The 71,743-nt window shown below is 49.0% G+C and overlaps 1 long non-coding RNA gene across 1 annotated transcript; it reads right to left on the reverse strand.

Annotated features, from left to right (window-relative positions):
• Positions 1 to 26,800: 26,800 nt before the first annotated feature.
• LOC131279914 (uncharacterized) lies at positions 26,801 to 55,606 on the reverse strand. Its single transcript, XR_011649567.1, has 3 exons — positions 55,136 to 55,606; positions 36,799 to 36,899; positions 26,801 to 27,125 (listed from the first exon to the last, which is right to left on the reverse strand). It is a non-coding gene; the product is annotated as an uncharacterized lncRNA (long non-coding RNA).
• Positions 55,607 to 71,743: the final 16,137 nt, after the last annotated feature.

Genomic DNA, 71,743 nt, shown 5'->3' on the forward strand with positions numbered 1-71,743 from the left:
TCCTAGAGTGCACAGCTACTATCTACAGAGTGCTGACCGAGTGCCAAGCTCCACCTCAGCTTTCTTCCTGCCAGAATCCTCAGATCTTGTTGCAATGACCATGGATTTTGCTAGTCACAGACCCCTTTACTGTCCAGAAAAGAAGGATGCCGCTTCTCCGTCACAATGAGTTCCAGGCTCAGCTGCACTCAGAGCTTTGGCAACAACTTCCCAGGGCTTAAGACTCAGGCCTGAGGAGGACAGAGGTTGGTCATTCAGAGACCCTTCCTGCTGTCACTGCAGAGAAGCAACCAAGAGAGTGAGTTCCTAGTTCCAGGGGCTTCTGCCCTGACCTGTACCAGACTTGATCTTGGAAGGGGAGCCCAGAAGGTGGAAAACTCCCACCCACTTATGATGAGAGTCTACCGACATGGCCCAGCTCCCCACCAGTCAACAGATGATCTAGCCTGTGTCTGAAAAACCCAGTGGAATGCTCCCAGGTCTCAGGGGACCACCACTAAGTGAAGTCACCTAGATGGTGTCCTCGTATAGTCAGAAAGTCCTGAGCAGCTAGCATGATTGCACAGCAGCCCCAGGGGAGGGGAATCCCAGGGGAGAAGAAAGTCTAGCTCACCCTTCTCTGGTCTAGGGACAGAGAAAGTTCTGGAGCTATGGCCAGGGTCCTTTGCATCCCACATTGAGTCGCCCAGGAGGAGTGTTCCTTCAATGTTAATGACAACATTTTAGTGATGGAGCATCTTCAGGCAAAGGGCAGAGCTGTCCCTATCAATATGCCCACCTCCTCACCCACCCCCCAAATCACATGCACTAGTTTAAGCTCCCTGCCTTTGTACCCACTACTCCTTCTTCCTAGAAAGCTTCACATACCCCCAACCACCCACTATTCTAGCTTCAACTTGCATGTCACCTCCTCCGTGAAGCCTTCCCAGACCCTCCAGCTTTGGGTTTTCATAGAAATTTTCACAAACCTCAGCCGAATCTGAAATGAGAAGAGACCTCAGAGAGAAGTCTGACCTCTCACTGGGGAAAGAGTGGACATTGCTGGAAACCTACATATGCCAGCACTGGCGTGGGGTGTCTAAATACATCATTTAATCCTCAAAATAACCCACTCTTATGATGAAGATGCCAAGACGCATCGAGGTTAAGAAACAATCATTCAGCAGATGTTATGGACAGGCCCAGTGACAGGAGCACAACAGCCAGCTTCCTGTCCTAGGGAGGGGGTGTTCTAGCTGGAGGAGAGACAATAAGCACAGTCATCCAGCAAGGAGAGAGCAGGTCAGAGGTGAGGGTGCCGAGAGCAGGTGCCACGCACTTGGTAAGGGGACTGGGAAGGCCTGTCGTGGGATGGAGAAACCAAGAGTTGCTGTAGACAATGAACAGGCAGGGTAGATGTCATGGGAAAGGTGACATGACTGAGGGAAGGGTGTGAACCCCGGGGATATCTGGAAGAGTGTTGCAGGCAATGGAGCTTGAGGTGCAAAGGCCCTGAGGCAGGAGGGAGCTTGGCATGTGCAGGGAACAAGGAGGCCAGTGTGGGGCCAGTGACCAGGGAAAGATCCCTAGAGAGGGTACTGATTACGGAAGTCCCAATCGGGGGTGAGGGTCCTGCTCATGGAGGGCCTTTGGGGCCCTTGTAAAGACTTTGACTTTTATTTGGAATGAAACAGGGGGAGCCATTACAAGGTTTTAAGCACAGGACAGTTATGAGACGACTCATATTTTAAAGGCTCTCTCTGACTGCTGGGTCTAAATACACCATAGGGGCAAGGGTGGAAGGAGTATGATCAGTTAAAAAGCCTATTGCCAGGATCCAGGTGGGAGATGCTGGGGCTTGACCCAGAGCTTGCCCCATGGATGTCTGGGGAAGTGTTCCAGGCAGTAGAAGTGGTCTGGTCCTAGATCTTTTTGGAAGGAAAAGCCAGAGAGGCTTCCTGATGGATTGGATGTGGCAGGTGAGAGAAAGAGAAGGGTCAAGAGGGTCTGCGGACTTTTATGGCTGGAGCATCTGGAAGGATGAATTGACTTGAGATGGCTCTAAGACGCTGAAGTAGAGATGCGAGGGGATGGCAATAAGACACTTAGGACAGACTTCCAAGATGAAGAGGCACATTTGGACATAAAGAGTCCAAGGTGGGTTTTAAAGTCATGAGACTAGATGAGATCACGTGAGGAAGGCAAGAGGAGATGTGAAGAGGAGCAGGCAAAGGATGAAGCAGCAAACATGACCCAGAAGGGGTAGCCAGAGTGGTAAAAGAAAGATCAGAAAACTGGGGTGTCCTGAAGCCAGGTGGAAGAAAAGTGTCTCTAGAAGGAAGTGGATGTGAACTCTACCTGAGGCTGTTGAGTAAGACCTGGAAGATGGACCAAGAATTGACCTCTGGATTTAGCCCTACGTCCAGGGTTTCCCACTCACAGTGACAGGGCTGGGCTTCCAGGTCTGCCTCTTTCATACCTCGTCAGAAGGGAACCATCTAGAGAATCCTCCTTTTTCACTTATTGGCTGTTCTCATGTATAGTCAGACACCCAAGGAAAGCAGCTACATAAAAAGCAGGCTCTGGAAACAAGCTGTGTTCAAGTCCTGGCCTTACCCCTCACTGCGACGGGACCTCAAGCAGTCCACTTCGCCTCTCTGGGCCTCAGTTTCCTCATCAGGGAAACAGATCATTGAACCTACGTCTCAGGAGTGGTGAGACCGTGCTATGAAAAGCCCAGCACAGCGTCCACGCTTTTTTCAAGGTGGCTTATTACTGTCATGGGAGTAACAGGACAAGACCTGCCGATGGAGGCACAGGTGCCCCTGTTATAGGTAAGCCGGAGGGGTTCCCTTTGCATCTCTCTCTCCCCCTCTTTGTGGAAAGGAGGAGAACCCTTACTTCCTTCTTGGCCTGTTCTCAGCAAGGCATGTACTGCTCCCAGCCACGGCGCTGTCTGAGACCCAAGAGGAGGCAGGCAGGGACCCAGGGACATGACTGGGTGGGGTCTGGAGCGTGGACAGGCCCTTGGGGGTGGGGGAGACTTTCTGCTCACAGCTATGCCAGGACTGTGGCTTTGTGAAGGGTGGCAGTGGCGGCCCTCTGTGCATTACCTGGAGGGGAAGAAAGAAGAGGGGTGCCTGGGCAGTGCCCCCTCCAGCTCCCAAGAAGAATCCCAGACTTACCCTTGGGATTATCTGAGAGCTGTGGGTTGGTGGTCCGTGGCCAAGGCCACGCACCTGGCTTTCTGGGGAATGACGGCACTTGTATTCCTAGCCTTGGTGCTGTGCCCCTGCCTGCCACCTGCCAATCCCCTCTCTGCTTCCCTCATTTGGGCTTTTCCATCCTCTAGTTCCAGAAGCATGTACTCTGCTAAATCTGTCACTCTCACCTTCTACAGGCCCTGGGTTGCCCACACAGGCTGCAGTTAGGGAGGAGGTAAAGAAGTTAGTCACCCTGCTCCTTGCCCTCTTGCCACCCAGCTGGCCTCCCCCCACTTGGGGTGGGGAGCAGGTCTGCTGGCCAGAGCAGCAGCTGGGAGAACTGAGTGACCTCCTGCCCTGTCTGCTCACCCTGCATCTGCCTGCACCCAGAGGCTGCCGTGTGTCCCAGGAGCCCTGTGACCATTGCTTCACCCACATGGAGTTCCAAGGGTCCTGCTCCAGAACCACCCAGCATGAGCTAAGTGCCCTTTGCCCCATCAACCCCCTGCCCTGTCTCATACCACCTCACACTCCTGCATCATCCCAGCTCCCAGGCCACAGCCTGGCTCAGCTGGGCCCAGTCTTTGAGACCCAGAGCCTCCCTGCAGCCTCCCTGGCCACTCTCTCCTTATTCCCTGAGGCCCATGTCTGCTCTTCTCAAGGCCGACACTAGTCCCCATGGTGTTATGATAATTGGGGCACAGGAGAGGCAAGGCAGGGACAGGGAGGCCATAGGCCCACCTGAGCCCAGGATGAGGTCAGCCAGGCTCTTCCCTTGAGCCTGTGGAGGGTGCTGCTGACTGAGCAAGGGAGCAGGCTTGCAGAGGCAGAGAGAGTTTGGAATTAGATGCCTCTAGGTGGTCTAAGGTGTGATGTCAAGAATGCAGTTAGCTATGTAAGACTAGGGTCCAGGAGATAGGACAGTGTCAAAGGTAGAGACTTAGAGGCAGGAGCTGGAGCCAGACTACCTGGGCTTGAACCCCAGTTGCTGCGACGATTCAGCAAGTGAGCATGTGACGCTCTTAGGGCAGTCCCCATGTACATGGAAGCTGGTATTACTACCACTCTTATTGCTCAGGCCTGCGAGCAGCTGAGCTCACCCAGGAGTGGCAGGGAAGGCCAGGAAAGAGCAAGCAGACAGGCCTCTGGGGAGCAAGGGGGAGGCGCCCAGGTGAAGCCTTTGCAGAAAAGCAGGAGAGCAGCGGGAGAGGTTGGAAGGGCAGGGGGCTGGGATGCAGAGGTCAAGGCCTAATGGGGTGCTTGGGAGATTCTTGGGGCCTAGGGAGTGGTCTCAGAAAGTTCTGTGAGTGCTGATGGCTTTTGTTTGTTTTATGTGTGTGCTCATTAACCATCTTCTTCCAGAAAGACTTTGAGGCATCATTGGAGAAAGAGGCCATTCCAGGGGTACAGGGGTAAGAGGTGGGAGAGGATTAGTCACCTTTCATGTCTGAGGCATCAAGGAGAGCAGCAGTTTTCACCTGGAATGGGCAATCAGGTGGGGGCCCAGGTGGGAAAGCCTCAGTGACCTTGGAAGCAACAGGGAAGGAATCCCGGCCAATGTGAGTGGCACTGGGATGGAAGGTGTGAGCCAGCAGCCTGCAGCCTGAGGCTGGCCAGAGCATGAGCGTGTATTCATTCATTCCACAGGTATTTATTGGGTGCCCATTCAGTGCTGGTCTCAGTTGTAGGTGCACAGGATTAGACAATAAATAAAGTGTGAGCAGTTTCAGGGATCAGGGTCAGAAGGTACCAGCACTGGGACAACCAAACCTGAAAGAGGGTGAGTGACTGCTTGGTGTTCAGTTTGTCCCCATATCGCCACTCCTTCCCCTTCCTTTGAGGCTGTCAGTGCCGTGGATGTTTTGTGTACATGCATGTAAGCACATGTGCAGGTGCTCATGAGACTACGGGGACCATCCATGGCCATAGGTGAGAGTGTACATATGTGAGAGTGTGTAGGGGTGTCACATCCATGTGGATAAAAGTGTATGTGTTCATGCTTATGTGTTTGTACATATATGTGAGTGTGAAGTATACAGGCAAGTGGCTGCAAATACATGTGGCTGTCCGTGGGCACTCCTGAGCATGCAGGTACACTGGAGTGGTCAGGTATGTGTGCTCTGTTGCACGGGTCAGGCTATTTCTTGCATAAGAGGGCATCCAAAAGAAGTGATGAACAAAGCCAGCAGGCTGAGGGTACCATCCCAGGAGAGGAAATCTGGATCTTTTGGGGAAATGGCAGAAAGTGCCCCAGGAACTCAACTGGCTGGGCTATGTCCCTGTATCACACCCAGGAGTGGGTCTGCCACTTTCCCTTGCCTGAGCAGCAAGTCAGCAGCAGGTTGGCAGGAGGTTCCCACCTTGGCTTACGCAGCGGGGTCCCAGGAAACCTTTCTCTGCCTAGACCTGGTGATGCCCTCTCAGGCTCCACACTGAGGTCTCAGGAGTTGGGAGGAACCACACCCAGGTGCCAACCCAGGCCACGGAGGCAAGCCTAGTGCCCTGGCTTCCTGTGAAAAAGACCAGAGTCACAGCTTCCCACCTTCTGCCCTTGGAAATGAATCATTTAAGATTCCCTTTTTATTCTGGAACCTCTCAGCCTCACGAGCTGTGAGCATGTCTCCCAAGGTAGAATTTAAGGCAGCTGCAAAATGCCTCGATATTTTCAGAGGCCTTATTGTGCCTAAACTCGTTAGAGAGGCCATGGAGTTAATTAGTATATAGATTTTCCCATAGAAAGCTAATTTTCAGAATGATTTGCAGCCACTGGGTCTGTAACAGACTGCAATCTATTTTCTTCTCAATTTTTTTCCAAAACAAAAGCCTAAATTGCAGTGACCAGATGACTTCTGTGCCTTGGTCCAGCCCACCGCCTCAGGGTTCCGGAGCACCCGAGGGCTGGCTGCCTGCCCCCAGTCCTGCCCACCTCACCACCACTCAGCCAATCTCCTTCATTTCCACGGATGCGGGCCAGACTGGCTGAGTCTGGCTTCGAGCAAAGGTGCGCGGCGCCAGCAGGCTCTGGGCTCTGCTTCCTTGCGCTGCCCAGCACAGCGGCTCAATCCGAGTTCAGAGGGACCTGGACAAACTCAGGGCTCTGTCCCTTACTAATTTTATGACCTTCTGGAATGTATTCAACTTCTCTGGACTTCATGTCCCTAATCAGTAAGATCAGGATGATAATCAGGGCACAGGTGTGTTAGAAGGATGATTAACATAGATAAAAGGAGGCAAGTTCCCTGCTCAATTCCAGGGCTCGAGTCTCTGTGCTGTCTGGGCTTTACACCATTCCCTTAATTTCTTATCCTCTCTTTATTTCTTAAGAGGAGGAAAATGCTCTTCAAGAGAGGTTAAGTAATTTGCCCAGAGTCACAGAGCTAGTCAGTGACCTAGAATCCACGTTTACCTGACTCTAGAGCCACAGATAAGTGTAATAACTGATGGAAAGTGGTAACTGCTGTTCTTATTATTCCTATGAATAGAGTTACCTCTGTTATTCCCCCCACCAGGATTTTGAACTCTCCCGTGGGTTTCCAAGCAATGGATTCTGCCGTCACCTGCTCCTACTGCCGAAGCATAAGAGAATCACAGAGCCTCAAGGACAGGGAGTCCCTTAGAGATTGTGGAATCTATCCCTCGCCCATTGGAGAGGTGGAGATATTGAGGCCCAGAGAAGTTAACAGATCCACCCAAGTCACCCCAGGAGAGCAGGGCAGGCCCCAGGACCCCCAACCACAGCCCACGCTCTTCCTTCCCACGGAGCAGGCTGCATTGCCAAATCAAGATCCAGAGTTCCTCAGAGGGACTCTCAAAACGTGAAACCAAGGCAAGGGCTGACACCTGTCAGCATGGTGACGATTTGGATGGTTTCTGAAGCCCTATGCTGAGTGAAGGCAATATTAGTCATTGGAGATCTACATGAGCCTAAGAATCCTTGTCAGAAAATGTGATGACTTAGTGGACTGAAAATGTATTTCCCGGCCTTATCACACATCTGGAGTTCCAGCCAAGCAGCCCCTGGGCTGGGGAGGCAGTCAGCCTCGAGAATTTGCACAGATATTGGTGTTTATCAGAAAAAGTCCTAATGGAGGCTGAGCTGGGAGTGACAGGGAGTAATAGCTTGAGAACATGCCAATGGTGATAAGGAAACAGTGTCTGCGCATTACCCCAGAGCCCTCTCTCAGCACCTCAAACCCACAACCCTGTTCCCTCCTGACTTTAGGAAGGGGTTGCATGTGCTCTTTTGACCAGTGCTCTCCAACTAGGGAGAAACCAACTGCTTTCTCAGGGTTCCCGGTCCACTGGAATTTCATTTAACAAGGATTTACCAGGTACCTGGGAGCCAGGCCTTGCACTGGATGAGCTCCCATTGGCTGCCAAGCTCCATGAGCGCCTACCTTGCACCATGTCCTAGGTTGGGGACCACCTGGATATACCAAGGCCTGTGCTAGGTATCACCTACCGTGTGACAGTCCCTGGAGCGGCTGGGCCACCTCCCAGCGTGTGCACTGATGCTGAGTGCTGGGGCACAGTGCTGGATCAGGTGTCACCCTTGCCCCTTAGGCATTTGCAGTCTTACCAGGAACAAATTGCAGCTAAAATACCCTCTGAGCTGTCTTCTATCCGATGTCTGAGACCCAGGGGAAGGAGAGATTCGTTCTAAACAGAGTGGCCTTTGAGGTGCCCCTGAAAGGATGAGTTGGAGTTTTCCAGAAAGACAAGCAGGGAAGAGCAACCCAGTACGAGGGCACAGCTTGAGCAAAGGTAGAGAAGAGTGATGGCATATCTAGGGAACAGCAAGCTGGCCAGCGTTAGGGAGAGAGGAGGGTGGGTAGGGAGGCATCAAGAGATGCGGTTTCCAGGGAAGGCTGGGGCCATCTTGCAAGAAGTCATCCAAGAAAGTCTGTGCTCTGAGGAGCCTCGTTGGTCTGCAGAGAACACTTAGAGGGGACCAGGGGGCAGGTTCTGGGGCTCTCACCCACATTTCAAACAGATGAGCCCTACCTTTATTTACTTATTATATTAGGCATCTATGTAAGATGACACTTGAAAATAGGATTCTGCAGCAAAGAAGGAAGGGAGGGAAAAAGAGAAAGAGAAAGAGAGGAGGGAAAAAAGGAACATAATTCAAGTTCAGTCCCAAAGGTTGAAGAAACTGAGTCACCAAGAGGTTAACTTATCCACACAGGGTCACAAGGGGAATCTCTCCTCGAACCCTCCCAACAACCCCAAGAGGTGAGCAGTTGTCATCCTCATTTCACAGATGAAGAAACCGAGGCTCAGAGAAATACAGTCACTTGCCTGAGGTCCCACAGCTCAGTAGACACATGGGTTTCTTCCCACGATCTGCCTCTTCCTGCACAGGTCCTACCTGGGTTGGTGGGATTCCTTTCCCCCTCCTTGCTTGGGCTCCACTTCCTGGATGGTGCAAATGGGCTCCAGAATCCTCTGGGCCAGGTTACTCAGAAAGTCAGTCCCTCCCCCAGGGTCTCCCGACATGCCTGGGGAGGGGTGCAGCCCTCACACATGGTAGCAAGGCTGGCTTTCTGGGGCCTCTGCCCTGGAAGCCCCAGATTCCCAGATAGTCCCTCCTTTCCCAGGGACTGGCCCTCTTGCTCCCTTACCGCTACGTAGCACCAGCTCCCCAAAGGGTTAAAAATGGGAGCCAAATAATTTATTTCAAGATATTCAAAAACAAATTCAAATTTTTTTTAATTATGTCAAATTAAGGCCATTAAAAGTTAAGCTGTGTACGGAGAGCATTTTCCTAGGAAAGGTGCTGTAACATCATTATTTCTCCCCAAAACGCACTTACTGTACATTTCTCAAAGCCATCAGCCTTGATTGAAGGCTAATGAAAAAGCTGTCCTGCGTCAGTTTATTCCTTGTATCCATTAAGAATAATTACGGCTGAACAATTTTTGATGCCTGTAACCTTCGAAAGCGTTGCTAATGGCATTATAAATTGCTCCTTGTCCAATGACTACAGCGAGATGCTTAATTCAAAGGCGCTCTGTCAACAGGACTGATTTGTGTGGCTAATGAGTGCGTTTAAAACAACAGCCTCGGCTCATGCATCCGAATGTCAATAAGAGGACGGGGTTCAATAAGGAGGCTTGTCCATAATAATTAGCAGGGACAAGCGCTCTGGATCAGGCCCATTGTGGCTTTCATGACCCTGCTCTCAAGACATAGCCAGCCTCCCTGGGGCTCGGGCACAACTCTTTGCTCCTGGGTTGGGATTGGAACCAGGACCCAGAAGCTGAGGGCAGGGGACCAGAGCAGCAGGAGGAAGTGTAGACGAGGCAGAGGTTCAAGGCAGTGACACAAAGAAGACCAGCTACCATTTATCATTTACTGAGCACCTACTGTGTGCCAGGTGCAGGGGGACACAGTGGTAATAAGACAAGCTCTGGCCCTTAGTCCACCAACAAGCGGAGCAGGCAGACAGTGAGTTACAGCACAGCAGTCGAGGCTGGTAGATGTGGTCCTGGGGAAACAGAGGGTGCAATCAGGGCCCCTAACTCACCAGGGGCCCAAGAATGTGGCATTTAAAGTGAGACTGAATGATCCTTAGGAGTGAGCCAGTCAAGGTGGAACCAACCCCTGGGAGGGAAAAGACATGAGGGGGAAACTAAAGGAAGCACCACCTACTGGAGTGGTGGGGGTGAGTCTGCAGGGCTGGCAGAGGCCAGAGTGGGACAGCCAGGGCTGCTGTGCTGAGGACAGGGCGTGGGGGTGCCCCGCAGGAACGGCGCACTTTAAGGAGCTGGTCTCTCCCCACCCGCCGACTGTGAACGCTCGTATCCCCAGGTTTAACGGCTGGTGCCAAGGCCATCTTCCCCCAGCAAGCCTGCCCTGATTTCACCCCGCTTTCTAATCAGGACACAACTCCTAGCTAGCGTCTAGGATGCACTCATCTCCTTAAGGATAAAGACCGGGTGCCTTGATTCTCTTCTCCCCAAAGGGGCCCCCATAAAGATGGCCCTCGATCAAGGCAACATTTCCAGGTGTTCCTGCTGCTGATGCTATTCCCATAGTTAGCTTTTGGTTTGACAATGATTCATTGAAAATTAGGATGGCAATGGGCTGGGGGTAGGGGGGAAGGTGCAGGGGCTGGAGGAGGTGTTCAGGGAAGAGCCGCGGGCCCACCCTCCAGGGCCTCCTGCCTTTCTCCAGGACAGGAAACCACGCATGTGTGAAACAGCACTTCTTGCCAGGTGCTAGGGCCCAGGGTCTGTGAGAAGGAGGATGAGAAGTGAGGGCCTGATGGCCCGGCTCAGGCATTTAGCTCTTAATGTGCAGCCGAAGTGTAGTTTTAAGCTGGGCCATGGCGTAGGCAGGCATGCAATATAGAGAGGTGCCTCTGATTTCAGTGTGGAGAGTGGATTGAAAAGAAAAGTCAGAGGAGAAGAAAGTGCTTAGGATCTCAGGACCCAGCTGCCTGGGCTCAAATCCACACTGCCCTTACCAGATGTGAAATTTTGAGCAAAGTTTACCTTGCATCTCTAGCCTCGGTATTCCCCCACCTCCACCCCATGTAAGATGGGAATAATAAGAGTAGCAGTCTTATGGGGTGGGTAAAGGGTAGCAGAGGCCCCCACACTCAATGAGCACTGTTATTGCCATAGTTACTAAACATCACGCCGACTGAAAAAAACAAATCCCCATTTTATCAAATGAGGAAACAAAGATGCAGAGAGGTAAAGTGACACAAGACCACTTACTAAGGTGTAGCTCGGATCCAAAACTAGCACCCTCTCCTCCGCCCCAGCTGCCTCCCCAGCAGAGGAGGAACAGTCAGAGTGCTGCGGCCAGGTGTGTGTGTGTTTGTGTGTGTGTGTGTGTGTGCGCACGCATAGTGTGAGGGCTGGATGTGATGCAGCCACATGCCACTGTGTCAGATGTGGGGGGTTATCCCGGAACAATCCTGGGCCTGCTAAGAGGGCTCCAGGTGTTTGCCTGCCGGAGCAAAGGGAGCAGTTGTGGAGGGGGCCGCTCCCTGCCCACCTGCGCCCCCCGCCTCCGGGGGCTCTCCAGGTGTGGGCAGGTTTCAGAGGACAGGCTGTCATGATCTGTTTCCCCCCTTTTGATGACAAGTCTCAGATTTCTATCACAGCAGAGAGGTGTTGGAAAATCCCAGGAGGAAATGATAAACGGGGTGATTGTTCAAATCAATCTCCAAAGAGATATTTTGTTCCGAAAGCCCTTCACTTCGACTCGTGCCAAGAGATAAGAAGGAAGCTGATGGGCAGATCCGTGCTCTGGGATTTTCTCTGGGACAGCGGGTGCTCGGGCTGTCTAGCTGCTGCCTCAAAGGAGGACAATCCTTGGACCTTATCCTAGTTGACCTCTCCACAACATCTGACACTTTGGACCTTATAACGTTCTCTTCCTCTGGCTTCCACGACAACTCTTGAGTTTCCTCCTACATTTCCAGCCTCTCCTTCTTAGTTTCCTACCAGGTATTTTTTCCTTCACTTTTCTCTCAATTGTCTGCCTTCCTCTCACTTCCATCCTGGCTTCTTTTCTCATCCAAGCCTTCTCCCTGAGGAAGCGCTTCCATCATCATGGCTTCATTTATCATCTAAAGGCTACTGGCCCCCAAATCTCTTGCTCCAACCAGAGCTCTCTTCCTATCTAGAGATCCATACAGCCAACTCTCCCCTGCATAGGGGAGCCCCATGTGCAAGGAGTGCACCCCATAAGGAGAGCCACCCAGCACGAAAGAAATGCAGCCTGCCCAGGAATGGCACTGCACACATGGAGAGCTGACACAACAAGATGACGCAAGAAAAAGAAACACAGATTCCCGTGCCGCTGACAACAATAGGAGCAGACAAAGAAGACACAGCAAATAGACACAGAGAACAGACAACCGGGGTAGGGGGGAGGGGAGAGAAATAAATTAATTAATTAATTTTTAAAAAAAAAGATAAAACAGATGCTCAGTCAAAGACAGGGAAGTAAATACACGGAGAAGAACACACAGAGTTGAGTTTTGGATGCTGGAGTCCCAGGGAGGAAGCCAAACCATTCGCCTAATAGTTTGCTGCTGAAGAGACCAGAGCCCTGAACAGCTGAGAAAGCCCGAAAAGAAATGAGCCCTGGAGAGACACAAGCCTTATCCCAGCCTACACCTGAAATAGGAAGAAGCTGGAACCATGGAGCCTCAGGAGGAAGAGGAAGGCTGAACCCTTGGAGAGACCAACAGCCATCTTGCTCCAACATGTGGCAACAGACTTTGGTGAGGGAAGTAACTTATTCTTTATGGCCTTGTAAGCTTCTACCCCAAATGAATACCCTTTATAAAAGCCAACAGATTTCTGGTATTTTGTGTCCAAACCCCTTTGGCTGACTAATACACCCTCTTTTACAGAAGAGTGACTGAGATCCCAAGGTCTCCTAAACTCCTTCCAGCTCCAACAAGCCTTGGTTCAGTGACTCTTCCTGGACCTTACCCCTGGGGCAAGGCCATCACTCTGGCTGCTCCTGGCTCGAGAGTCCTCTGCTGGGAGCCCAAGTCCTATCCAAGGAGCAGTAACAGAATTGGTGGACAGAAAAGGCATGTATTCCTTTTAGAAGGATTCATCCTGACCCTCCAGATTTAGTTTGCACCTACAGGTCTGACCAGCCTACCCTCCAGTTTGGACAAGGCTTAAGCCAGGCTTAGTTCCATGAACTTCCCAAGGACTGTAAGGCCAACCTTGAGATGCCATTTATAGGACAATTGACATAACATGCATGATGAGGCTTTTGAAATTGCAAAGTGCCACAGAAATTTAAGTTGTTATTATTGATGCTATTGTTATTCTTATGTATTTTTTTAAAAGAGGGTTCCTGGCATTCCCTCTGTTCATAGAATCTATTCATTTTGAGAGTCAACCTGAATGTGAGAGCTTTCGAATAAATCCTTGGATAGAATCTGTGATTACTTTTTAAAATATCTTTTTATTCTAGAAAATTCTCAGACTTGTCAGAGATTAAGGCAGAAAGATAAATGATCAGAATGACTTCGAAGTGTTTTTTAAATTAACAAATAGACATATATTTTAATTCACAGTACATCTGTAGGTACAGGGTGTGTGTGTGTGTTTCTGTGTTGTGTCTGTATGTGTGCACACCTTGGCTGTTATGTCTAAATTCTGAGTTTCCCAAGGGCAGGGACCGTGTCTTCTTCCCCATCCCCTGCACAGAGCCTGGCACATGACTGATGCTCAATAATTACTTGTTGAGTGAAAGAAAGTGAAGACAGTCTAGTCAATAAGAAAGAGCTGATGTAGCAGCCTTCCCCTGGGCAGCATCTTGATGGGCCGTGACCTTCTGTCAGTTACAAGCAGAGGGGGTGGGTCAGGGCAGAAAAAGAGACTGAATTGCTAATGTTAAGATTCGGCTGAGAACCAGCAACTCTTTACCAGTGTTGTCTTCCCCCATCCTTCCTGAGCACGATACCACCCACCTTACCAGAGGTGACATCTTTCTCAATCCCAACACACCCCACTGCCCGTGCATGCACACACATGCCATGCACACACTCATGCACATACACAGCCAGTCTTCTGAGGACCTGGACCACCTCTGTCTGTCCTGGTGCTGTCATCTCCAGGGCTCTGTGTACTGTCCCCTCCCTCTTTGAAGACTACCCTCCTTCCTGGAGGACCTCAGCATTGAGACTGGTGACCGATGTGATTCCCTTGAGTCTCAGGGCCCTCCTTGCCAGTAGACTGGAAATCAGGCACAATTCTTTGCAGCTCCTTCCATCAGCAGGAAGTCTATTTCTCTACCCATTGAATATGGGGCAGCCTTATGAAGCACTTTGGCCAATAGAATGCAGCAGAAATGAGGTTGTACAAGTTCTCAGACTGGGTCTTAGCTGGATGAAGGAGAGGCACAAGGTCTGACACCCCGACAGCCCTAGTCAACCCCCAGAAGTCATCTGAGACCAGCCAGTGCCAATCACCATGCCAGCTGATCTCCCACATGAGTAAACCCAGTTAGGAGCAGCCCAGCCTGGCCAAGACCAGAAGAACCTCCCAGCTGACTCCAGATTGTGAGAAATGGCAAGTTGTTGGTTTTAAGCCACAGGCCTTTGGATGTTGGTTCTCCAGTAAGGGCTGACTGCCTCAACTCCAGGGACTCCCCCAATTCCCCTTCAGCTGCCACACCATGACACTTGTGCCTTTACCCAGAGCCACAACACTTCTGAAATAGGCATATCTGTGCCCCCAATCTCTGGCCCCATCCTGCTGATCCTCTTCTAATTCTCTTGCCCTTTATTTCCCCTACACCTGTTCTTCAGCTTCGTCAAAGCCACCATCTTTTCTTCCTCTGATTTTCTCCAGTCTGTCCTTCCTGTCTTTCTTTCCTTTCTAATCCCACCTAGATCCCATGGTCTATCATGTCACTTTTTTTTTTTTTGCCAATGCCTTCAATTGCTTTGGCTCTTGCCCTTCCATCGCATCCTCAGAAAAACCCCCCACTCCTGGGCCAATCCAACTGCTCACTGTCTATGCTTTGATGTCCCTGCTGCCAAACACTGCTGAAGGAAATCATCTGGCCACAGAAGATGTTCCACAAATTCATGGTCTCCAGCACCAGTGGGGGCCCCACTGCTGCCTAGCAGGTCTTGGGTGTTTTTCTCAGGCTTATCTGACCCTCTGAGACAGATCCAAATCGCCATCCTCTCCTCTCTTCTTCATGCCCTACACACAATACAGGCCAGCAACCTTGCCTCCCACTTCCCAGACAATGGGGCCACCAATATCCTGCTGCCACCTGTCAACGAGCCTGCCTCTCCACACCCCTGCCATCCTCCCACTTTCCACAGTCTGAGAGTCCTCCTTTCTACTAAGGCCACTCCAGGAAAGCCAGCATGTCAAGGTGGTTAGAAGCACAGTTTCCATCATCAGACATTCTGAGTAGGTCGAGAAGTCCCCTGCAAACTGATGAGAGCTGAGCACACATGACCCAGTCCTGCAATGGGAGGAGGGATGGCCTTGAGAGCTAACAACCAAAGGGCCCATTCTTCTTCCAATAAAGGACCTTTCTCTCTTTGTCTCTGTTTCTCTCATCTCTCTTCCTACATCTTCTTACTCTATGTGTGTCTCTCTCCCTTTCTTTCTCCTTCTCTCTCTATAAACACCCCCCCCCCCACACACACACACACACACTATAATATGGAGCCCAGGGAAATGAAGAGACAAGAGTCTGGAGAGGAAGACAGAGACAGAAAGATAAGAGGGGGAAAAATGTAAAAAGAAAGAGACAAAGGAATGGATAAAAAAAAGAGACCAAGAGAACAGAGGAGAAAAACAGAAACAAAAACAGGCAAACAATGAGAGGAAGAGAAAGACAAAAAATCCATCCATGTAAGGAAAGTGTTAGCAAGAAACCTAAGAGGAAATGCGAAGGGCAGAGGGAATGTGATGGCAGGCACCTCTATCGCTAGGGCTCTCGCTCTCCCCTGCCCCATGGGATCCCCTCCCCATCTACCCCACCCACTCTGCCATATAGGGAGGTGTTGAGCCTGAAAGAGGGAGGCAGAGGAGGAAGAAAAGAGAAGGGGAGGAAAAGAAGGGGTGGGAGGAAAAGGTGAGGGAGGGCAACTTCCTTGTAGGCCCAAGTGGCCCAGTGGCCATAGCCTCAGCCCAGCTCTTTAATGGGCTCCCATCTGCAGTTCCAGCCTTTGTGTGTCCAGAGAAGGTTTGTAACTAGAAGGATTTTTGCATTTAGCAAGCCGGCGTGCAAGGCAGAGCTGGATATTTCTCATTTTGTTGACCCCAGAGGCCCGAAGTCTACATTAGTGACCCTGAGAACATAGAGATTCATCCTCCCCCTTCCTGGTAAGAGGTGGGGAGAGAAACCAAGAAGAGAGATGCTCACCTCCCAGAACAACAAAAAAATTCAATGAGAATGGGGCAGCCCCACCTGGGCAGAGAGGGAGGCCGCCTCCTCCAGCTGGGCTAGATGATGCCGACAGCCCCCTGCCCCAGCACTTCTGCACCTCTTTGGCTCTCCTCCCACCCAAGAGAGGATACGACTCCAAATCCAGGTTCTTGCAGACTCTGCTCCTTGGAGAGGAGCCACAGATGCTAGAACCTCCTAAAGGCACGCAGAAAAACTGCCACCTCTGAGTCAGGCCGGTTCTGTAGGCTCCTGGCACCTTCTACTCACTGGGTGACCCCTTTGAGTTGAACTGACTTCGTCTCCAAGAGAAGGATGACACCCCAGGATTGAAACCCTAGTAGGTGCCAGGCACCAGAATTGAATGGATCGGCTGAAATCATCTAGGTGAAAAAGCCCCCCATAAAATGAAGAGTGTAGTGCACCCGTGATCCATCCTGGCAACCCAAGAGATAAGTGTCCCATCTCCAACAAAGTGCCCGTCTCATGCCCTAAAATGTACGCTCAGAGTGTCAGACCTCGTGCCCTGGCCACAGGCTCGCATCTCTCCTTGTTACCTTGTATGCATCTTGTCTTCCCACGAGATAGGGGAGCCCGAGGGCTGGACGCAGTATGGGGAGATGGAGCTCAGGTCTCACTTAGGTGGCCGCAGGGCCTGGGGAGGAAACATGCATTTGAGCTGCCTGTCAAAGAACTGGGGGCAGGTGGGGAGGGGGGGGCATCTGCCCTGCCAGGGCTGGGGTCAAGGCAGGCCTGCGGGGAGCTCACAGAGGGCTCCTGGGGAGAAACCGAGTGGCATGAGCCTGCACCACTTCACAAAGGACAAGTCTTGAGACCATCCGCTGGGAGGAGCATTTAACTGGGGTCCTCTGTCCAGACCCCAAGCCAAACAGCAGCCAGCTAAGGAGAACAGGCCTGGGATTGGCTGCCAGAGGAGGGGCCCCACACTCCTAAACCACAAAAGGAACAAACCAGACACGTCTGAGGCAGCGCAGGCGGAAGACCCGAGACAAGTGTGAGGAGGAGCCTGATTCTGTCCATAAACATCTCAATAGCGTGATTAACTGAGCATCGCAAACTGTAACCCTTTCCTTTAATGCACTTCCCCTGAATTACCGCGCAGAGCCAGCGGCCAGGAGCCCGTACAAATTGCTGGAATGGGCAGTTAAGCGGGGAGGTCGGAGGTTAAATGAACACGGTTGTTTATGAAGACACAGCCCGAATCCATTTGCATTTTAATATTCTCTCAGTGAGACGGAAAGCCACTTTGAGGACAGCTTGTTTGGAAATCCCATTAACGGGTTATTTATGGGGCTCGTGGCTGTGTGACCCTTGCCCTTGTTTTGTTAAACATGAACCAGACATGAATCAGACGGGCAGCGGGCTAGCTGCTATTGTTTCCCGTAGCACAAAATGTCATCCGATTCAATTATTCTGAGGCTGACACTTTCTGAATTATCACCCTCATAATGCTCAATTTTCCCTTTTTTCCCCTTTGGTCAACCTGATTATTTCTGTCTTTGTGGAAAGGAGGCTCTCGGAGCAGCCATTTCCCCGCCACGGTTGGCAAGGGGGCTGGAGGTGCCTTGGCTCGTTCAGGGCTAGACGAGACCCTGCGGGCTGGCAGCCCGGCTGGGCGGCTCACTCAGGTGGCGTTGGGGCAGGTCCGCTCCCTGGACAGCTGGCAGCCTGTGCACCCCAGCTCTGGGGCCCGGCATCCCCTCGAGAACTGAATACTTGGGCTCTGCCACCCAGATCTCTGAAAAAGTCTTTTGCGCAACATTAAAATTGATTTCTCTGAATAAAATAAAATAAATTAGAAACTTATTGAAAGGAAGAGAATAAAAGCCTAAAAGTATTCTGACACTTGGAGTTTCTTCATGAAAAGTTCAGTGGATTAAAAAGTATTCTGGGTGAAGCGAACTTGGCCCAGTGGTTAGGGCATCCGTCTACCACATGGGAGGTCCACGGTTCAAACCCCGGGCCTCCTTGACCCGTGTGGAGCTGGCCCATGCGCAGTGCTGATGTGCGCAAGGAGTGCCGTGCCACGCAGGGGTGTCCCCCGCGTAGGGGAGCCCCACGCGCAAGGAGTGCGCCCCGTAAGGAGAGCTGCCCAGCACGAAAGAAAGTGCAGCCTGCCCAGGAATGGCACCGCCCACACAGAGAGCTGACACAACAAGATGATGCAACAAAAAGAAACACAGATTCCCGTGCCACTGATAACAACAGAAGCGGACAAAGAAGAAGACACTGCAAATAGACACAGAGAACAGACAACCAGGTGGGAGGAGGGGAGAGAAATAAATAAATAAATAAATCTTTTTGGAAAAAAGTATTCTGGGACTAAAGGCACGGTGTTGTTTTAATTGGAATGATCAAAAAATAAGGGCAGGGAGTTCCTGGTGAAGTAAGGTCTCATGCTCAAATGTTTGTCATGTGGCAATGAATTCATCTGTTTTCTGGTGGAATCACCCTTTAAGGTCATTTTTGAAAATGAAAAAGGATCCTGGTGTCCAGGACCCTGAGATTGGGCCTCTGGCCAGGGGCCCTCTCTCCCCAGCCCTTTCTGGCCCCTCACCCCGGGCAACAGGCACTCACAGGGACAGCAGGCTATTCCACGGGCCTGGTACCCACAGGTCTCCCCAATTCAGGGGCTACAGGAGTCGGTCCCTCTGGCTAGAGCTCTGCTTCTCAGTCCCACAGGCCAGCTCCTTCCAGCTGGCTGGGTGCAAGAGCGGGGCCTGGGTGCTGCGAGGGGAGAGGGAACAGGGTGTGGCCCCTCCCTCTCGGGGCTCTTGCTCCCCAGGCTCACTGTGGTAAGCAGCAGGGCTAGTGACCACAGAGCAGGGCGCCAGCACACCCGGGAGCCTGAGTGGCTGGTGGGCCGTCCGCCCAGCTCCTGGAACTGTCCTCTCTCCCTCCAGAAGAGGAGTGATCACGAGCCAGGCTGCTGCTCACAGGGCCAGAAGGCTTCGGTGTACTTGCTAACGGTGTCCTTGCCTGGCCCCTGCCCACCTCCCCACCCATCCACCCCTACTCTCTCCTCACTCACCATGCTCAGTCACCTTGGCCTTCTTGCCACTCCTTGAACATGCAAAGCTTTTATCTCCTCTTGGTGAAAATATTCTTACTGTACCGTCTGCCCGAAATCCCCTTCCTCCAGATCATCTCCTGACTCACTCCTTCTCTTCAGTGAAGTCTCTGCTCAGACGTTGCCTCCTTGGAAAGCCCATCCCTGGCCACCCTCCCAACCCCCAGTCACCATCTCTTTGCCCTGAGCAGTTTCCTTCTCAACAAGAATCACCATCTGAATAAAAATTAATAAAAAAATTATTTATTTGTGTGCCTAGGTCTTTTGTTATTACCTATGCCACCCACTGGGATATAAGTGGCCCTGTGAGAAGGGGACTTGGCATGTCCACAGCTCTGCCCCCAAGTGCCTGGCACAGAGGAGTGCTCAGTCAACAGCAGTTTCCCAGACAATAAAAAGGGGGGACCCAGGAGGAGGACTGTCAAACAGGAGTGCACAACATGCCATGGGTGTGGAGATGACACGAGAAGCTTCTCCTTCCATGTGCTCTCCTCGACCTGCCTCACCCTCCAGGGCGAGGACCCCGAGTGGTCAGAAGTGACTGGCAGTGGGCACCTCTGACGACCGTGCAGCCAGAGCATCTCTGAGCCCATATCAGCACCTGCCAGCCCTGTCACCCCTGACCCCACCAGCTAAGCCATTGTTTCAGAGCAGGGAAGAACTTCAGAGAGCATCCCAAAACACATGGGGACATTGTGACCCAGAGACAGGGACAAGAGGAGCTCAAGTTTGCCAGGGCAAGAGCTGGGACTAGCGCTCAGAGCTTCTCTCCCAGACATGGCTCCTGGGATACACAAGAAGCCAGCATGATACCCGGAGGTGGGGATAATAATACTGTTGAGTGGACAGCAGATGCTGTAAGGGCACAGCATATCTCTTTACTCTAATCACTCAGGGCACGCCAGCCTGACTTCCAAAGACCAGTGCCTGTCTCTCCTTGACTCAGGGCTTTTCTTGGTCACCTTCCAGGCAGAGGACAAAAGCACCAAGAAATTAAGACCAACTGGAACAGCCCTCAACAAATGACTTTAAGGATTTGGCATATAAACATCCCAGTTCCCTCGTCCCATGTATAGGATAACTCTGGGTTGTGTGTCAGACTTGAACTCCAGTTGCCCACAGAGGTCAATGGCTGGATGCTGCAGCTCTTACTGGCTGCCTTCCCTTCAGTATCTCACTTTCCCGACCCCCTGCCTATAACTCCCTGTAGTCAAAGGCTTGTCCCAGGGTTCTCTCTGGGGAATCCCACACTAATCACCAGAGCTGAGAGCTTGCTCTGCCAGTCCCCTTATACGCATTGCCCCACAAATGCCCTTCCACTCACACACGAGGAGACTGAAAACTGAGTTAAGTTCTTGCACAGGGTCAAGGCTGATGGGCGGGGCTGGGATCCTCACCCAACGTCTATGTGCACAGCCATTTCTCCAGACAGTAAGTCCTGGGTCACTGCACTCGAGAGAGTGGGCATCTAACCTCAGCAGTTAGACCACTCAAGGCTGCACCCAGAAGGGATCAACCCAGGTGGGCACAAGAGGGCGCCTGAGCCTGGGCAGCCCCACCCTCCCTGCCCGAGTGTGGGGAGCACTGGGCGAGCACCTGCATTTCCTTGGGAACTGTCTTCCCACCACTTTCTGTAAAAACCTTTTGACCAAGTTTAAAATAGATTTCTCCTTATGAATTGGCCGTCTGAGGAATTCTCCTTCTGTGGTTAATTCAATCTTAATAGAACCTGGGTTGTTTTTTTTTTCCTCCCAGAAGAAAAGGGAACAATACGTCTTTAGAACAGGTTTATAAGTGTCATGATTTTTCTACTAATTTACACTGCATTCTCTGCTTTAAAATGTGAAATTACCTCATTGTGTCTCTGAATATCTTCCATGCTTGGGCCTGAAATTAAGCTCGCCGTAGAGAAGCCTAAATGACCACAATTTGCTGTGTGAAATGCCCTGATTGCGAGAGCAATCCCGAACAATCCGAGCCCCATAGCAGCCACGCTCACGCTCCGGCTGATTGGCCTTCCCGCGTAGCTTTGCCAAATACACCTGGCACTACCTGCCATGAGGGGGAGGGGCAGTGGGACATGGGCGCACTGGGCAGATCGCCAGTCCCCACAAGCAGATGGCTGCCCCCACCCCTGCCACATCCCAGGGACCAGAGAGCATGTGCCCCTACTTGGCCTCAAAAATCTGTGTCAGGCAAACAGGCAGCCCCACAGAAAACACGGCCAGCGGAGCCCCGGGCCCCTAGGGTCCAACGTCTTACGGCCGGCACCAGTTCTCAAACCCTCAATTGCCCCATGATTGTTCCTCAACCTTTCCAGATGGCTCTGTGGTTCCCAGCTCTCTTCCCTTGTCCCAGCTCTTGGCCTCTCATGAGACAGTTTGGTGTCACCAGTTGTCAAGCCCCTTAGGAACCAACCCCTGTGGGCTCTGGAATCAATTCCTTGATTCAAATCCAAGCCCTTACTGGCTGTGCAATCTTAGGCAAGTCACTTAACTACTCTGTCTCAGTTGTCCTCCTCTATAAAATGAAGACAGTAAAAATATTATCTACAGTACCAGAGTTGCCAGCAAGATTAATGGAATACAGCTAACAGAGTCCCATGTATTCAGGTGTACAAGGACTTCATTTTTCTAAAAGCACACTAATGTCGAGTTCAAGTCTTCCCCAAAGACTTCCACTTCCCATTTAGGAAGTGGAAATTTAATTCCAGTCACCTGAGGGTCACCTCTCTATTTGCCCCAGGGTTGAACCTAAATTCCAGAGCAGCAGGTAGGTGGGTAACTGGCTCTAAAGGCCTCCCAGTTGCCAAGGGACTGTCCCACTTCCTGTCTGGTCCTCAGTCAGGGGTGCACTCAGGCTGTTGCTGGGTGCCCCTCCTTCCTGACAGCCTGATCCCCTCTCTGCTTTTCCTGGGCCAAGCTTGGGAGAATGGAAATCACTGTGCTGTGTCTGAGCCTGGAGGGGTGCTGGAAATCTCCACCTGGCTGTCTGTGGCCCTTTATCCAAGGTTATGGATTAAAGCTTTGTCTTTCCAGGACTCTGCCCAAAAAGCAGGGGCGGGTGTGTGGAGGCTCTTTCTCCAGAACCCACCAACCGCTCAGCTCTTATTACTCCCTCTTCTCTCCTAACCCCTAGTCCTTCCCCAGCCAGCCCCCAAGCCCATTCCAATCAGACCCCAGCCCTGAGCTTCTTTCTCGGTGGCTAAGAAAGCCTCTCTCTCCACAAAGCTGCCCTCACCCACAGTGTCCCTGCCAAATAATACTCTCTGGCTGCTTTTTAGGGACTTTCTGCCTCCAGTGAGTTAGCAAAAGAAAAAATATTGGCTGATATCTTTCTGAAATTATCCCAAAATGTTAAGATTGTTAATTTATTAAGTTTGTGGTGGGTTGAATATGTCCACCTGCAACCACAGAAAGTGGCCTTACTTGGAAATAAGGTCTTCGCTGGTGTAATTAAGGACTGTGAGATGAAATCATTCTGGGTTTAGGGTTGGCCCTAAACCCAGTGACGGGTGTCCCTCTAGGAAGAGGAGAGGACACAGAGAAACACAGAGTCACAGAGAAGAAGGTCCTGGGAAGACAGAGTGGCAGAGCTTGGAGTTATGCTGCCGCAAGCCAAGGAATGCCTGGGGCCACCAGAAACCAGGAAGAGGCAAGGAGAATTTTCCCCAGAACTTCAGAGGGCCTGGCCTTACTGACACCTTGATTTAGGACCCCTGGCCTCGCGCCCTGGGAGAGTACATTTCTATTGTTTGAAGCCACCAGTCTATGATACTTTGTGACTGCAGCCCTAGGATGTGGATACAGTGTTCAGGGATGGGAAGGAGGGACTGTCTAGACAGGCTCCATGAATAAAACCAGCCAGGGACCCAGAGACCCTCAGGGTAGCAGGACCTTAGTAGTTATCTGGTGAAAGCCCTTGTCCCAGATGGGTCAGTTGTTTTGCTTGCCAGGACCAACTTCCCCTTTAGCTCAACCAGCCTTCATGGCCCACCAGCAGGAAGCAGCCCTACACAGCCTGTGTTGCCACCACCAAGGGGACTATGACTCATGGGACACCATTCCCCTCACCAGGGGCTCTTACGGCTGGGCCCAAGCACGTGCAGTGGGCCGATCAGATCCTGGAGCTATGGGTGCCAGCCCCTGTAGCCGGCAGGTCACGGGGTGGGGTCAGAGCTAACCTGACCATGTGGGGGGATGCAAGCTGAGTGAGCAGGAGAATCCAGCTTTGAGGCTGAAAATGGAGTTGGCTTACAGAGAACGGAGGGGGAAAGAGATCTTACAGCCTCGTGGATGGAGAGAGTGGCCAGTTCTCAGCCCTAAGACCTGGTTGTGCTTTCTTCCTGATGTTGGATTTCCAGAGATCTTATTGCCCCATTTTATTTCCACTCGTTTGCTCCGTTTCTATTCTGGAGCCTCCTCCTGAAGCTCAGAGAAGGAAAAGACTTGCCTGAGGCTGCACAGAGGTCAGTTCTTCCAGGTCCAAGACTAGAACCCAGGTCCAGATGCACGAGTCCCTTTCCTTGCACCACAAACTGCTTGGCTAGAAGGTGGGAGCAAGGACTCTGCAGTAAGTGTTTTTTAACTAAGATTGTACTTTAGGAAAATAATGTGGCAATTTTTAATTTGTAAGTCAATAATTGCACAACTGCAAATTTACCCTAGCAGAATAGAGAGAAGTTTGGGGCACAGAGATATTCATCCAAGTGGTATTTACAAAAAGAAAAATATAAAAGCGATCCAAGTGGCCAATAGTAAGTAAATTATGGCTTATGGATAAATTAAGATGTTACACAGTCATTAGAACAATCGTGGTCAAAAAAGACTTTGTGGCAATATGGAGTAATGCCAATGACATAAGGTTAAGCCTAAATCTTCCATCATCTTAACACCTGTCAGCAGGATTACAAAGTTGTCTGTGCATCATGATTACGGCTAATAAAAGAGACTGGAAAGCAATACCAAAATGCTAATGGTGATTGTCTCAGTGCAGTAGATTATGAATAAGTTTCCATGAGATGAAGAAGAGTTTCACTGGGGCTGAAAACAAGTTGAGTGCAAGGGTTACAAAGCTGATGCAGGTCTGACATATCTACCTTCTCCCATGTGCCCAGAAGCAGACACCCTTGCTTCCTGCTTTCGGTTTCCTGGGTCCTAGATGGCCCTACACCCAGCACCTGAACTCTGCTGGGGCTCCGATATTCAAGCAGGAGTTCTGTCCCAGCTCCAACTCCACACAAGTATTCCCAAAGGCCCAGCTGTTTCTTCCATGATCCTGGACTTTTTTTGACCATTTTAGCCAGGAAACAAAGGAAGCCAGTGAATTCAGCCCCAAGGTTTACCTGTTTTATTCCCACACTCCAAGTTCTCCTGGAGCAGGAAAGAGGGATTCTTCCCACCCACCCCCAGCTCCCAGCCTTGTACAGGCTGGTCCCTAAGGCTCACTTCTAGGATCACAGACCCAAGGAGCGTCAGAGTGGGTGAGGCTTCATCTAGGCACCCCTACCCCCTGCACCCTCATTTCATAGTTGGAGATCCTGATGACCGGGGAGAAAGTGTTTACCAAGCCTAATCAGCAACACAGTTACCGAGTTGGGATTCGAACTCGGGATTCTCATAGGTGACCCCCTTAACTCCCTTGCCAGCATAAATCTAGGGAAGGTTTGAGAGGCCAAGGGGCAGAGACTTGCCCATGACCCAATAGGGCTGACAGCGACAGTATCTTGAACTTTGTCCCATTCAGACAAAGACACTGGGCCCCCACATCCTAGCTCTGAACCAAGCATCCCTGATGGTCAACCAGGCTGCACTGAAGAGCTTTTTAACAAACATCGTTCATCTTATTCCCACGCCAGCGACGGAACGGGCACGCACCCTGCAAACGCAGACCCCAAATGCAGCATCAAAACAACTTTAACGTTCGCCATGGAGTGCCAGAGCTTGGGCCTCCCGTCTCCACCGCAGCCCATCACGACGTGGAAGCTGGGATCCTGAAAGGCAATTTTGTTAATGCTACTGGGAGGAGCATGCAGGTCTGGAAACTCATCCATCATCTTAACACATTTCGGGATGGACGGGGAAGATAAAGCTTTCATCTTCTCTGCCAGGCGGAGCCTCTTCAATTAGGAGCTGAGGGAAGAAGGTGGAGGGAAGGGTGAGCGCAGGAACAGGCACCCCAAGGGTGGAGGAAGAAGCTGGAAAAGCCTCATATGCAGAAGAGCCAGAAGGGGGGCAGGCCGGAGGGTGTCCCAGCCCCTCCATCCCGCAAAAGAAGGAAGCACGGTGTGGAAAATGAGGGGCGGGCTCTGCCCCAGCCTTGATGGGGAGGCGCACGGCCCAGAGCGGCCCCTGGAGGGTGAGCAGGGTGACAGGAAGTGGTAACATCTGGGGAGAGTGTCTGCCCTCAAAGCCCGCAGAGCACCACAGGAAACCAGGGGGAGGGGGCAGATAGGAGCTGTCCACCTGACGAAAACCACTGGCCCCAGTCGGGGCCCCAGTCCTGGCAGAGACGTTCCTCCTCGCAGGGAAGGGTCCCAGGCTGCACCCTCCCTCCCTCTGAAGCCTACCCAGAGGCAGGGTTAGGAGGTGGGGACAGCCAGAGGCTTCGCTGCGGGAGTCCCCTCCTGACCGGCTGTGGAGAGAGGTTGCACTGAGCAGCTGGGAGAGACAGAGCAGCGATGGGTACGGCAGCAGGACTCCACTGCTTTCTAAGTCTCGCCTTGCCCTCTGCCACTCCTTCCTCACCTTGCAGACCTGCAGGCCTCACACAGCTGGGGCCAGTCTGTCTAGCCCTCAGGAAGCCTGTCCAACTCTCCAGACCTTAGAGAGCATCACCAGTTACAAACCACCCCCGCCTCTGGGAGCGCCACAGAAAAGGGTGAGCAAAAGCCTTCTCTCTTCCCTTCTTCCCAAATGGCAGCTCTTGTGCCCTTCGGGGGCAGCCCCCAATCCAGGACCTGAACAAGGGGGAACACAGCTGTGCCACAAGGAGAAGCCTCCAGAATCTGAGGCTCCCAGGGGTAGGCTGCACCTGAACAAACCCGGAGAACCTCCCCAGAGGAGGAGCTAAGTCAAAAGCAAAGCTTCACCCACACTTGACTAGGGGTTGGATGTTTGTTCTTCCATTTGTGTCTTCATCCTGCCACATTTTCACCTGTCATGGCTGGACTTTCCCAGAGTCAATTGATTATTTGATCATTGATTAGTCTGCCAATAAGTCAATGAGGGATTTACTGAGCTGTATCCACTAGGTGCTTAATGGGCTTTGCCCTCTGCCAGTCTGTCAGGAAACATTTATGAAACTCGCCAATAATAATAATAACAGTAATGGCAGCTGCTATTTATTGAGCACTTAGTATTTGTTCTAAATCCTAATTCATTGCTTTTCTGGTCTGCCTCATCTTCCATCTCTCCCAGCCTGCCCGTTGCTTTAAGCTCAAGTAATACCAAACTTCTCGCAATTCCCTGCTTTCCGTGGTGCTTCACATCTCACGCTCGTGCTATTCCCATTCCAGAGTGCTTTGCCCATCCTTCTTCAACAAACCACCCTCTACTCCAGGGGTTTCCAAGAGGGGTCAATGAGCTTGAAGTGAAGTTCAAAATCACATTATGCAGGTGTAATATATTTATTAAATAACACACTAAATAGTGGGTGGGGACTTAGTAGGAGGTCCATGATCTTCACCTGACTGGCAAAGGGTCCATGGAATAAAAATGGTTAAGAACCCCTGTTCTACTCATTCCACAGATGTCAGTTTAGGGGCCGCCTGCCCAGGAAGCTCACTTGAGCCCCAGCTTGAGCGCAGGAGCCCTCCTGCATGTTCCCAATCGCATCCAGCGGAAAAGGCGAATGGAATCTTGACATCCCCTTGGCTTCATCCATGGCACTCTTCATTAATGGGTCACGATGCTATTTCCAAGAACGTTCCAGGCCTCGGCAGGAAACGCCTGCCATGAGTACACAAAGCAGGGGATTAAATCTCATCATGACCGCCAGAGCTTAGCGCAACACCTAGTTCACAGTAGCACGGAAAACCCTGTTGCTTTGCCATGTCCCTGCCTGGTTCACATTCTATCACCTTCTTAGGACGGGGCTGGGAGAAAGTGGGGCCCAGGTGGTAAAGAGCAGAACAGGAAGGGAGGGCCATCTCCAGTCAAGAGTGTGAACTACTGAAAACTCACCTCCTGCCTCTGCCTGCCTCCAGGGAAGGTGTCAATCTGCACAGGTCTGGGTTCATACCAAGAGATGGGGTCTCCTGGAAGGAGGGAAGGGGAAGCCAGGATGGGGCAGGCGGTTGAGTTTTTCTGTTTCCTAAACCTTTCTAATAACTACCATTTACAGATCCCCCAGCCTCTTCCCAGCACTGCACAAAGTGTTTTGCACACATGCATCACTAGATATTTTTACCCCTATTTACCAGCGGGAAAACTGAGGCTCTGATGGAATCTCTTATCCAAGGTCAGCGCATCCCCTTGGAGCTGGGATTGAATTGTGGGTCATCTAGACTCCAAAGCCCCTCTTCTTCCCCATGGCACACCCTTCCTGTCCACATCACAATCGCTAGTCTTTGAAATAAGCGCTGGATGAGGGAGGGGGGGGAGGCGGAAGAATAATAGTGGCGAAGGCTGAGGGCTGGGCGGAATTTTAAAAACAGGCCCTAAAGTTTTCATAATTGCCTGGGTAGATAAGAAATAAAATTGCTTTAAATACTTACTGACAGACAGAAAACTAAATAGCAGCTGCTTGCCAGACATCTCCTTTCTCTTTTGCTCAACCTGATTTCACCTGCCCCCACTCTTGACTGGGTGACCCACTCAGAGTCACCTAGAAAGAGGGAGGGAGGTCAAGGGGCCCCCTCATCTCAGGATCCACCCCGGTGGAGGTGACCAGGAGTAGCGTTTTTTTTTTCCTGAGACAGAGGCTGTTTCCCTGCGTCCTATGTAAATGAGCTGTTTGTAAATGTGCATTCCTAATGGGAGCTAGCAGGACCGGCTGGGGATAGGCTTCGAGGGAGAAAGACAACAGATTCCCTTTCAGGCCTGGGGGGAGAGCGCTGGGGGCTCCCGAGGCTGGGAGAGAAGGGTCTGCGCAGGGTCAGGGAGGAGCGTTAAGGTACAGGCTGGATCCTGGCTAAGACCTGGAGCCTCAGGCACGGAGGTGGCAGGGAGCAGGGAGCCCGTGGTGACAGCTGGGAAGCTGGGGGAGGGGTGCGCCGTGCCAGGGTGAGGAGGAGGGGCCTGGGGCTCCGGGGCAGCTGGCGCGTCCCCTGGGTGCCTGGGAAAGGCCTTGGGGCAGCCTTGGAGCAGCAACACTGGACGTTGGCAGGGCAGCCTCTCCTGCAACAAGGGGCTGAGTGCTGACCGAGTGGTGAGAGTGCCCGGATGGCCCTGGGTGGGCCCCACACAGCCCGGGAAAGGCTTGGCATGGCACTGGGACCTATAGTGATGCTCAATAAATGACTTTAAATGCAAGTCAAAATAAAACCACTCCAGTTAGCTTAAGCAGAAAGGAAGGATTTATTACAAAGTCCTGAGGTGTCTCACAGTACCGAAGAGGGATGCAGCCAGCACAGGCCACTCTTCTCTCTGCAGGCCTCTTTTATCTCCTTTCTCTGCAGACCAGCTCCCTGTGCTGCTCTGACACATGGTGGAAGGTGTTTCTCCACCACCCCTGAATTCAAAGGCCCAAATTCCTGTCCTTCACAGAAACTCACCAACTCTCAAGTCCAGTTCCAAATTCCCCAGAGAGAATATCTGATTGGCCCAGCTTGAGTCAGATGTTATCCCTGGCCAGAGGAACACGGGTCAGATCTCATTCATTCGTTTACTTAATCATTCATTCATTCGACAAGATTTTATTGAGTACCTACTCTATGCCAAGCTCTGTTGTAGGTGCCAGGGTATCAGAAACAGTCCCTGCCCTCATGGAGCTTGCATTCTAGTTTGGGAGGGTTAGACAAAAAACAGCCAAGTAAATTTATAAGATGCCAGGACAATACAGCAGGGTAAAGGGGTAGGACGGAGAATAAACCAGTCTTTAAGGAGGGCAGAGTAGGCTTCATGGATAAAGTGACATTTGACAAGAGTCCTGAAGGAAGTTAAGGAGATGGGAGTCAGATATCCGAGGGAAGAGCACAGCAGCAGAGGCGAAAGCAGGTCCCAAGGCCGGGGTGGAAAGGCGAGGGTGGTGCTGAGGGAGCACAGCGAGCCGCAGGGAGAGTGGTAGGGTGAGGAGAGAGAAGTGACAGTGCCTCCTGGGTAGGAGCTTGTGAATCCCGGGAGAGGAGAAGCCGCGGGGTTTCTGAGCAGAGGGGTGACACGTCTGACTGTTTGCACTGAGCGGATACTCGTTCCCTGCCGCACGCCCTCTGCCAGCCTTCTGGCTACCATGGGTTAGCACTCGCCATGGGAGCTAGCTTGTAAGTTTTTGCCTCAGGCTCTGCTTGCTGGTATGGAGTTAAGACAGTTGGTCCTAGGCTTGGCCCTGGAACCAGACCCTCAAAATGGCATCTAGGAGTTGCATTGCCCACCCACCTGAAGACAGTAGGGACCCCACTGCTGGGGGTGAAGGGAGCAGCAGAACCTCTGGAATGCCTGTGGTTAATGAGAGGCTATGGGCATAGCAGGTGGCTGCGGTGCTTGATGTCTGGAGGAAATTATGAGGATAAGGATTGTGGGTAGGTTGGATGCTTTCTGCAGCATTGAAACCTTGCAAAAATAAAATGATGCACCCAGGGCAGCTAGTTGCCAATTGAAGGCATGCTTTGAAAGACAGACGGCCCCATGGCTTTCATTCTCCTGCTACCACAAGGCAGACAGTGCTCAAAATCAGACCCAGGATAAAGCATAATTCCACAGGTATGCCTGGTTAAAGTCTGTGACGGGAAGAATGGGACCCTGACAGCTGCATAGACAAGACTGAGAATCCTGAACCCCTAATACCCCTTAGTCCTTAATGCTAGAAGTAGCTGCTCCCTTTGCCATGTATAACTGGCCTCCCATTGCCTGGAGATGACACAATGGTCCAAAGCAGAGGGTGAGCTGAGCAGGCAAAATTACACTCAGGAAGTACAATGCTTGGGGAGCAGGTGTAGCTCAGTAGTTGAGTGCCTACTTCCCATGTAGGAGGTCCCAGGTTCAATCCCTTATACCTCCTATAGAAAAAAGAAAGTAGGTTGCTTGACATTGAGATTTTGGAGGGATGCAGTTATTGTTAACAATAAAGATTAACATATGATCTGAGGAGTGAACGGTAGAAATAAGGTAGAATGGAGGAGGTCAAAGAAGAGACAGGCAAGGCCTTTGGATGCATCAGGTTCAGGTGTATTGAAATCACCAAGAATTATGACAGGATAGTTTTGGAGAGGCAGTGAGAAGATTGAGAAATCTTCAGCGACTGGTAGAGAGGAGTGATTTGGGGTCAATACGTGACTACAATCAGGAGGAGTAGCATCAGAGTGGTTTGAGGGCATTGACCTCAAAGTAGCAGCTTTGGAAGAAGACAGGATGACCTAAAAGTGGCAGAAAGGAGCAAGGAGGCTACCAACCCACCTGCCAGGAAGGAGCAAGGGCAGCCGCCTCTCGAGGGGGCTGCAGGGGAAGCAGTGTCCTAGGAGGAGGGCAAGGTTCCCCTCAGAGTGGGAAGGCCAATGGGAACGTTCAGAAAAGAGGGTGAGAACATAGGAATATTGCTGGTGACTAACCATGGAGCAAACAATGGAATGTTTTCAGGATTTGGGAGAGGAGAGAGGCAGAGTCAGCCTGGGGATCAAAGTGGCATGTAGGTAGGTAGTGGGGGTAGGGGATGAGGGACAAGCTGCGAGTTGGGGGATGTTTGTGGTACTACCTAGAAGAGGATAAATGGCCTAATGAGATTAGTCTGGATAGTCCCCAAGGCCCATGGCAGCTGTGAGGATGAGTGTTGGGAAACAGAAAGGAAAGTCGTCTTCAGAAGTACGGAGCTCTAGGGTCCCCTCTTTACACTTGCAAAACACATGCAAAGCTGGCTGCTGGGGCGCAACCCCAAGGATCAGAGGGAGGAAGGGGCAGATCCCAGAGAAAGCAGAGGCCCTCATGAACTGGGTAGACACCCAAAAAGGTGTGGCCTGTCCTTGCTCCACCTCAACTAGGCCATCTGGGGCAAGACCCTGAGCCTCTCTGAGCCCGTTTCCTCAGCTATAAATTGGAGAGATAATACCTACCTCATGGAATTCTTAGGAGGAGTCTCTGAGATGAGGTATGAGGAGCTCTGTGCACAGAACCCAGCTCTTACCAAGCTCTTGGGAAGAGGGCTTTTTTTTTTTTTTTCGGGAAACAAAGAAATTGCCAAAATGGTTGTCGCTCCCTCTAACTAAAGTGATGGATATGAAGGAAAACACCTAGGGACCCACTGCAAAGTTTGTTTAAAGGGCTGTGCACAGGAACCATCCACTCTGATCGAGACCCTTGACCACAAATCTCAGAGGTTCTCTCCAATTTTGACCCCTTTTTCCTCAGCAATGTCTGATGGAGTTCTTTGGACTCCAAACATTTATTTTACAAATGGATAAGCTGAGAATGGATGAATCCCTCATTATGGAATGAACTACATATAGTTTTCCAGAATGCTAATTTCAGCCTAACCAGATAATGGCACACTCCAAATCCTATGTATTACATTGGTGCAAAAGTAACTGTAGTTTTGCACTATTGAAATTTGCCATTTGATATTGGCGCACATTCTTAAATAAATGTGGTTATGTTATACATCATTTTAATGTGCACTTCTTGCTTTAAGTTTTTCTGCTAATGACTTGTTACTTACTGTTTATTTTATACTTATTTTAGACTATGGAAATGATGTTAGACAAAAACCAAATTCTAGTGATTTTCTTATTTGAGTTCAAAATGGGTGGTAAAGCAGCGGAGACAACTCGCAACATCAACAACAGGTGTGGCTCATGTGATAGGGCTTCTGCCTTCCATATGGGAGGACCAGTGTTTGATCCCTGGGGCCTCTTGGTGAAAAGAAAAAAGAAAAAGAGAAAGCATACCTGCATGGCAAGCCAGTGCCCACACAGTGAGCCAAGTGCCCGCATGAGTGCCCGCATGGCGAGCCAAGTGTCCATGTGGTGAGCCAAGAGCCCATGCAGGTGCCTGCGCCATGAGCCAAGTGTCCATGCAAGTGCCCATGCAGAGAGCTGAGTGCCTGCATGAGTGCCCACGCAGCAAGCCAGGGCTGGTGCAGCCAGCTGAGTGCCCACGTGGCGAGCCAGTGCCCACGCAGGTGAGTCACGCAGCAAAATGATGACACAACAAAAGAAAGACAAAGGGGAGAGTCAAGGTGAAGCACAGCAGAAACCAGGAACTGAGGTGACACAAGTGACAGGGAATCTCTCTCACATCAGAGGTCCCCAGGATCAAATCCTGGTGAATCCTAGAGGAGAAAAATGAGAAGAGAAGGCAAAAAGAGATACAGGTACAGAAGATCACAAGCAAATGGACACAGACAACAAAAACAGTGGGGGGGGGGGGGAGGGAGGAAAAAAAATGATGAAAAAACAACACATTTGGGCCAGGAACTGCTAACAAACGTACAGTGCAGTGGTAGTTAAGGAGGAGAAGATGAGAGCCTTGAAGATGAGGAGAGTAGTGGCTGGCCATAGGAAGTTGACAACGACTAATTGAGAGCAATCATCAAAGCTGATCCTCTTAAACCACACAAGAAATTGCCAAAGAACTCAACATTGACCATTCCATGACCACTTGGCATTTGAAGCAAATTGGAAAGGTGAAAAAGCTCCAAAAGTGGGTGCTTCATGAGCTGACCAAAAATCCAAAAAATCATCATTTTGAAGTGTCATCTTCTCTCTTTTATTTTTAAAGATTTATTTTTATTTATTCTCCTCCCAATCCCCCCCCCCCCCCATTGTCTGCTCTCTGTGTCTATTCGCTGCGTGTTCTTTCGTGTCTGCTTGTATTCTCATTAGGTGGCTCAGGAACCGATCCTGGAACCTTCTAGAGAGGGAGAGAGGCAATTGTGCCACCTCAGCTCCCTGTTCTGCTACATCTTCTTATTTTCTCTCCTCTGTGTCTCTTGTTGTGTCATTTTGCTGTGCCAGCTCTCTGCGTTGGCTGGCATTCCCACATGGGCCGGCACTCCTCGTGGGCCAGCTCACCACATAGGCCAGCCTGCCCTCACCAGGAGGCCCTGGGCATCAAACCCAGGATCTCCTATATGGTAGATGGGAGCCCAATTGGTTGAGCCACATCCGCTTCCCTCATCTTCTCTTATTCTATGCAACAATGAGCCATTTTTAGATCAGATTGTGACATGTGATGAAAAGTGGATTTTATATGACAACTGGCAATGACCAGTTCAGTGATTGGACTGAGAAGAAGCTCCAAAGCACTTCCCAAAGCCAAACTTGAACCAAAAAAAGGTCATGATCACTATTCTGTGGTCTGCTGCCAGTCCAAGCCACTACAGCTTTCTGAATCCTGTATAAACCATTACATCTGAGAATTATGCTCAGCAAATCAATGAGATGCACTGACAACTGCAGCAGCTGCAGCCAGCATTGGTCAATAGATAGGGTCCAATTCTTTTCCATGACAATGCCCAACTGCATGTCACAAAAGCAATGCTTCAAAAGTTGAACAAATTGGGCTACGAAGTTTTGCCTCATCTACCATATTTACCTGACCTCTTGCTAACTGACTACCACTTCTTCAAGTGTCTCAACAACTTTTTGCAGGGAAAGCGCTTCCACAACCAGCAGGATGCAGAAAATGCTTTCCAAGAGTTCTTCGAATCCTGAAGCATGGATTTTTACACTACAGAAATAATAAACTTGGGAAACGGACTTTGGCCCAGTGGTTAGGGCGTCCGTCTACCATATGGGAGGTCCGCGGTTCAAACCCCGGGCCTCCTTGACCCGTGTGGAGCTGGCCATGTGCAGTGCTGATGCGCGCAAGGAGTGCAGTGCCACGCAAGGGTGTCCCCCGCGTGGGGGAGCCCCCACGCGCAAGGAGTGCGCCCGTGAGGAGAGCCGCCCAGCGTGAAAAGAAAGTGCAGCCTGCCCAGGAATGGCACCGCCCACCCTTCCTGTGCCGCTGACGACAACAGAAGCGGACAAAGAAACAAGATGCAGCAAATAGACACCAAGAACAGACAACCAGGGGAGGGGGGGAATTAAATAAATAAATAAATCTTTAAAAAAAAAAAAAAAAAAAAGAAATAATAAACTTATTTCTTATTGGCAAATATGTGTTGATTGTAGTGGTTCCTATTTTGATTAATGAAGATGTGTTTGAACTTAGTTATAATGATTTAAAATTCACAGTCCGAAACCACAATTCCTTTTGCACCATCCTAATAGAATGGATCTGAAGTCTTTGACTGGCCTCATCACTGAGATCTTAGTGAACCTCTCAGATACAAGCAACTGAGGTCACCGTTTCTGGTGAGACTGTCTGGACTTGCTTAAGTTTCTACATCATATGAGGATACTCCTTTGTATCCAAAGCAGATTCATTACTGGCCAGTAACTTCCTTACATCAAGGTATGCGCATTCATTCAGTAGTTTTTGAGTTCCTACAATGTGCCTGTCACTTGTTTCAGACACAGAAAACACTTGAGGCACTTCAGGGAGGAGAGGATCAAACAGGAAGTTTGATGCTTAAGAACCTTTGGGAAGGCTGGAAGGATGGACATAAGTCAGAGAAATCTTTTGCTATATCGTAAGTTATTTGCTAGCTTTTAAAGAGTCAGGATGTTGCAGGAAATGAGGAAATTGCCAAAATGATTGTAGCTACCTCTGGGACTAAGGTGGATGATTTGGAGGAAAGCACCCAAAGGCCACTGTAAACCTTCTCACATTTACCAAAACGCTTGCATCCTCCCATTGCTGCTGGAGGGACAATAACATGGGTTCTGTATCTCTACTGTCTTCTAAATCATATGCAAGTGCCATTGGCAGAATCAACCCTGGAATCCTGGTAGTGGGATTCTGGACAATGTAGTTCCCAAGCTTCTAACCCTTGTGCTACAAGGTTGTGCATAGAAGAGGGGCAATGGTCCTGAATTGCCAACTGGCCATCCAGAATAGCTCTATTCTAGGTCTGGAAATAGAGAAGAAAACAAAACCAAGATCCTGCCTTCTAGAAGTTTATATTCTAGTGGGAAGAAGATGACATTAAGGAGTGTTACAAAGGCAGATAAAGCTGGGTAAAGGGAAAGAGAAGGCTGGAGGTATTATTTTAATTAGAGTGGACAGAAAGTTGATATTTAAGCAGAGACCTGAGTAAAGTGAAGAAACCAAGTGTCTATCCTGAGGTCATAATGTCCCAGGCAGAGGGAGCGAGTGCAAGAGTGCTGAGGCAGGGTGGTGTTTGACCTGCTCAGGAACCAAAAGACCAGTTTGAGAAGAGCAGAGCAAGGGAGGGGCAGAGGGTGAGGAGGGCTGGAGCATAGGCTATGGTAAGCACTTTTCTCAAAGCACAACGAGATGACATTTGAGGGTTGTGAGGAAAGGAGTGATGCGACCGACTTAATGTTTGAAGAAAATCACTGTGGCTGCAGTGTGAGAGTGGGGAGGAGGAAATGAGGAAAAAATGGAGACAGGGAGCCCATGAGACAGCAGCTGCAATGGTCCAGGTGAGAAATGGCAGTGGCTTACACCAGGGTGGTGGGAGAAGGGATGGTGAGTGGCAGGTGGTGCCATTTACTGAGTCGGGGCACTCTGGGGAATAGACAATGGGGGGATAGGTGGAAACCAGAAGTTAAACTTCTAACAATTCAGTTTGAAATCCCACTTACTTATCCAAGTAGACATGTGAGGTAGAAAAATGGATGTGTATGTATGGAATTCAGGGGTGAACTCGAAACCAAATACAGACATTTGGGAATCATCAGCCAACAGATGATATTTAAAGCCAGACACAGGTTGAAGTCTCCCATAGAGTAAGTGTTGATAGAAGAGAGATGAGGTTGAGGACTGAACCCCAAAATTGCGATCAGCAGTAGAATGTTTTCAGTCTCTAACTATAATTGCTCCAAATTCATACTTAAATCCAGAGCCCCATCAGCTATTCCTTATGTCAATTCATAGACCTGTGAACATTGAACAAGCCCTAGGATTCCTTCTCCTCTGAGAGTAGATCTTCGCCAGTGAGCTACTCTCCTGCTCTCAGATCCATCCTTACCCTTCTCTTCTCTGCTCAGTATCTCAAGAAACTATTTGTTAGGCTCCCTTGCTCTCTAGCTTTCTAGTATGTTCAGTCAGTGAAAGCCACTTGTAGAACATTGAAGGGTGGGAGTTGGGGAGAAGCCAGGCTATTTCTCAAAGAGGATATTTCTCCCCCTCATTCATTCTGGCAGTGGTTGTACTCCCCCAGAATTCCAGCTTCTGCCAGGCAGTCCCCAGCTGGAAGCTCTCCCCTGAGGCTCCCACCCGAGTTTCTGAGGCCCCCATTTCTGGCCTTTGGCTACACCCCTCCTCCCACTGTCCCTACAGCCCTGAAACTAGTTGCAGCTTCCAGCTGTTGCTAATTTCTAGGAGCTGCCTCACTGTCCCCTGTTTGGCTTCTCAGCTCTCCCATCACCAATTCCCTGTATTCAATTCCCTCTGTGTAAAAGACCTGGACTGATTTCTTTCTTCCTGGTCGGGACCTTTGGAAAAAACGTTGGCAGCAGACCTCTCTAACACACAAACGTATTCTCCTTTCTCTGCCTTTGCTCTCTGGAACAGAAAAAAAAAAAAAGATGATTATTAAATCAGCAAGACCTTATCCACACCCAGCCTGTGTTATAGGGATTAGACATGTCCAAGTTCTAATCCCTGGTCTTGTGGATGAGAACCCATAGGATAGGCTATTTGGCAATGTTATTAGTTAAGGTGATGCCAAACAGTTTCATTTATACCATGGATCCCTTTCATAGTCTAGTGAAACCTCTGGACCCTTACCAGAACTATGTTTTAAAATGCAGAAAATAAAATCCAAAAAATCCATGGAGAATAAAAATTCAAAGCCAATTGCTTTGAAATATAGACATCAAATATGAAAAATGAATTTCTCATTCTGAATTCTGAAGGCTGACCAGAGACCCAGCATCCATGCCCAGAGAGAGAGAGAGAAAGAGAAAAAAGGAATGAGGGAGGGAGCATGCAGAAGGGAAAAGCCAGTACAAAGGGACGACAGCCTGACTGTGACGTCGTGGTCAATAGGAGGAGCTATGTGAGGAATGTCAAGGGCAGAGGCCGGCCAACTCCAAAAGCAGCTCTCAGGGGCTCAGAGAGGTACATATATAGACACCTGGGAAGGGCCCATGGAGAAACAGAGACTGCTGATAAGGTCAAATGTTAGAATTACAAATATGCTTTCCCCTTCTTGAACGCTTCTCCAATAATCTTTAATGCCCATGCCACCCCTTGCACAATAAAGTCCTTAGAGTTACTCCGGAGGGAATAGCTGAAGGCTCATTTTGCCAAGGTGGGTTCTACCATTGGGTGGGGTGGACCCATATCCTGGGGAAGACTAATGCCGTTGAATAGAGAGAACTGTATCTCTCGTGAGAAAGGACGGCTCCCAGGGTACTAGATTGGCAGGCGTTGTGGGCCCTAAGGGGAGGGGAAAATGGATGTGGAATGGATGGAACAAAGGTAAATAAGGGGGCAAAAGAGGAGTTATGTGAGAGTACACAAGGATGAATATAAAACAGCTAATATTACACCAAAAACATATAGGGGACGACAGACTAATAATGAAAACCATAAGACAAAACATAGGATAACTAAAAAATTTAGAAAACTGTACAGCCTAAAATATGGACCACATAGTAAACACAAATGTCACCTTGTTTGAAAACTATAGTGTTGGAATCTGTACATCAGTTTCAGGAAATATGATATGAATAAGTTAAAAGATTATTGCTGTGCAAGGGAAAAGGTTTTATGGTGGATCTGGGGAAATACTGTATATTGTATATATGAATTTTGGTGATCTAAGACTCTTCTGAAGCTGACATTATGTTGGGATTCACTTTACGGGAAGTTTTGGATCACAGAGTGGTTCAACAATGGCAGCAGAGGAATACTGATATGGGATGTTATTGACAGGATATATATGGTTGACAGGGAGTTATACAGGGCATATGCCCAGGGTATATGGTAATGTCTATATATACTCATAGTGGAAACAAAAACAACAGCTGGGGGGGTACTGGGCTCCTGGCCGGGGGGTCACTGTTGTGGGCCCTGGGAGAGCAGCGGCAATCCTCCAGGTGCAACGGCAAGAACCAGGAAGGAAGGAGGGCCCAACAGTGGGCTCGTGATACTAATGGTTACACTTTTGAGCCTATACACCTGCAATAAGAACAAGGCCTAGAGTAGCATTGTGCCTGGGGGTTTCCTCCTGACAGCCTGCATGTTACTCAAATGTGGCCACTCTCACAGCCAAACTCAGCGTGTAGATGCGATGCATTCCCCCCAGCGTGGGACATGACACCCGGGGATGAGCCTCCCTGGCACCGAGGGATCACTACCACATACCAGCTGAAGAAGCAACTAGAAAATGACCTTGAATTAAAGATTCAATGCGGAACAGCAGAATATACCTGTCTACATATAATGACATGACTTCGGGAAGCTGTTTGACCTAATGTAAGGGGGAAATGGAAAGGAGAAATGAGATTATAAGGCTGTGAGTCTCTAAAAAAGAGTCTGGAGGTTGTCAGAAGGAATACCCCTATGTACAACTGAACAGAGTCTAAGAGACAGATAAGGTAGATACAACCCCAGGTATTGGTTCTTTTGAGGGATAAAGAGACCCACGGGTTCTATGGTCATGGCAGAAGGGGTTCACTGCCATGACAGATAGCCCTTCTTTGGAGCTGGTGTTTCTGCGTGATGGAATTGGACTTAGAGGGGATCTCTTTTCACAAGACTTGCATGCTACTTTATTGGAATTGTAGTCGGTGCTGGGTTTAAGATATATGTAGGGGATTTGAATCTCTGGACTGATAATATGACACTCAGGCCCAGAGCCTCAACAGACTTCAGCTCCTACACTTTGATTTATTGGACTTACTCCACTCAGCTAACATGGAGTTGAAGAAGGTCAACCACCACAACATGGAGCCTAGAGTGTCTACAACTGGAAGCGGGAGGAGTGCATCCAGTACCCATATGGAATCTAAGCCCTCACTTGACATAGATGTGCAATGGACACAACCAATCCAATGTCCACAGAGAAAATGTGGAATGGGTGTGGGAACGGTAGCCATGGTGGCTGCTGGGTGTGGGGAACGGGAGGAAGAGATGAGATGTGGAGGCGTTTTCGGGACATGGAGTTGTCCTGGATAGTGCTTCACGGACAATTACGGGACACTGTAGATCCCCCCAGGGCCCACTGGATGGAACGTGAGAGAGTCTGGGCTATGATGTGGACCATTGACTATGGGGTGTAGTGATGCTCAGAGATGAACTTACCAGGTGCAATGGATGTGTCATGATGATGGGAGAGAGTGTTGCTGTGGGGGGAGTGGGGGGCTGGGGCGGTGGGGTCGAATGGGACCTCATATTTTTCATAATGTAATTTTAAAAAATAAATAAATAAATAATTAAAAAATTAAAAAAAATAAAATAAAGTCCTTAGAGTTGACATTCAAAGCCCTTTTAGATCTAGTCCTTGCCTACCTCTCCAGCTCCACCTCTCAATTTTCCCCAGCACATGCTCCCCACTTCTGTAAATGGAAATTGCTAAGACATTCCAACACCCGCCCACTCCCAGTCCTAGGACCAGTGCCTATGGGCCATTCTCTCTTCCTGAGAACCCTCTTCCCTTCCCAGGCCACATCCTTCATGGCCCATTCAGGTGGCCTCTTTTCCTGAGACTTCTCCAGCAGGCCCTGAAATGCCAGCACATGGCTGGGCCTGTGAGTCTAGGCATTCCCCCATCCAAGGGCCTTCCTGGCCATCCATTCACTTACTCATATTTAACAAATATTTATGTGTGCAGACTCTGTGCCAGCCGCTGTTCTAGAGAGCACAGCAGTGACTAAAACAGATAAGGTCTTGCTGTTATTGGAACTTACATTCCCATGAGGGGGGAAAGATAAACAAATAAATAAGCCAAATAAATCAGTAAATTATGTGTAAGTCAGACAGTTATTAAGTGCCATGGAGACAAGGAAAACAAGGACAGGGAAGAGAGAGTCCCAGGGGTGCTTTCTTCAGTAGGGTGGTTAGAGAAAGCCTCACTGAGTAGGTAACATTATCTGAGCAAAGTCATAAAGTCCTAAAGGAGGTGAGGGAGGCAGCCAGCCATTCAGCTACCTGAGGGAGGAACAGTTCAGACATGTACTTGTTTCTATTGCTACTGTGAAAAAATGAGCACAAATGCAATGGCTTAAAACAACAGAATTTATTCTTAGAGCCTGAAGGCCAGAGACCTGAAATTAGTCCTGCAGGGCCATAATCGGGGCAACAGCAGGCTGGCTCCTTCCAGAAGCTCCAAGGACAGAATTCATTCTGTTACTCTCTGGCTTCCAGTGGCGACTGGCCTCCCTTGGCCCTCCTTGACTCGTGGCTGTGTCGCTCCGACCTCTGCTTCCGTTATCATGTTGCCTCCTTCTCTTCTGTAATCAATTCTCTATCTGTGGGAAGCAGACTTGGCCCAGTGGATAGGGCGTCCATCTACCACATGGGAGGTCCGCGGTTCAAACCCCGGGCCTCCTTGACCCGTGTGGAGCTGGCCCATGCACAGTGCTGATGCGTTCAAGGAGAGCCGAGCCACGCATGGGTGTCCCCTGTATAGGGGAGCTCCACGCGCAAGGAGTGCACCCCATAAGGAGAACCGCCCAGCGTGAAAGAAAGTGCCGCCTGCCCAGGAATGACGCCGCACACATGGAGAGCTGACACAACAAGATCATGCAACAAAAAGAGACACAGATTCCCATGCTGCTGACAACAACTGAAGCGGACAAAGAACACACAGCAAATGGACACAGAGAACAGAGAACAGACAACTGGGGGGGGGGGCAGAGAAATAAAATAAATCTTTAAAAAAAAAAATCTCTATCTGCCTCCTTCTTATAAGGACACTTGTGATTATGTTGAGCCTACCTAGATAATCCAAAATAATCTCCTCATCTCAAAACCCTTAATTTAATCACATCTGCGAAGTCCCTTTTGCCACATATCAGTCACTGGTTCTAGGGATTAGGAAGTGGCTACTGGGGGAGGGGATGGGGGCCTTCTTCAGCCCACCCCAAAGAGCAAGTGCAGAGGCCCCGAGGCAGGAGCGTGCCTGTGGTATCTGAAGAAGAGCCAGGGCTTGAGTGTTGGTAGAGTAGAGAGTGCCAGGGGACTTGCAGCAGGAGATGAGGTCAGAGGTGTGGCAGAGGTCAGAGTGGGCAGAGCCTTTGCACTGGTCAGGGTCAGCACTAGCTGCTGCGTTACTCAGTCCCCCCAAGTCTCAGAGGCTTAACAGAGGAACGGTGAATCTCTTTCTCACATCCTGGCCTGACACAGGCCCGACTCCACCTTTCTGGTGCCTCTGGAATCTCCCTAGGCCTCAGAGAGGTCCTTGGGATCCTCGGCATCCAGCTGGCAATGGAAGGCAGGTAGCAGCAGGGATCTAGAGAGATTTTAGGCCCCAGGCCTGGCGGGGCAGAGCTCACCTCTGCCCTGTTTCCATTGGACAGAGCTAGTCACATGGTCCCACTTGGCTAGATGAAAGGACGAAGGGCAAGGGTGATGAGAAACATGGTCTTCCCTTGTGCCCAAGAGGAAAACAAAGCAATCTAACACACAGCCTTTCCCATGCCACGGCCCTGTAGGACTTTTCAAGAATTTTGACTTTTACTCAGGGCGAGAGGGGAACCCTTGGAAAATGTTGAGCGGAAAAGTGACATGATTTGATTTAAAGTTTTAAAGAACACATCCTTATGGAAATGTTCCATATCTTGGTTGTGGTGGGTAGTGAACTTGACTGTTTACATTTATCAAAACCCATAGAATTGAACGCTTGAAGCTGGTGAATTTCATTGAATGTAAATTATACGGCAATACAGCTGGTTTTTTAAGGAAAAAAGTTTACACGGACTGCTACTTTGAGAATAAATTATGGCTGGGGTGAGGAGTTGGGTACAAAAATAAAAGCAGAGACTATTTGGAAGGCTACTGCAATAGTGATGGTGTGGGGGATGGGCGGAGAGCAGCCGTGGAAGTTGCAAGAAGTGGTTGGATTCAGGGTTTGCAGATAAAAGCACTTAGGATTTGGTAACATACACATGCAGCGAAGCAGGTTAAGTCATGAGCTCTAGACTCAGGCTGCTGGGGGCTACAACATGGCTCTACCACTTCAACATGATCTTGGACAAGTAGGTTTAATATCCAGGAGCCTTAGTTTCCTTCTCTGTAAAACAGGAATAATAATAATAGAAATGATTTCATAAGGTGTTGAGAGTTTAAAATGAGAAGATATAGGGAAAATGCTGAGCACAGGGCCTGGCATAAAGTAAGCACTTGATAGATTTCAACAGAGAAAATAGCTGCCTCTGGATTGAGAGCGTCCGACCAGCCAGATGATAGCTAAATCTTCACAGTCTTTATCTCACGTGTGATGGCCAAAGAGCAGTCTTGTGTTTTCTGACCCTGGGCTGGAGTGGTCAGAGCAGGTGGCTTCAATGACCAGGGCCTGGGCTCAGACCCCAGGAGGGCCCAGTCATAAGAGCACTGCTAGGCTGGTGAGAGCAGACCTGCTGCCGAGGACAAAATTCAGGCCAGTTACCCAGCAAGGAGGGCTACGACTGCTTAAAGGTTAAAAAAAAAAAAAAAGCTATAGGAGGACTTGGGACCTTGTCACACACACCACTCACACAGAGCCATCCCTTTGGTGTTTCTCAGCAATCCCTAGGTTTTCCAGAAACTGCTCAGGGAGAGGTGGGAGCTTGCACTCGCTAAGAACCTGCTATGTTCGGGCATATACATCACATCCCAACTTGCCAGGAGAATGCCATGTGGTAAACAGCATGACTCCCATTGTCTGGCAAAGAAGGCAAAGTCCAGAGAGGTTAGGTGATGTGCCCAACATCACACAGGTGGTAGTTGTAAGGATGGGATTTGCTGTTTTAGGAAGAGCAGTTGCTTACCCACTACCACACAGAAAGTGGCAGTTCAGTGTAGTGGTTGAGAGCATGGACCCCAAAACCACACTGCCTGGGTTTGCAGCCCAGTTCCATATCTTACTAGCTGTGTGAACCTGTGCAAGCTATTTAAACTCTCTGCGCCCCAGTTGCTTCATGTGTAAAACAGGAACAAAAATAATAGTGCCTTTTTCATAAGACTATTGTGAAGATTAAAGGAATTCATAGATATAAAGAGCTTAGAAAGGGATCTGGTATATAGGAAGAATTACATCAGAGTTAACACATTACTATTGATTATGGTGGGCCCCGATGCCACCACTCGACCCATCAGAGTCACTAAAGGGGCAAGAAGAGAATCATAAAATTTTGAACTGGAAAAGCCTAGAGCACGAGTGAGCAAACTAGGACCCAAGTCCCAAATCTGATCCACCATCTATGTTTATAAATAAAGTTTTTATTGGAACACGGTCACATTTTATTTGTTTATGCACAGTCTACTGCTGCTTTCATTCTACAACAGTAGAGCTGAGTAGTAGTGACAGACCCTATGGCCTGCAAAGTCTAAAATATTTACCTTTTCTAGCTCTTTGTAGAAAAAGTTTGCCAACACACCTAGAAGATAGCTGGTTCAAATCCTCATCATCTGCATCATCTCCACAACTCATCTTGATTGACCACCTCCTGGAATGGAGTATTCTCCACTTCCCAAGGCAGCCCAGCCATTTTTTCAGATAACTCCCTGAAACCTTGTAACTTTTATAAGGTTCTCCCTTAAATTGACGTGATCAACCTGGGCTAGCTCAGACACGCTGTAACAGGCATTAGAGCTGGGATTTCAGTTTAGTTCTCTTCCTCAAGTTTTGTCTCCCCAGTTAGATTAGAGATCCTCACAGTCACACAGTTGAGACTGAAAAACCAGTTCTGAGTCACCATGAAAAAGTTAAACTACATTCACCATATTCTATTTCCCAAGACAGAGAAGTATGGAACGTACTTGAGAAAAACTTTTACTCTCCAAAACAATTTTACATTTACAGTTCCAATGCTCGTTGGAATAAAATTTTTGCTGTTCATAAAGCTAATCTCTCAAGTATGACTCTTTTTAAAAATAATAATAAAACACTAATTTGTAAAAGAGTAATTGGAAAAGGCAAATACATGAAGTAGAAGGTAGGACTGAGAGGTCAGACAGGCCTGACTTTCAATCGTGGTTCCACCACTTAACCATGGGACTGCTGGTAGTTATTCTCACAAAGTCTCAGTTTTCTCATCTGTGATTGGGGACCACAGTAGCCCCAATCTCATCAGACCATTGTGAGGCTGCAATACTACAATGCAGGCAAAGTATTTAGCACAGTCCTGGCACTATGCAACTGCTCGACAAATATTTGCTAATATTATAACTGAGAATGTGCTATATGGCTTTCTCTGAGCTCTCCTTTTCTCTTCCTTGCCTTCTCCCAAGTTGGCATAAAAATTATTTTCCTGTTTCCTCGTCTCCAATTAGATATTGATTAGAGTATCTGATTGAGAATGAGCACTTAATAAAAGTAAATAAGTTCTGACATTTTATTTTTACTCTTGAGTAAAAATGCTCACCATCTCCTGAAAATGAGCACCCCCCCCTCACATTTTATTTAACAGCAGAAAAGATTTGTACATTTGGCCCTGCAGGAGCTGAGGAATCTATTTTCATTATAACAAACATTGATTTTGCATTAAAAAGTCTCATTATTTGAGATAATGACTGCTGGGCTCCTTAGTTATTCTTTTGGTTCCTAAATCATTAAAACTCTAACATTTAAAGAGCGAGTGGGACTGCGGTGCTCGGAAATTAGCGCCAATGAGTGGTTCCCTACGTGCCCTAATCACGGACAGGATCCAAGACCAGCGGAACGGAAAAGACACCGTGCAGCCCACATCCTACTCCACAGTTTCAGAATTCCAAATTCCAAATCGGACTTAGTTCTTTTACTACCAGTAAAATGAAAAGAGACACCCAAAACTCCGGTCTCCCTGTTCATGTTCAATGAGCTCTTTGAACAAATCTGACTTTTAAAGGAGCTGCAGAGAAAGGAAGAAGCAGTGCCTGTCCCCAGGACTGGGAGTCGGACGTCAAATTGGGGGGCCCGAGTGCTGGAGCAGGTGCCTGGCAGGCCTCGCTTCAGCCATCAGCAGGCTAGATTATTGATCCCAGGAATATTCCCCAGTGGAGTTTTCCACGGTTATACTCTCTGATCCTGGGCATTTGTGCTGCCTGAGACCCAGCTGGACACCTCATTGGCAAGTCACGTGTGACACAACTGAGTTTTGCAGAATTTCAACCATATTCACCGATTTGGATAATGTATTCTTTCAGAAGCCAGGGCTGAGCTTTAAACAAAGCGTAATCCTACCTGCATATCAATTTCCCCAGGACTGTAGGAGGAAAAGGGTAAAAAAAAAAAAACAACCCAGAACCATGAAGCTCTTGGCAACAGCATTTCCATCTGGGGCTTGGCAATGGGGACATGGGAGAGAGATATTCAAAGTCTCCAGGTTCATTAACAGGAGCGCAAGGAAGGAAGGGGGAGAAAGGTGGGGAGAAAATCATAAAATATGAAAGGACTTCCCTGGAAATTGGCATCAAGGTGATTTATTCAATCCAGGCCTAGGCTCAAATATTTGAAAATAATTGAACAGTTGATACCCACTGTTACTTGTAGGTGACTGCACCGTGGGCTGGACGTGGAAAGGAGGGAGGTGCTGTGAGGGATTTAAAATGTCCCAGATCCCTGCCCAGCTGAGCCTTCTGGAAGAAGAAAAGAGCTGCCTCGGAACTCGGCCGCAGCCAGCAGCCACTTCCCGTGGGATGCTCCTTCTCGTTTCTGTCCACCCAGATGCGGATTTTTGTAGCATATCACCACTCTATGTAAACAATTTTGTGCCTTACCATTTATAGTTTCTATCTGGCATTGTATTGCAAACCTCTTCTCTTTGTAAAAAATTAATTTTTTAAAAATAAATGACATAAGCAATACATGCTCATGGTAAGAAAGTCAAACAATACAGAACATCAAACCAAAAATGAGCATTTCCCCACGCATAGAAACCCATCCCATGTCCTATAAGATTGTCACTATTGACAGTTTAAGCCTTGCCCTTCCAGACATTTTTCTATGTTTATATCTACAAACACACACACACAAATACTTGAAGAATACCTTTTTTTACCAAAGATAAATCTTGTTATGCTACTTTTTAAAAATAAATTTAATAGTGTTGTCAACATATTTCCATGTCAGTACATGTAGATCCACTTTTTTCCTTTAATCAGCTATTCACATTCCATCACCTATTTTACTGATCCCTCTATTGCCAGGCAATAAGGGTGGCTCCAATGTTTATTACAAATAGTACCAGGATGCCACTGTACATATATATACGCACCTCTGAGCAAATGTTTCTGTAGAAGTGAGGGTGCAGGATCTTAGCATATAAGCCATAAGCATTTTCCATATTGTTTCAGGCATCCCAATGATCATGTTCCATATCTGTAGAACCACCTTTTGAATCCATCTTAGCTACCCCACATAGCAGAAAGAAAAATAAATCTATTTAAAGCTCCCTTGCCTGTAACTGCCTTCATACTGAAAATGGAAACTTACGTGATTAGCTTCTTAGGGTGTGAAATGTGGAGACCTCACCCCAGGGCAGTGTCTGGAAAGAGATAGTAAAGCCAAGAGAGCATCGACGTGCTTGGCAAAATAAAACAAGTGGAATTGGGAGTTTTCCAAAGGATCTGGGAGAGATGGGAATGTATGGGGGTAGTTATTAGAAGAGCAGAATGCCAGCAATATGGCAGAAGACTTAGGGTCCTGTGAAGGAATTCCAACAGACCAACCTCATCAAGCTCATGGTGTTTTAGGACCCAGATGTCTGATCTTCACCTTCGCCTTCCAAGTATAGTGTATACTGTGCTATAGCCAGTGATGTTCTGGTAGATAAACAATCAACTGTTGGGGGAGGAGGAGAGAAAGGCACAGAGGGAGTAGAAAGTCACCATTTGTAGCATTTGCTGATTTCCATGGTGTAAAGACTCGTCTTGGTGCAAACTAGGTCCAGGGCATCACTGAACTCCCCCAAGATTGCCCCTTAAACTATGGGTAAAAGCGGGATCCACCCAACAGCCTGGGCCAGGGAAACCGCACATGCAGAGGAAATCAAGGCCAGCTTCAGGTGAAGCGATTAGCACATGAGGATGGATGCTGCAAGATCCAGAAGTGGGAAGCTGGCTGTGATGTAGACTGGCAGCAGGGGTCGGGGTGGGGGGTGCGGATGATAAACCTGGAATTCATAGGAACACTTGGGGCAGGGGTGTCTTCCATTATGGGGAAAAGGCTTGAGCCATCTATTTTCAGATGTCGAAGGATGGCCCTAGAAGGCTGGAGGACTTGGGGACCCCTGGTGCCTCACTTTGGGTTATCCCTTGCTGTTGTACACTTAGGCCACTCCCGTTGGTTGCTATTGCAGCTAACGCTGGTATGAACATCTTTAGCATGTATCCAAGACTCTGCAAGGCTTGTGCTCACCTCCCTTTCCACTTCCTTTCCTACCCACACAACCTCAGTTCCCACTACATCACACTTTCCCCAAACCCCAGACATGCTCCGCACCCTCCTGACTACAGGTCTTTGTCCAGCCCTTCCCTCCTCTTGGAATGCTTTTCCCCTCCATCTAGGCTTACCATAGCCATCAAGGCTGCACTTCCCGCTCCACAAGCCTTCTCAGGCAGAAAGTATCTCGCCCTCCCCCAAAGCTCCACAACCTTTTGTTTGCATAGCTACCCTACCAGTAACTCCCTTGTATTCGCTTTTGTTTCTGTGTCCCCACAGGCTGGAGAGCGCCTTGGAGTCTGCACCAAGACCTAGCCATCTCCTGTCCTCGGCTTGGGACAGGGCCTTCTCCCAAGCTGGCAATGATCTTGAGCCATGGTTTAAGAAGCCTCCATACACTATAAGACCTGGGGCTCAGGTCTTTCTGTCGTAACCCCAAACTCATTTCTACTTTGTCAGAAGGAAAAAGGTGGGACCTGTAGGGCAATCTAGCCCAGGTACGCCCAACCTGGGCCTCCTAGTCCTGGGGATCTGCAGGCTTGTTTTAAGGATACCTGGCAGTCTTTTTTTTTAAGATTTATTTTATTTATATTTATTTATTTCTCCCCACCCCCTCATTCTTTGCACTTGCTGTGTCTGTTTGTTGTGTGCTCATCTTCCTTTTAGGAGGCACTGGGAACCAAATCTGGGACCTCCCATGTGGGAGGGAGGCACCTAACCACTTGAGCCACCTCTGCTCCCTGCTTTGCTGTGTCTCCCATTATGTTTTTCTCTTCTGTTTCTTGTTGGGTCATCTTGTTGTGTCAGCTCACTGCACCAGCCCCTTGCATCAGCTTGCTGTCTTGCTTGTCATCTTCAGGAGGCACCAGGTACCAAACATGGGACCTCCCTTGAGGTATGTGGGAGCCCAATTTCTTGAGCCACATTCACTTCCCCCTGGTGGTCATTTCACACAAAGCAGGGGAAGGAATCCATGCTGCTTTTTTTTTTTTTTTAACTTTAAGAGGAACCACTGAGGAGTCCATCCTCTCATTTTACTGATGAAGAATTAAAACTCAGAGAAGGACAAAGTCTTGGCCAGTGAGTGGTTGCTTCAGAAGGCATCAACTTACCTAAGCTGGAACTACCTTTCCCAGAATTCTCTTCCCTGCATGATTCTGGGTTAAAGTCAGCCCCAAGAGAAATTTGCATGAGAGTTGGAAGGCGGAAGTGGGGCAGCTGCCATTTTTGCACAGTGTCCCATCAGGTGATGCTGCAGCTCATGCATGCTGGCATCAGCCTCCCAGTCACCTTTTTGGCAACTCCAGATCTCACTGGATTCCCTCTTCCAGCTTCTCCAAATTCTAGGTCAAGCTTGTGTGCAGGTTCATGGCATAGCATGCCAGTTCTTCTGCAGAGCACCCGTGTCATCAAAGTTGGAGGGCTGGGGGCCATAACTGGTCCCAGCAAGAGACAAATGTGGATTCCAGGTTGTCCTCATGTGGTTCTCCTCATCCCTGGGTTCCAGGGAATCCTTTCAGTTCCAGGTTGCCCTTGCTCATCCTCTTTGTGCCCATCTTCCCTGGATGATAACAGCCCTGCTGACTTCAGGCCTAGGTAGACTGCCTACCCAGCTCCCACAATCACAAGCATAAAGCCCTTTGAGCACTCTTAGCTCTTCTGCTTCTCGGCCGCAGCCCTAACTGACGCAGTGAGCAAGCCACAGAGCTAAGAGCCTGGGGTTCCTGTCCTTGTTCCCGGCACCTTGACTCTCAGGAGCCAGAGAGGCGGCCTGAGCCCAGGCCCCAGTTCCTCCCCCGCGAGTCACTGCTTCTGTCCACATGGCCAAGTCCTTCAGATCTGTTTCCCACGGACAGTGGCCTGGGGAGAGGCTCGTGTGTGGCCCATCCTGCAGGCTCCAGGGATGGACGCCCAGCCCTGCCTGCTCCTCTGTGCAGGCCTCAAGAGGCCTGAAGGGCAGATTTCTTGCCTTAGTGCCACTTCTTCCTCCCACCAGACCCAGGTCTAAAGGCTATTTATTTCTCCTAATCCCTAGGCTCATAACCTCGGAGCTACCTCAGATGCGGGCTATCCCGAAGGCTCCATTAATCAGACCGTAAAGATGTCACTACCAGCATGGGCCATTGCCCAAGCAAGCCCTGGGCTGGCCCTTCCTCACAGTTATTGCCTCCCACATGCTGAGCTGGGACTTATACCATTCACCACAACCAGGACTCCCGTTGCTGTGGTGGGACAGAATCTCTCACTGTGTCTCTGAGTGAGGGATTTCAGCACCAGTTGTTCTCCCCTTTCCTCATCAGTCCCTTTCTGCCATCTGGAAGGTTCCAGGTAGCCCAGAAGACTCTCCTTTCTCAGTCACTGCTTCTGAGGACAAAAAGTCCTAAGTGCAGCTATGGAAATTGGATTCAAGTTTCTCAACTACCACTTGCTAGCTGTGTGACTTTGAAAAAGTCACATGGTCACTGTGAGCCTTAGGTACCTCCTCTATACAATGAAGATATTAATACTGACCAATTTACACAAATAAAGATTAAATAAGGTACTATATGTAAAGCACCTAGCCCAGACTCTGGCACATTATAAGCACTTTATATATAGATGCCTTTATTGTTATTATTGTTATTGTTTTTACCATAATAGCCACTAAACTGTATGTTTTATAAGGACAGGAAACTGTGTTTAATTTGTTCTCCCCACTGCCTAGAAGAGTGCCTAACACAAAATAGCATTCAACACCTTTTTGTTGAATTGGATGAATGAATGAATGAATGAATGAACATGTATTGATTAGGCTCAGTCTATGTTATGGATAAAGTACCTAAAACTGAAGAACATTTACAGATGTCAGTAAGTAAGGCTCTGTTAGAACTTCTTTTGTCAAGTCTAACCATCTGTGTTTTTCTTTGATCACACTGTTAACTATTGACCCAAGGCAATGACTGCATTGGAATTCCCCCATGGGGTAAGGACTTCCCCACCTGCCAGGGGTGCTGACCCAAGGAACACCTCCAGGTATTGTACCAGCAGTTAGAGCACCTCTAACCCAGAGCTTGTCTCTCTTTCACAGGAAAACACAAACAAGATCTATCCTCCCACCAAAAAAACTATAATACTGTAAAAGGTATATGAAGAAATTGTTTACAAGCTTTGGTCAGGAGACAGCCGGGGGGGGGGGGGGGGGCTGTGATCACTGAAAAAAAAGGAAACACACAAAGTGAGCTCCATATTCACAGTAGCTTTCTGTCTGGGGGCTCTTTCCTAACCTTGGAACAGGAACGTGGAACCCAAACATGGAGTAGCAGTCTCATTTAGTGGAGGAAAGAGAGATCAGAGAATGGGACTATTGAGATGGTTGGAAAGTTGGGGGCAGGTACTGGAGAACACGCTGCTGCATGGGGGAGCAACTCCAAAACTGTGCATGCAGGTCCCCTTGAATCTTTGGCCAAATGGAGAACACTAGACATGGCAAATATAAATGTCTTATTTTTCCCAATTTCCTAATTTCTTTAAAAGATGATGGACTGTTTACAGGAAAATAGGGACCATGTATTGTGGGGTTTATAAACAAATGCAGATGTATGACAATAATAGTGCAAAGACTGGATGGGGGTAAATGGAAGTATATTATAAGATCCTTATGTTAGAGGTGAAGAAGGATAATGTTAATTCCAGATAGTGATTAAGGATGCATATTATAACTCCTAGAGTAACACTAAAAAATTAATAAATAAAACAATAGTGTGTAGCTAAAATGGATAGAGTAGCTTAAATGGAATACAATAAAGATACTCAATCCAAAACAAAGTAAGAAAAAAAGTAAAAAAGGACTAAAGAGCAGATGGAACAAATAGAAAACAAATAGCAAAATGGTAGATGTCAACTCAACATATTGGTAATTGCGTTAAATATAAATGGACATAGCACTTCAATTAAAAGGCAGAGATTTTCAAACTGGATAAAAAGCAAGATCTAAATATATGTTTACAAGAGGTACAATTTAAATATAAAGACAAACATAGTTAAAAGTAAAAGAATGGAAAAAGATATATCATGTAAGCACTAATCATAAAATAACTGAAAGTCTCTACACAAAAACCTGTACATGAATTTTATAGCAGTTTTATTCATAATTGCCCAAGACTGAAAGCAACCACGATGTCCTTCAATATGTGAATGAATAAACAAACTGTGGTCAACAATGTCTAAGCCCAGCCAACCTGCCAGCTAAATGGAATAAAAATAAATGAACTATTAAGCCACAAAAAGACAGAGGAACCTTAAATGCATAATGCTTGGTAAAAGAAGCCAGTCTGAAAAGGCTGCATACTATATGACCCAATTATATGACATCCCAGGAAAGCAAAACTATAGAAACAGTATAAGATCAGTGGTTGTGGGGATTTTGGGGGGTGGGAGAAATAAATAGGTGAAGCACAGGGGATTTTTAAGACAGTTAAATTATTCTGTATGATATTTTAACAGTGGCTATATGGCATGCATTTGTCAAAATCCATTGAATTATACAACACCAAGAGTGAACCCTTATGTAAACTATGGACTTTAGTTAATAATAATGTATTAATATTGGTTCAGCAATTTTAACAAATGTACCACATTAAGATTAGATGTTCCTAATAGGGGAAACTGCAAGTAGGGGAGAGAGGGTATGTGAAAACGTGCTGTACTATCTGCTCAATTTTCTGTAAAACTAAAACTGTTCTTTAAAAAAAAGTTTATTAATTTAAAAAAAATAGCTGAAGTGATTAATATCAGACAAGCAGACTTCAAAACAAGGAATATTACCAGGTATAAAGAGGGATATTTTATAGTGACGAAAGGATCATTTCTTTAGGAAAGCATACTATCCTAAATGTCTTAAATGAATATATATACCTATTAATGAAGCTTAAAAGTACATGAAGCAAAAACCAACAGAACTGAAAGGAGAGTGAAACAAACCCACAATTATAGTTGGAGATTTTAGCAATCTTTTCCCAGGAATCAATAGAACAGTTAGACCAAAAAAAAAAAAAATAGTAAGGATATAGATGAAATAAAAAATATTATCCACCAATTTAACTTTATCGATATTTCTAGAACACAGCAACTAACTGCAGAATACACCTTCTCTTCAAGAGCTTAGGAACATTTACCAAGCATAGACCCCAAAAAACAAGCCTTCTCAGCACTCACCCCCTTGTCTAATCCCCTCCCCTTGACTCTGGTCTGGTCCTGTGTTCACTTTAACCAATAGAATACATGGAAGTGATGCTGTGCTAGTTCTGAATTTAAGTCTTAAGAAGGCCTGGAAACTTCTGTAATTGTACTGCCAGGAGTTCTGAGCTGCCACATAAAAAGTCTGGCTATTATTGGTGAGACCAGGCAAAGGAGCTATGAAAAGAGAGAGGCCCTGAGATTTCATGGTGAGAGGGGCCTAGCTGTCGTCCAGCATCCCGTCTAAGCCTAGCCAACCCCCCAGCTAAATGCAGCTACAAAGCGACCACCGACAGACAAGCAGAAGAATCAGCCAGCTGAGCCCAGCCCAGAATTGCAGAATTATGAGCCAATAAAGGCACTGTTGTTTAAGTTACTGAGTTTGGGAGAAGTTTGTTACACAGTAATAGATAGCTGAAATACCCAGAGAGACAATATTCTGGGCCATAAAACAAATATCAATAAATTTTAAACAATAGAATTTATACAGTTATATTCTCTGGCCAAAATTAAATTACACTAGAAATACACACAATAGAAACACGCACACACATCTATAAAATGCACACTTGGAATTTAGACTTCTAAATATTCTATAGGTCAAGGAATAAATTACCCTGGAAATTGGAACATATTTTTAAGTGAACCACAATATAAACAAAAATATGAAAACTTGTGGGATGCAGCACTTAGAGGGAAATGTACAACTTTAAAAGCCAACTTTGGAAAAGAAGATACTGCATAGAGTTCAAATGGTCCTTTTTAAATCCCTGAAATCGACTATACAGTTTTCTTTTTAAACAGCTCAGTTACCTGTATACATTCAAATTTTGAGAACTGATGAACAAGACTGAAAGAAGGACAGAAAGGAAAGTCTATGTGAAGATGTCTGGACATTGAATCATGAAACCATTTAGCCCACTCGTTCTTAGGCTTCGCCGGGATTTGGGAAGCTGGGTGTTCCTATGGTGTTTGCGCCACTGCAATTTAATGTTAGTGCCCAGTGATCTTGATATACGTTAACAGACTTCATTGTTGAGTTGATTGAACCCGCACCATATTGAAAAGCACTTGCATAGTAGCGCCTGGCACAGAGTAGGCGTTCCATGTATGTGCGCTGGAGTTGAATCTAAAATCACTCATTCATTCAATAAATTTGCATTGTGTTTCTGCTAGGTGGTGGCATCAGGGTAGCAGCAGGAAACAAGACAAAATCCCTGCCCTTATGGAGCTGACATTCTGGCCAAGGAGATCCATAATAAGCAAGTAAAACTGTAGGCATAGAATAAAATGCCAGAGCTAAGTGAAAGAAAGAAGATTAAAAAGGATGGGGGGAATAAGATTGACAGGGAAGCGGAGGCCTCTCTGAGGAGGTGATATCTGAGCAAAGAGCTAATCTGACCTGGGCAAACCTGCCCATCCACATCATTCTTTGGAAAGTAGAAAGCCTGGTCACCTACTCCCTACCTTTCCAAATCAGTGTTTCATTCTGTGGCCTCCGCCTTTGGGTGTTGGGTTTATGACCCCCCGGGGGGAGGGGGGATCTAAGGTCAGCATTTAGGCTAAATGTGACACCTTCGCAAATAAATGGGGGAACAAACTCAGACCTCTCTATGCATCTGATTCCAGGTTCCAAGATCTGTCTGCCACAACACAGCTTCTGTGCTGGAAAAAACCTTTCTTTAGTTATGGAACAAAACAGAATGATGACCTGAACCAGAATTTTCAATTCTAGAGTCTCATGTTTCTTTTTCTCAGGGCTTTAGAGGCAGGAAGCGTCCTCAGATGAACTTAGTGCTTTACATTCGCTAAGTGATTTGTGGTCATCATCTCATTTTATTAATTCCCTAATTCTACAGGTGGGCAGGGCCCAGAGGCCATGTGGGAGACTTAGCAATAAAGGAGATTAGGCCACAGAACCCCTGATTCCCAGTCCAGCATTCTTCATACCTGAAAACACTGCCTTCCAGTTCATGGGAAATCCAAAAATTAGAGCTTTAGTTTGCTCTGGACTCACCTGAACAGCAGATACACATGGCTGTGAGCAGGACTTGGCGCCTGGGGGAAGTAGCGATGATGGAAAAGACAGTGAGGGTGAGGAGGCAGGATGGGGGTGGCGGGGTGGGAGATGGTCAGGTGTCCTTCTGCGTGAGGACACAGGCTGCACCATAGCCCAGTTGAGTGGGTTGAAGAGGGGGCGGAGCCTCCTGCGGTGACAGCTAAAGAGTGGGTAATGTGACGCTACTTCTGTCTTGACCCAGCTTGCCTTTTATGCCGTATCCATCCGGGTCCCAAGCTTCCATGTTTTGTCCCCAGTTCTGACTCTGCCTGGGCAGGGAGATGGTCTTTCATTCTCTAAGGTTCTCCAGCAGCCCTGCACTGGGCCCTTCTCCTTCGCCCTTTCATTTTCTTCACGCCACAGCCTGTGAGGTGGTAACTCTTGTCCCCATTTTACAGATGGGTCCCCGCGGCTCAGTGTGAAGCAGCGACTCCTCATCACTTAGCTTCACAGCTGAGGTTTGGGCCCCGCCCTGCCGGCGCCAGGCCCCGGCGCCCCGGGCTCGCGCGGGGCGGCAGGAGGGACGCTCTGCTCGGAGCGTGCGGCCAAGGCCGTGCGGGCTGCCTGGACTGACGGCGCGTTCCCGCGCGTCACCCGCTCGCCGTCAGGCCTTGCCCACGCTCTGGAGGCAGGCGGGGAGCGAGGCCGGGCACTAATTTACGCTTGTTTAACTACAGCTGCCGCCCTCCCGCCGTGCGTCTATCCGCCATTTATTGCGCTTTCCAAAGCCCTGCCCGGCACTCAGGGGCATTTCCTGCCTGCGCTAATGGAGGAGAATAGGCGCATTATATGTGAATAATGGATTTTGATGATACAATTTGGGTCTCTTAGCTCTCACCGAGCCTAGGCTGGCCTTGCATTATTGATAACTTACACACACCTTCCCCAGCGTGTTTATGTAAATATTTAATAGAGAAAGCAACTTAACCCGTTGGTTTCAGCCATTTCCAGAGTGTTGAAAATAAAGGCTGTGAGGGGTGACCGGCAGCTCCCCAGCAGGAGGAGATGACACGGCAGGTCCCGTTGGAAAAGCCGCAAAGTTCCCGAGATGCCCACTAGGCCACAAGAAGTTTGTGGCCTCCAGGTTTGTGGCTCTTAAGAACCAAGAGAAAGGAGTAAGTCTGCCTCACTGCGGGGGAGCCGCTCAGGTCAAGAAGACAAGTGCGTCGGCACAAGAGGAGCCTGATGAGAATGTCGGGGATGCGGGTGGAGGGCAGAGCAGTGGGTACCTCCACGCAATAAATGAAACCAATGCTTCTCGTGTTACATGGCTGATTTCCTGCACTCTCACGCATCTTCCGTATTTCACACTCGATTTCATGTTGGAAGACAATGCAGAAGAGACTGGCTGACATTACACCTGGGCTTTACCACTTACCAGAGGGGTGGCAAGTCACTTAATCTCTCAGTGCCCCAGTTGTCACATCTGTAACATGGGAAATTATGTACCTACCTCATAGGCATTCATCACTTGGTGCAAGGATTCAATGAGATTGTACATCTGAAGTTCTTGTACAGTGCCCAATTCATGGGAAGGGCTTACTCAATACTATCAAATAATCAGATAGCAGCAAGCTTAAGATGCACATTTTCTCACATGGGTGTTAAATGCCATGGCACACGTTAATTGGCAGAGTTTCTTAGTGATATGCAAGATAATTGTTCATCGTAGACTCAATGAAATATGGTAGGTATTTCACTAATATTATGGTAGGTGTTTCACTAATATCATCTTCCTGGCAATTAGACTATTTCCTCCTCTCTGGGAAGTCACAGGGTGGGGACAGGCCCCATCTGCTTATGCTGAGGGTGCTGGTCCAGGCGAAAGCAGCAGACCTGAGCCAGCCGTGGGCACCTGGCTCATCTCCAGCTCCACTCCCCCACGTCCTCCTCACAGGCTTCAGCCATCCCGACAGCCTGCCATTCTTGAAGCAGTCTTCCTCCAGCTGCAAAGCCTTTATACAGGCTGGGTCCTTGCCAACATTACCCCCACCCCCCACCCCCCGTTTTAAGATGTGGCTCGATCATCACCTCCTCCATGAAGCCTTCCCTCCTGCTTGACTGACCTCTTCTCTTTTTTCTTTTTTTTTAAATTTATTTATTTTTCTCCCCTTCCCTTCCCCTCCCCTCTCCCCCCCCCCCCCCAGTTGTCTGCTCTCTGTGTTCATTCTCTGTGTGTTCTTCCGTGTCTGCTTATATTCTTGTCAGCAATGCTGGGAATCTGTGTCTCTTTCTGTTGCATCATCTTGCTGCATCAGCTCTCCGTGTATGCGGTGCCACTCCTGGACAGGCTGCGCTTTATCACGTGGGGTGGCTCTCCTTATGGGGCGCACTCCTTGCATGTGGGGCTGCCCTACGTGGGGCACACCCCTGGGCACTCCTTGCACACATCAGCACTGTGCATGGGCCAGCTCACCACATGGGTCAGGAGGCCCTGGGTTTGAACCCTGGACCTCCCCTGTGGTAGGCAGATGCTCTAACCGCTGAGCCAAATCCACTTCCCTGATCTCTTCTTGAAATTGAAATGGCCTGTTTCTTCTTCTGCCTGCCCACCGTCTTGCAGGCCCAAGGTCCTGGCAGGTAGGCACTGTGTCTGACTGATTTGTCTCTGTACGTCCAGGCTCTGGCCTTCCTGTGTTCAGCATCTCCTCTGCACCAGCCCCTGTGCTGGGTGCTATGGGAATGTGGCAGTGCACAAAATGGATACAGATCTGTGTCCTCAGGGACTTTCTACACAAGAGGAAGGGGACAGACAATAACACAAGAAATAAGAACCATGTATAGTATGTAAGAAGTCGGTACAGCACTATGGAGGAGGTAGAAAGAAATGAGGAGAGCCGGAAGGGTATGCACTTTTAAATAGGACAGCCAAGGTGAGAAGATGACATTTGCACAGAGGTTGGAAGGGCTTGAGGGAGTGAGCAATGTGGCTATCTAGAGAAGAGTATTCCTGGAGGAGTAAACAGTCAGTGCAAAGACCCTGAGGTGGCAGTGTGCCAGTGTGTTCAAGAAAGCCACAAGGTCCATGTGGCTGGAACAGAGTGAGTGAGTGAGTGAGTGAGAGAGTGAGAGAGCAGTTATCAAGCGGGGAGGGGTCTGGTTGTGCAGGGCGTTGTGGCCTTGGTAAAGACTCTGCTCTTGTTAGAGGGAGTGGGGAGCTCCTGGAGGGTCATGAGCAGAGCTGGAGCAGGAGCTGACCCGTGTTCAGAAGGGGTCATTCCAGCTGCATTATGGACAAGCACCGAAGTAGGGAAGCCGGTTAGGAGGCTCCTGCAAGAATCCAGGCACACATGATGGTGCCTTACAGGAGCAGTGGAGGTGGTGAGAAGTGGGCAGGCTCTAACAATTTAGATGATTTAGCTTCTGGATGTGCAAGAGAGGATGGACTCAAAGATGGCTCTGAAGTGTCACTGTTGCTGGAAGGATGGAGTGGCATTGACAGAGGTGAGAAAGACTGGGAAGACTGTAGGTGGAACAGGCTTGTGGGAGGAAGAGCAGGAATTCCACGTGGATGAGCATGGTTTGAGGTGTCTACTAGGCATCCACGTGGAGATTTTTAATGGGCAACTGGATAGAAACTGGAATTTAGGGACAAGGTTCAGGCTAGAGTTATAGATGTGGGAATCATCAGCATATAGGGGCCTGCGGTTGCCAAAGGAGGGGGGAGAGAGAGAAAGAGAGAGGAAGGGGGCCTGAAGAGAGATGGGGAAGGAAGGAGAGCCAGCAAAGGAGGAAGAGAAGAAGCGGCCAATATGGTAGGAAAAAAATCATTTGTTAAATATTAAGTGCATTAGGGTTGTTGTGAGTGGCAGTTGTATTAAATAGCTACCATTGGTTGACCATTTATCTGTTAGGCAACTGACATATAGCATTTCCCCTGATCCTCACAGTAACCCTGAGAATTAGGAACTATCATCCCATTTTATAGATGAAGAAACTGAAGCTTAGAGTCTCATTAAGTGTCATGCCCGAAGTTTCCCAAAGAGGAAATGGCTGGCTGGAATTTGAACCCGGTCTCCTGCCTTTTCTTTAGATACTTGGGATCCTCCCCGATCTGCCTTTGAAGAAGGGAAGAAGGTTGAAGGATTAACCGTGGCTTCTTGGCTTGAAATCCTAGGTTGCTTCCAGGGGCCAGATGTCAGTCTGGTGCGGTGGAGCCCTCCTCTGAGTCCCAGGCTGGGAGCAGGGAGGGGGGTCTCCATTCCCAAAGCCCAGGCTGGGCGCTCCCAGGGCGTCCTCATCCTCCCTGCCTGCCCAGCAGCTGCCCTCCGCCAGCCCCTGCTTGGCTGCCAGATGTGCCAGCTGTGGCTCCTCTCCACAGAGAGCCTCTTTATTAATTAACGTGGACGCCAAGGGGGCAACTTCTCAGGCCCAGCCTCAGAGCAAATCTTGGCACATTTTTCAGACTTTGTTTAATAATTTATCATCTTTTAATCGTAAAAATAATTAGCACAAGAGCAATAATGTGTGCTCTGCCGAGAGCAGGAGTTTTCAGACAGAGACAGAGACAGAGCCGAGAGAGCGGAGCTTTAGCAGAGCGGGGAGAGGAAGGGCTGAGCCAGGCTCAGCGCCGGTTGCCCTCTCTGAGGCCAGCTTCTGGAAGTCAGGGTGTCAGAGATGTCACCCAGCTTTGCAAGGGACTTAGGGACCCACAGTGCTTCCTAGGAATCTGAGGCTCCTGCTTCTGTCAGATTCACTGGATAATCCTCTGGGAAGTTCCTTCCCTCTCTGGGTCTTAGTTTTCCCATCTGGAAATGGGATTAGATTAGATAATCCCCAAGGGCCTTTTTCTTCAAGATGAGATGCTCTGATGAAGTAGCATGTAAAGTGGCTCACAGCAGTTAAGAGAGTGAGCTGTAGAGTCTGCAGGAGCCACACCCAGGAAACCTTTCAAGATCCTTCCCCCCACCCCAGACAGAAGAGGGCTCCCCCGCTTCTGCTTTCCCCACCTGCTCACAGAGCAGGCAACAAGATTCAGTTCTGCCAAGCACTAGCTCTGAGACCTGGAGCAAGTTCCTTCTTCTCTGAGTCTCAGTTTACCCATCTGAAAAATGGGAATGATGATTCATGTCTTGCCAGTCTCCCAGAGATCCAGGGAAGGGTATGAAGGGGTTGTCCCTGGAGACATTGATCCCAGTCTGCCCTGGATTTAACTGCCTCTGCCTGTCCTGACCTCTGGCTCCTGTGCCCAATTTCTCTGATGGTGAATGAACAAGCTAAATGTTCTCTCAATTCTGGGACCTATGCAGGCAGACACATCCTCCCCAGAGTGACATCAGAGTCTGGGGGCCCTGGTTAAGACCACTGGCAGTTGCAAAGTCAGCCTCGCCTCTTCCTGCCAGGTCTTGCGCGTGCTTCTCAGCCTCTCTGTGCCTCAGTCTCTATCCGTAAGTAGGGATAATAAAGGTACTTACCTCCCTTAAATTAGGGGCTCCTAAAAGCAGACCCCAAGACAAGAATTTGAGTGTGAATATTTTATCTGGGGAGAGATCCAGAAATCTCAGGGAGTAGAGAGATGAAGCAGAGAAGGGGAGGAAGCCAGCTCAAGATGCAGCAGCGTGTTGGTGACCTCTGTGCGAGAGTGGGGCTCCATCCCTCCAGGGACCTCTCAGGGGTTGGCAGACTCCAGCCCACAGGCCCACCTCCTGTTTTTGTCAATAAAGTTTTATTAGAACACAGTCACGCTGAGTCATTTATATATTGTCTATGACTGCTTTTGCCCTGCAAAGGCAGAGTTGCATAGTTATAAAAAGAGACCAAATGACCTGCAGTCCTAAAATGTTTACTATCTGGCCCTTTACAGACGTTTGGCAACCCCTTGTCTAGGACATAGTGTAGAACTTGCCTCAGAGTTGGCTCCCTTGAAGGAGAGGAATCCACCAACTTCGGTCCTTTGTTGACTGCTTCCAGGGGCCCTAACAAGTAGATGCATGTGCACACACATACACACATGCCCATATACCTGCATGCATAATGCACATGTGCACACCTAAACACATGCACACACCCACGTGCATACACGCAAGGCACACATTCTTGCATGCATGCATGTGCACACACCTGTGCACATGCATGCACACATGCAGATACCTATGTGTACACACGCGTGCACACACTGTTCCTAGGGTGGCACACTCCTGCAGGCAAAGAAAGCCCTCAGGCAGAGTCACACAGAACCATGACTGTCAGGGCAACTGGAGTATCTGCTCCTCCATCTCACTGAGTTGTTCTGATTATATGAGATAATCCATACTAAGAACAGGCTTCACACATAGAATTGCCCCCTAATAGTAAGCAACTTTTATCATCACTACCAGGCCCTTACGAAAGCAGTTCCTGACTCATTCCAAAATAAGCAGCCTTCTCCTTCTCACTGGGCCTCTGCCTGCCTGTGTTTCTTGGACACAGCTCATTTCTGAGCCCAAGTTAAAACTGCCCCAGCGCTGACCCCTCCCTGGCTCTGACTGGAGAAAGCCCACCTTTCCTGCTGCTTCTCCCAGGAGGCGCCCTGTGCTTCCTGCCTCCTCGCATCCATGCAGGCTCTGCCTTCAGGTCCGAATTTTGGAACTGCCCTGGGATCAGTGCCTTCTGGTCTCCATCCCAGCATATCTTTTCTCCCCTACTCAGCTCTGCCACCCCTTGACCACTCTTGGTCTTTGCAGCTCTTGTTCTTTCATGCCTTCTAGAAGCTGTTGGCCTTGGCTGGACCTCAGCCCTCAACCTTGCACTCCTTCTGGGAATTATTTCATACAGTCAGAGCTGGGTTCCCTTCTGAGAAGGACATAGATAGTGAGTTTGATCAGAAGGCAGTTGGCATCATCAGATTCAGTTGGAGGCCAGAGTCAGGGCTCAGTCTGAGTTTGTACTCAGAGCTTAGTCCAAGACTGGGCCAGGCTCACTCGATTTGGGACCTGGGTCGGGGAGCAATCTGGGATCCAGTTTAGGGCTCAGTCTGAGGCTTGAGTCAAGGCTCCATCCAGGCTCAGGGTCAGGGCTGTCCCGGGGCCAAGGTCCATCTAAGCTTCAGAGCCCAGCACATTCGACTGCCCAGACCACAGCACCCACCTCTTGGATCGCCACCCTGGCCGTCCCTGGGAGCCTCCAGTGCGTCCCTCCCCACTGGGTGCCTGCATTCTCCTTCATGTGTACACCCTCCTGGCCAGGCGGCGAGGATTCCCAGGTCCATCTGTCTGCTGAGCTGTCGTGGGAACCGAGCTCGGCGAATGGGCCCGAGCCGTCTCCCTCCGGAGCCTGCCTCCAGACTGTTGGCGTTCACGGCTCTGCCTCGCAGCCTCCGAGCTGGGCTCGCGCTGCCGAGTCCAAACGCCGTCCACTGCTCAGTTCCAGCCAGCCACCAAGCACTCCCCAGATGGGCAGGGATCGCGCCATGCCTGCCTGCCTCCTGCCTCAGGCACTGCTCGCTCCCTGCCGCAGACCCAGAGGAGGTGGCCACTTCTCAGGCTCACAGCCCTGGGGGCCAGGCGGGGCCAGGAGCGGGCAGGGAACCCACGGTGGCCAGCTCTCACACCCCCGAGCGTCACAGGGACTCCCACCAACCCTAAGCTGGCCTCTCTCCTACCTGCTCTCACCAGGTGCCTCTTAGCCTCTGTCCTCAGACCACAGAACAACCCGGAGGACTTGGGATACCCAAAGTGAGTCCTGGGTCACTCTGCTCTCCCAGAGCAGCCTGTCTGAGAGGATCCAGGCAGCATTCAATTTCAGAATCCTGGAACGCAAGAATCCTAGGTTTGAATCCCAGCAATGAAGTTGTTACTCTGTGCCTCAGTTTCCTCGCTTATAAGTAAGCATAGTAATTCCTAGCTTATAGGTTGTAGTGAGGGTTGAATAAATGATATGGTGTAAAGTCCCCAGGATAGGAAAGAAGTTTGTAGCGCACATCTGCGTGTCTGCGCAGCATTCCTGCCTCTCTGCTTCTATTCGCAGCAGCCCCTTCCTTTGCTGAACTGGCCGTCTCAACAACTACGGGGCTAGTGGCACTGCCAATCCTAGGAGCAGGCCCCAGTGGCCTCAGCATGGGTACAAGCTGGCCCACAGACAGACGCAGAAGAGAGAGAATGAATGGTGATCCCAGCGACATCACTTAGATCCCTGGGGCCAGGCCCTACCCTGAACCTCCCAGTCACTGAATCATGCAGTCCCCTGCAGCTGAAGTTGTTGGGTTTGGGCTTCTGTCCCTGAAAACAGAGTTCAGAAGCAGAGAAGAAGCACATATGGTGGCTAAGAGCCCTGACCTCAGATTTAAATCCCTGCTCTGCCACTTATTTACTGAGTCACCTTAGGCAGGTTAGCCAACCTCTCTAGGCATCAATTTCCTCCTCTGTAAAATGGGGGTGATACTGGTACCCACCTCCCAGGGCTGTTGTAAGAATTCTATTAATTGATTTATTTAAAGCTCTTAGAACAGTGCCTGGCACACAGCAAATATTGTATGAGTATTTGCTATTTTTTTCATGCCCTGATCAGCTTCTTTCTAATAGGTCTTCTCCAATCTAGAGGACAGACACTTGGCAAATAATTATTGAGTACCAACTATGTGCTCTTCACTGGTGAATTGCTTGCTGTAGGTTCTGTCCCCCAAGGGCTCACTCCCAATGAGGTTGGGGGCCAAGGGGCTGCTGCTCCAGGACCACCAAAATGAGCCTGCTCCCACAGCACCCATCGGCCATTCACTGCACAGGGTGCTGCCCTTCCTGGGCACACCTATGCCCAGGACTTGGGCCAAGGCTCCCACCACAAGTTTGGTCCCTGAGATCATGGTTTCCGTCCAAGCAACTGTTGGCCAGGCTCCCTGAGAAGCCCGCTCCTCCCTCGCAAGCCCGGGCGACCCCAGCTCTCACTCGGAGCCCTGGAGCTTGGGTGCCTATGAACATGTAAGAAGGTAGTGCGGGCATCCAGAAGGGAGGGGGTGGGGGCGAGAGGCCTGAGGGGCCAGAAAAGCCCCTGGCAGACCCCAAAGGACAGAAAGTGACTTTGTGATCAAGAAAGAAATAGCAAGAGGGGGAGAAAAGGAAAATCAGGTAAGACTCTTATGTAATGAAGTACCCCACCCCAGGCATCCAAGAGATGGCATGTGCCTCTGATGGAGACTCTGCTGGACCCAGGTAGGCAGCCCATGGCTTCCTTGAGACCCAGACATCCCAGCTTAAGCCTCCGGGGAGGCAGATGGGCTCAGCCCAGTGGACAGGGGAGAGCAGAGGGGCTGAGAAAGCAGGCCCATGACCTGCACCCCCATGCCCCCACACACAGCCTCCAAACAGCTACCCAAGAGAGGGACAGGTCTAGCAGGCTGAGAGCACCCAGGAAGTATCAGGGTCTGTGGGCTGCTGCCAGTTTAGTGTGGGGGCCAATCCCAACTTTCTGTTAGTTAAGCATTGCAATATGATTTGGGGTGATAGTAGTTACTAATAGCTAACATTTGTAGCATAGTGAGAAGTCACTTGGCATAATGGTTAAAAGACGGGACTCTACTCAGACTGCCTGTGTTTGACCTCACTTTCACTACCTAATGGCTATTTTCACCTTGAACAAGGTACTTAACCTCTCTGTGCTTCAGTTTCCTCATCTGTCTAATGGAGATAATGGAATAATAGCATCTGCCTCATAGAGTTGTTAAGACAATTAAATGACTCATTACATGGAAAGTCTTAAAACAGCACCTTGCACAACATGCTCCATAAAAAAGTATTGTTTATTATTTATATTATACTTACTGTCAAGAAATTACTGTATATCAGGTACTATGCTAAGCACTTTTTTGCACCATTGAATTTATTCCTCCCAATCCGTGAGGTGGGTGCTTTTCTAGCCCCCCTTTAAGAGCTGTGACTGAGCTGGAATTCAGCTTGACTCCAGTCTAAACTCTCAATCAGATGTAAAAACGACAAATACCCAGAGGGACCAAGCAGGGAGCAAAGACCCAGGCTAATTACATACAATACAGTAGACCCATGAAGGAACTGTGCTTGGATTCGAGCCCTCAAGACCCTCTAAAGGGGACAGCCTGCTCAGCTCTGGTGGATAGTTGCCTCCAAAGGATCCGGAGTGCTAGACCTGCAGCCATGCCCCAAGCTGAGTGAGCAAGTCCTCTGGTATGGAGCCCCTGGAGTAACCATGACACATGACCATATCAGCACCCGAAGCGGGAGTCCCTGGACCATTAGTATTCTGCCAAACCTGTCATCCTGTTAATGCTCTTCTATCTTGTCCTTGCCCCACTCCTCCCACCCCCTGCCTCTACCTCCAAATTCTACCTGGAGCCCAAAGTCCAGAGAAACTTCTCAGACAGTCCCCTCCATCTCTCGCCTTAACCAAGACCGGGCTCTCTCCTGAGCACATCACTTCTCTTGCTGTTTGCTCTCTCACATCCTAAGGAAAGGAGGTGGGGTCGATGCCCATCCTGCTCTCCATTGCTGTTCTAGCCATTGCACCTCCTCTCTTGTCTAAAACACCATGTGCCTCTAAGCCATGTCAGAACCCTACCACCCTCTCCCCTTGCCTCACTGCGGTCTGATATTTTCCTGTTCATATCTTGATCAACCCCCGCAAACACCGAAAACTTTGGCACCTGGCTCAGGTCTTCCTTTGCACCCTGAGTTATGCAACATCCATGGAACCACCCACGCAACACCTGTGCTTTTCAGGTCCTTGACCTCCTCATCTCCATGACCTCTCCTGCTTCCTCTCAGCCACCCACTCCTATGCCACATCACATGCCTTGGTCCCCCCTCTGGCATCACTAATTCAAGCAGCCTGCTCTCTGACTCTCACTTCCTCCCCTTCTTTGTAAGTTTTCATTTTTGGTCCTTCTTTAACTCCACCAAGACCTCCAGTTCATCAACCTCTTTAACATTCTACTAATCCATCAATTATCTCTTTCTTCACCTTCCCCTTTATCTAGCATGGAGTCCATGGTCCATCATTTAACTAATGTTCTTGCCAACACGTGGACACTTTTCCCCATTGTCTTTTCTCTACCTCTTTATCAAAACCCCAATCTCGGATGAACTCAACCATCTGCTCTTTCTGTGCTAAACCCAAATCTTCAAATTCAGGATCACCAGATTCTCGTGATTCTCCTGTATTTCTCCATCATCTTCCTCTTCTGCTCTCTATAAGAATAATTTTAGGGAAACGGACTTTGGCCCAGTGGTTAGGGCGTCCGTCTACCACATGGGAGGTCCGCGGTTCAAGCCCCGGGCCTCCTTGACCCGTGTGGAGCTGGCCCGTGCGCAGTGCTGATGCGCGCAAGGAGTGCCGTGCTACACAGGGGTGTCCCCCGCGTAGGGGAGCCCCACGCGCAAGGAGTGCACCCATAAGGAGAGCCGCCCAGCGCGAAGGAGGGAGCAGCCTGCCGAGGAATGGCGCCGCCCACACTTCCCGTGCCGCTGACGACAACAGAAGCGGACAAAGAAACAAGACGCAGCAAAAAGACACAGAAAACAGACAACCGGGGGAGGGGAGGGGAATTAAATAAATAAAAATAAATCTTAAAAAAAAAAAAAAAAAAAGAAGAATTTTAAACATGCTCCAGTCTCCTCAAGCTTCTGAGATGCTTACTTCTCACAAGTCAAGGTCTTCAGATGGCCTTACCTCTCTCTACAGAGAGAAAATGGAAATCATCAGAAAAGAATTCTCCCTCCAACCTACCCACATCGCTCCCCAGTTTCTCCCTCACCTCACTGCACTACAGGAGGGGTCCTTCTTCCTGGCACTCCCATGCTTTGGCGCCCACCCCCTCCTGCCTTGTCAGGAGCCCCGTGCTATCTGCAATCTGTCATGCCTTCTCTCCTCTCTTTATTTCTCTTTCTCTCTCTCTGTATACATTCACTTCCTCTTCAGATGTCTCCTATTGACATTTAAATGTTTAAGTCTCTCTCAAGTATCTTAAAATAAATCCTCACTTGGCTCCTCCTCGTCCTCCAGTTACAAGTCTACTTCTCTCCTCTCCTTCACAGTCAAAATTGCTTGAAAGAGTTGTCATTCTGTATTTCCTCAGTATGAATTAATGGGTAGGAATATAGGCACTCAGGCCTGACTGCCTGGGTTTGAATCCCAGCTCCACTCCTTACTAGCTACATATCCTCAGGCAAATCACCTCACCTCTCTGAGCCTCAGTTTACCTCATCTGTAAAATGGAAATAAATGTACCTACCTGTTCCAGTTTCTCAGGCAGCTCAAGCAAATACCATGAAGTGGGCTGAGTTAAACAATGGGAATTTATTTGCTCATGGCTTTCAGGCTCAAAGAAAGTTCAAATCAAGTCATCAAGGTGAGGCTTTCTTCCCAAAGACTGTGCCATTCTGAGACTGGCTGCTGGCAACTCTTAGTCCTTAGCTTGGACATGGGAAGGCACTTGGCAGCATCTCCTGGTCTTCCCTTCTCTTCCAGTTGCATCCATGTCCAACCTCTTGATTCCTGTGGCTTTTTCTCTGTCTGAATTTTATTCTACTTATAAAGGACTCCAGTAATAGGATAAAGACCCATTCTGATTGAGGTGGGACACACTTTCTTAACTGAAGAAATTTTATCAAATGTCCTACTTAAAAATGGGTCCACACCCACAGGAGTAGATTAAATTTAAGAATATGTTTTTCTGGGGTACATACAGCTTCAGACCACCCCACTACCTCAGAGTTGTGAGAATTAAATGACTTAATACAAGTAAAGCACTTAGAGTAGTGCCTGTCCAAAGTAAGCATTTACCTCCTATTTGCCATTGTTATTATTATTGCTATGATTGTTTCTTCACCTTCTGCTCCTTCCTTCATCCACTAATCTGACTTCTACCCCTTTGCCCTACCCAAACAGCTCTGGCTAAAGTGACTAATGATATCCTTGTTCCTACATTTAAAGGGCACTTTCCAGTCTTCCTTTACCTCTCAAGTTGGCCATTCCCTCCTACTTTAAATATTGTCTTCCTTTTACATCTCTGAGAGCTCCTTTCCAATTTCCTTTAAAGGTTCTTCCTCCACCCCATCATTATATGTGGGTGTTCCTCAAGGATTTGTCCAGGGTTTCCCTTTCATTCTCTGCTTCCTCCTGGAAGTGTCACCCAAGCCCTTAGTTTCGTTATCTTCCATGAACCAATGTCTCCCCATCTATATCTCCAGCCCAGGGCATCCTTCTGACCTTGCAGTCAATATCCTACTCAGCATTTCCACTTAGATTTCTCACCCAAGCCTTGAAATCCAATACAACCAAATAATCTCATGATTTTCCATCCACCCCACCACCCCAAAAAAATAAGCCTGCTTCTCTTTCAGGTATCACCATCATCCATCCAGTTTTGCAAGCCAGAAACCTGAGGGACCAACCTTTATAATTCTTCCTCTTCATTCCCGCCAATCATTCTCCAAGTGAATAATAACCGGGTAGACAACCCTCACCATCTCCACTGCCTTCTCTCTAATCCAAGCAGCTCTCATCTCTTACCAGCACTTGCTTACTAACTGGTCTCCATGATGGGCCCCCCTTCCAATTCTGATTTCCACACAGCACCCAGACTGATCTTTTCAAGAGTCAGACCTGGTTTCTCTCCATCTTTCAGCCCTGATCGTCTCCATGTTGACTTCTTCGTAGGTTCCAGTTGGTAGCGAATGGCTACCACAGCTCCAAGCTTCACATCCTCTGCCTTCAAGTCCAATGGTCTCTTAACCAGAATTATCTGCAAAGTCCCATAACATCTCAATGACTCTGATCAGGCCATGTATCTATCCTGAAACCAATCACTGTGGCCAGGAGGGTCCAAGGTCAGCAGTGGGTTATGTGCTCACTCATGGAGTTGAGAAATAGACCACCAACTAAACCTCATGCACTAAAAAAATTGGGGAGAAGCAGGTGCCCTAATAGCTGTTTCTGTGAGGAGAGCCAATGGCTGCTGAGCCGCCAAAAACAGATGGCATCCACAATAGTCACCATTACAAACATCAATCATGGCATATTAGTATTTCCCAGAGTGTCTTCAGCTGAATGCTAACCTCCCACAAGCTTCTGAGGTGGGGGTCGGGGGCTAGGGGAGAAAAAAGTATTCATGGGCAAATAAGCTTGGGAAAAATTGAATTCTATCTCCCTACCCTTGGAGACACACAGTACTCACTAGCGTGTTACAGGCACAGAAATCTCCTGTCTGACTTTCCTGAATCTGCATATCCTCAATTTACTTGAGTGTGTCTCCCTTCCCCCCAATGTAGAAAGAAGAGTCACTTCTAGAAGTAAAAGCATTCAAAGCATCAAGAAATCACAGTTGAAAGTGAGGGAAGAGAGAAAAATCTCTAAAAGCAGGCAAAATAGGTGAAGCTGGATAAACAGTCATGAAGTCTGTGTATAAAGTAAAAGAAGCGGGCTCTGAACAAGGTTCTGACACAACCTCCCATGAGTAAGATGGAGAGCTTTTCTGGCATTTGTCTTTGTGGTTCTGATTATCTGGGCCCCTGATCTTTGACTGTGTTCCGGAAGGTGGAGGTGGGGGAGGCCTGAGTCCTGGTGGGACAGGTGCTACTCTACACCGACCCCTCTTTGGGGCCCAGGACACAGGAGGGTGTTGCAGGGCAGGTAGATGGCAGGGCCTGTACATCCAGGTGCCCCTATCCTGTGACACCTGGACAGCAGCCAGAAAAGTCCCAGGACAGCACAGGGCAGCAGAGTGCCAGACACTGAAAGTGCATTTCAACAGGAGAGCCAGAGTCATAGCCAGGACAGATAGACCTGGGAGGGGGCGGGACAGCCAAAGGATGGACCAGCTGTAAAGCGGGGCCCAAGGGGAGATTCCGGGGCTCTGTGTGTGTGCATTTGTGGGTGTGTTCTTGCAGGTGTGCATGCATGTGCATGCATCTGTGAAAGGATGTCTTTGGAGGAACACACAGACACATATAGGAACAGCAGAGTGCGAAAAAGAAAAAGGAGAGTCTTTGACCCAGTTTGACCAGAGGAAGGGGATTCAGATAAACCCAGGCATGGGCTGGAGTGACAATATTTCCTGAAGCCTAAAATCAGAGTCGGGGACTTCCTTTGTGGTCCAATATGTGGGTTTCTTGCAGATCTGTCCTGTGAATCTTAATAGGATCTGATACATAATCCAACCCATGGACTGGCCTGCGGTCGGACTTGTGGTGGGCAAACATAGTCTGTCACAGCTCCACAAGGGGACCAACTGTCCAAAACTGGGCCAGGCCTGGGACACCCAGGTTGTCTTGGCCAGGAATGCACAGCCCTTCTGCAGTCCGTCCAGGTCCCCTTTCAGGCGAGAGGCGTTGGCGGCCCCTGTGAGTTATGACTTTTATTATGCAGAAAACAGGCACATTAACTTCAGGCCCTTTGAAAAATGTGATCCTGTAATCAGAGTCTGTGTCTGTACTGATGCACGGTGGCACTGGGCCAGAGAAGTGCAGGGATGAAATAAACATTTAGAAAGACAACTGCATTTGCAGATCTAAGAATTGAGTTATATTCATTTCTGACAGCTTCCTGAATCACAGCCCACGTCTCCACCCGGCAAAACTGGGACCTGGCCCTTTAACTAGACTCCATTTCACATAATTAAAGACTCACAAAATTAAATGGCCTGCATGGAAAGTGGCTTTCAGTGGTCTAAATGCCGGGAGCAATCTCCTCGCCAGAGTGGAGAAGTGACACTAGCTTGCAGATCAATATCATCTCTGTTATTAATATCAAAAGCACATTACTTTGTTTTTGCCTGGCTCCCCTCCAAGCCTCCGGCCCTGCCACGGAGCAGCCATTTGCTCGGGCCATAATTTACTTTGGTGAGTTTTTAAGGTATTGTTTTGTCAGGACCAATCACCGTGACGTTATAAATGACTGGGAGGACTTGCACTCTCCCTCAGTGGCATATGCAGCGAAATTAATTTTTAAAAGTTTCACGTCAATTACTCCTGTCCTTGAGTTATGCAAGGGGACAAAGGAGCACAGACGTAAGGACGTGAGTGATCTCAAACAGATGAGGTAACGACACGCAGAAACTGGGGCTGCAGACCAGAGCAGACATTACACTATCTTTAATTGATGCATTGAATTAAACAATGCTAAAGCCAAATAAATATTGACCACTTAGCAGAAGAACCATTGATTTTTATGATGGACAGCAATGCCATCCTCCACTCCGTCGGCTGGTGGTTTCAAGCCCTGGGTCCAGCACAACCTCTGGCTGGATCACACTGAGAGATGCCGGAGCTCTTGGGAGGGACTTGGCGAGAGGGTCTAGAGGAATGTCTCTTGCTCTGTCTTGTGTTCCCTTGCTCTGGCCTGACCACGTGGCCCTCCTTTGCTGACTTTTAAGGAGCCTCCCAGGCTGGGCCCTGCCTCCCTCTGCTCTAGTCTTGGCAGCCGGGACAGAGGTACCAGGCATCCTTTCTCCCAGATCTCCCCGTCCCTGCCCTCCTCCCAGGCTACCACGCGCAGGAGGCTGTCCCTGAACCTGCAGATGAGGCTCACCTCTGGCCCTGACCACACAACGCATCTTTCAATTCCTGCGAGGTCTGAAAAATCAGGGCAGGGAGGGGGACACAGGAAGGCCTGGGTCTGGAGAAAGAA

This window comes from Dasypus novemcinctus, chromosome 9 (assembly GCF_030445035.2).
Source record: "Dasypus novemcinctus isolate mDasNov1 chromosome 9, mDasNov1.1.hap2, whole genome shotgun sequence".
NCBI lineage: Eukaryota > Metazoa > Chordata > Mammalia > Cingulata > Dasypodidae > Dasypus > Dasypus novemcinctus.